This window comes from Lathyrus oleraceus, chromosome 1 (genome assembly GCF_024323335.1).
Source record: "Lathyrus oleraceus cultivar Zhongwan6 chromosome 1, CAAS_Psat_ZW6_1.0, whole genome shotgun sequence".
Taxonomy (NCBI): Eukaryota; Viridiplantae; Streptophyta; class Magnoliopsida; order Fabales; family Fabaceae; genus Lathyrus; species Lathyrus oleraceus.
Window position 1 is genome coordinate 108,799,576 of NC_066579.1, and position 72,089 is coordinate 108,871,664.

The following is a 72,089-nucleotide window of genomic DNA, read 5'->3' on the forward strand; positions in this document are numbered from 1 at the left end:
CTCCTGTTAAGTGTTATAGATGTGGTCGGGCTGGACATCGTGTTCATGAGTGTACCGGTGCTGCTGATCGGAAAAATAGCAAGTGTACTATTTTCACCGATGTAGTAATAGGGAGTTTATTTCCCAGTATCGATCTCGAGGATTGCGTAGGAATTACTTATTTCAATTCGGTTCTATTCAAACAAAAAGATAATGGTTGGTTTGTTTTGGAATTGCGAATAGTGACACGAAGATAGCAAAAATAACTGATTAAGATAAAAGATGTTAGGGTAAGTGGTTGAGTTAGCCCGTTATGAATTTATCCCGATTTCCTTAATGCCTATGATACATTCAATCACCTAACCTCAGAATGTTCTTACTTAAGTCCTTAAGTGAGAAACTATTAAACTACCAATTCTTACTCAAATGTCCATTCAATTAATCATTGGTTTTAATCATACAATATATCAAGGTTTACGGTAATTTATGAAAGTTACTAGTCCTAGATGATGCATTCATAAACCCAATTGTGTGAAAACCCTACCAATCACAGTCCTGTTATTGGAAGTCATAGATTAATTTGTATTTGTCCGATACAAAAGCATAATAACATCACACAATTAAATTGAAAGACATAACATAGTAATCAAGGAATCATTGGTTCACATTCATAACATACGATAACATCAGGACCACCCCCCTAGCATCAGGGGGTTTAGCCTCTCATAGTACTTAAAGAATTCATAAAGTAAAGATTAGACATTACAAAGAATTAGGAGAATTTGATCTTCAATGGTGGCTACCGTTGAATCTCGCCGTCTTCGAATCCGTTGTATTCGCTATCTTCTCCACTGTAATGCTTTCGTTCGTCTCTCAAAAGGTCCCTTTTTCTTTCTCTTCCAAGCCTTCTTATAGTTTCAGATGCCTCCTCTCCAAGCAAAAGGTCCATACTGCCCTTAATGAGAAGAATCGGTTCACAATGCAAAATTAGGTTTTCCAGGCTGCGTGCAATCAACACGACCGTGTGTGTACACACGGGCGCCCGTGTTTTTTCTCCTGCATTAATTAATTTCAGCATTTGTTACAGTAGCAACAACACGGGCCGTGTCCTTACACACGGGTGCCCGTGTAGATGCACTGTTTTAATCAACACGGCCGTGTGTGTACACACGGGTGCCCGTGTTGATCCCTGTTTTCTGCTTCGTCTTTTTCTCTGCTTGACCAACAACACGGCCGTGTGGTGGCACACGGGTGGCCGTGTTGACCTGCTGTTCTGTCATATTTTCGTCCTTCAGAGTGTCCCGAACTTCACCATTCTTGCTTTTGAACCTGGAACAATGACACTACCCAAACGAAGCATAAACGAGGTCTTTTTGACTTAAACTCGTAATCGAATGTAATGTAATACCAAACCAACAAAACTTGATACTTGACTCAAATGCAACTAAAAACAAACATAAATCTTACCAGAGTGATGAAAATACGTCGGATTAACGGCGGGAATTCAATGGAAATGGTGACCGATCAGCTGCTATGAAGTGTTTCAAGTGTGGAAAAGGTGGTCATTTGGCTGCAGAGTGTCGGTTGAAGACTGTGACTTGTTTCAACTGTGGAGAAGTGGGTCATATCAGTCCACAGTGTCCTAAGCCGAAGAAAGAGAATCAGTCAGGAGGCAAGGTCTTTGCTTTATCGGGTTCTGAGACTTCTGCAGATGATCCTTTGATCCGAGGTACGTGTTATATTAATGGCTTTCCTCTTGTAGCTATTATTGACACAGGTGCGACTCATTCTTTTATATCTTTGGATTGTGCTGTGAAACTTAAGTTAGAGATATCTGAGATGTTGGGTAGTATGGTGATTGATACTCCTGCGAAGGGTTCAGTGACTACTACTTCAGTTTGTTTAAGTTGTCCTTTGAGTATTTTTGGTAGAGACTTTGGGATAGACCTTGTGTGTCTTCCACTAGTGCAGATTGATGTTATCTTGGGAATGAACTGGTTGGTGTTTAACCGAGTTTCTATTAACTGTTTTTATAAGACTGTGATATTCCCTGAGATTGAAGAAGGAAAGGATTTGTTTCTATCAGCGAGGCAGGTGAATGAGGAAGTAGCAGATGGGGCAGAGTTGTTTATGCTGTTAGCGACTTTGGAAGCTAAAGATAAACTGGTGATTTGTGATCTGGCTGTGGTGTGTGATTTTCCTGATGTGTTTCCGGAAGAGGTGAATGAATTGCCGCCAGAGCGTGAAGTTGAGTTCTCGATTGATTTGGTATCTGGTACTAGACCGATATCGATGGCTCTGTACCGTATGTCTGCTGTTGAGTTAGCTGAATTGAAGAGTCAGCTGGAAGATCTGTTGGATAAGAAGTTTATTCGTCCGAGTGTGTCACCGTGGGGTGCACCAGTGCTATTGGTTAAGAAGAAAGAAGGTACTATGAGGTTGTGCGTGGACTACAGGCAACTGAATAAAGTGACGATCAAGAATCGGTATCCTTTGCCGAGGATTGATGATTTGATGGATCAATTGGTTGGTGCGAGTGTGTTCAGCAAGATAGATTTGAGATCTGGGTATCATCAGATACGTGTGAAAACTGAAGATATTCAGAAGACTGCTTTCAGAACAAGGTATGGACATTATGAGTATTCTGTAATGCCTTTTGGTGTGACTAATGCGCCTGGAGTATTTATGGAGTATATGAATAGGATTTTCCATCCGTACCTAGACAAGTTTGTGGTAGTGTTTATTGATGACATTTTAGTGTATTCGAAATCTGAAGAAGAGCATGCTGAGCATTTGAGAGTGGTTTTGGGAGTTCTACGAGAAAAGAAGTTATTTGCTAAACTGTCTAAGTGTGAATTTTGGTTAGAAGAAGTTAGTTTTCTTGGTCATGTGATTTCAAGAGGTGGTGTTGCTGTTGATCCTTCTAAGATAGAAGCGATATCTAAGTGGGAAGCTCCGAAGTCTGTTGCTGAGATTCGAAGTTTTCTTGGTTTGGCTGGTTATTATAGGAAGTTCATTGAGGGATTTTCTAAGTTGGCGTTACCGTTGACAATGTTGACTAGAAAGGGGCAAGCGTTTGTTTGGGATTCGAAATGTGAAGAAGGTTTCCAAGAGTTAAAGAGAAGGTTAACTACTGCTCCTATTCTGATATTACCGAGTTCGTCGGAATCATTTGAGGTTTACTGTGATGCTTCATTGTTGGGCTTGGGTGGTGTGTTGATGCAGAATAAGCAGGTTATAGCTTATGCTTCGAGACAGCTAAGAGTTCATGAGAGGAACTATCCGACACACGATTTAGAGTTGGCAGCTGTGGTATTTGTTCTGAAGTTATGGAGGCATTATTTGTACGGATCAAGATTTGAGGTTTTCAGTGATCATAGAAGTTTGAAGTATTTGTTTGATCAGAAAGAGCTAAATATGAGACAGAGGAGATGGTTAGAATTTCTGAAGGATTATGATTTTGGTTTGAATTACCATCCGGGTAAAGCAAATGTAGTGGCTGATGCATTGAGTAGGAAATCATTGCATATGTCTATGTTAATGGTTAGGGAATTGGATTTAATTGAACAGTTTAGAGATTTGAGTTTGGTGTGTGAGAGTACTCACAATAGTGTTAAATTGGGAATGTTGAAGTTAACGAGTAATATTTTGGAAGAGATCAGAGAGGGTCAGAAATCCGATATGCTTTTGGTTGATAAGTTGACTCTAGTGAATCAAGGTCAAGGTGGTGAATTCAGAGTTGATGAGAATGGTGTTTTGAGATTTGGTAATCAGGTGTGTATTCCGGATGTTACCGAACTTAAGAAGAGTATTCTTGAGGAAGGACATCGTAGTGGCCTGAGTATTCATCCTGGAGCTACGAAGATGTATCATGATTTGAAAAAGCTATTTTGGTGGCCGGGAATGAAAAGAGAAATTGCGAGTTTTGTTTATTCCTGTTTGACTTGTCAGAAGTCAAAGATTGAGCATCAGAAGCCGTCTGGGCTAATGCAACCGTTGGCTATTCCAGAGTGGAAGTGGGATAGTATCAGTATGGATTTTGTTTCTGGTTTGCCGAGGACAAATAAGAATTTTGAAGCTATTTGGGTGATTGTGGATAGATTGACGAAGTCGGCTCATTTCATTCCGATCAGAATGGATTATCCGTTAGAGAGATTAGCCGAGTTGTATATTGAGAAGATTGTAAGTTTGCATGGTATTCCGTCGAGTATTGTTTCGGACAGAGATCCTAGATTTACATCGAAATTTTGGGAAGGTTTGCAGAGAGCTTTGGGAACTAAGCTGAGATTGAGTTCTGCATATCATCCGCAGACTGATGGTCAGACTGAGAGGACGATTCAGTCACTAGAGGACCTTTTGAGAGCTTGTGTTTTGGAAAAAGGAGGTGCTTGGGATTGTTATTTGCCTTTGATTGAGTTTACCTACAACAATAGTTTTCATTCGAGCATTGGTATGGCACCGTTTGAAGCTTTGTATGGTAGGAGATGTCGGACACCGTTATGTTGGTATGAGTCCGGTGAGAGTGCTGTGGTTGGACCGGAGATTGTTCAACAGACTACAGAAAAGATTAAGATGATTCAGGAGAAGATGAGAATTGCTCAGAGTCGTCAGAAGAGTTATCATGATAAGAGGAGGAAGTCACTTGAGTTCCAAGAGGGAGATCATGTGTTTCTTCGTGTTACTCCGATAACCGGTGTTGGTCGAGCTTTGAAGTCGAAGAAGTTGACACCTCGATTTATTGGTCCTTATCAGATTTTGGAGAGGATAGGAGAGGTAGCCTATCGTATCGCTTTACCGCCATCACTTGCGAATTTGCATGAGGTTTTTCATGTGTCTCAGTTGAGGAGGTACATTCATGATCCGTCGCATGTAGTCCAAATAGATGATGTACAGGTGAGAGATAACCTGACTGTGGAAACATCACCTATGAGGATTGAGGATCGAGAATTGAAGCAGTTGCGGGGTAAAGAGATTGCCTTGGTGAAGGTAGCTTGGGGAGGACCAGCAGGTGGCAATGTGACTTGGGAACTTGAGAGCCAGATGAAGGAGTCTTATCCTGAGTTGTTCGCTTAAGGTATGTTTTCGAGGACGAAAACTCTTTTAGTGGGGGAGAGTTGTAACACCCCGATAATAATATAATAATTATTTAAATTAAGTTAATAATATGTTTATTAATTTAATTAGATAATTGAATTATTATTATTATTATTTTGGAATAATAATTATTGGGTTATTATTTTGTTGGAACAAAATAAGTTGGAATAATAAAAAGTCCCATTTTTGGTAAAAAGGGTTTGCACGTGAAAAGGAAAACACAGAGAAGCGGTTGAAAGTGGAAAAAGGCAAAGAGGCAGAGCAAGAGAAGAGGAAAAGCTTGAAGCTAACGGAAGTGCCGGATTAACTCAGGTAAGGGGGGTTTATCATCGGTAAAAGGGCATTATGTGATAATATGTACTGGGTAGTGATAACCATTGTTTTACCTCTGATTAGATTGATGTATGATGAATTTGTGAACTTTTTGGATAAACGAAATTGGGGTATAATTGAGAAAGAATTCGTAGGAATTAGATGTAAAAGTGTCAGATTTTGTGTAATCGAATAAGATATGAATTGTGTTGAAAATATGAACGATTTCTGTGTAGAAATTGGACTGTGGAAGGTTGGATTGGGTAGATCTCGTAGCAGAGAAAGCCATTGCAGATCTGAGAGTTCTGGTTTCTGGTCATACGCGTATGGCACTAGGCAATACGCGTATGAGATGGCTGGTACGCGTATGGAGGAAGCCTTACGCGTATGGGTGAAAAAGATGATATTTTGAACGTAAATTGTTCTCTGTTGGTACGCGTAATGGGGGATTGTTACGCGTAGCATACGCGTATGAGACGGGTGATACGCGTATGGGTTGGGCGAGGAAATGCGCAATACGCGTATGAGAGTGGGCATTACGCGTATGGATTTGGTCAGGCGTGGGCAATACGCGTATGGGCATAGGCAATACGCGTATGGGCAGAATTGTGATTTTTCTGTGCTGTTGTTGTGCAGTTTTTGGTTGTTTAGGCTGAGTGAGGTACTTAGCTGATGTATGATGTAGCAGGGATCATTTCCCGTTGTTTTGAGTAGTATAGGTATTAGTAGAATGTGCTAATACTGTATTTGATTATGTGGCATGATGTGATATGCTTTTGTGATAAAATGTATTAATGAGGTGTGATGATAAGCATGATGCTGTGAATGTATCAGTTATGTATGCATTTGTGAATAGACTGTTTTATGGCTTAGAGTGTGAGCTTATGTCTATTTTTGAATTGTTGCTGTTGTTGTTGCATTGCTAGGTGATTAGCATGCATATTCTAGCCTTCGGGGCTGTAGCTAATTCCCATGGTGAGGAATTAGTGAGTGAACCATGGTGGGTTTGTTGTTGATGTCTGCATGCTAGATGATTAGTGTGCATAGTCTAGCCTTCGGGGCTGTAGCTAATTCCCATGGTGAGGAATTAGTGAGTGAGTCACTAGGTCTCAAATGAGTGGGACTAGTGAGCTTAGTAGCCGTATCTGGAGGGATCGGTGAGCTTGAACTGTATGTTCAAGAATAGTCGGTACCGCATATGTTGAGTCTCATTGCATAATGAATGTATGGCATATAATATGAATGGATGTATTCCAGTATTATATGGTTATTATGTGTTGTGTTGTTGATGATTGAGTATGGTTTGAGATTATACATATGCTATATGTTATTGTTGGGTATGATGTTTGAGTTGGTACTGCCGTTGCCGAGTGTGTAGTCTGGTTAGGGTGAATAAATGCGTATTTACTTAACATTACATAATGTTGTATAATGCTTATTATATTGATTGAGGAACTCACCCTTACACCTATTTTTCAGGTAACGAGCAGTGAGTTGAGTAGAAGCTAGTGCTATGGAGTCTAGTGTCGTCCTTAGTGGGTCATGCTCTGGTAGATGTAACATCGGGAGGGAATGTTTGACTATGTTTTCATTTAATTGTTGATTCAACTCTACATGTAATGTAGTACATGATTTGAATGTCGATGTTTTGTACCCGCTGCGAATTATGCAAAAGAGTCTTATTTTGATTTAATAAATGAGCATGACAGGATATTTTGATATTTGTTGTGAATTTGATTGTGTGACACCCTTCGGGGCATAATTACTCTGATTGATATGTTATTATTTTAATTAAATATTTTGGGGTATTTAGAAGGGTGTTACAGTTACAACTCTCCTCCATTTATAGAACTTTCTCCCTTGAAAATTACCTGAAGGAAACAGACTTGGATAAGACTCCCTCATCCGGCTCTCCAGCTTCCAAGTCATGCTTCAACCAGCTGGTCCTCCCAACACTACCTTCACCAAGGCAATCTCCTTACCACACAACTACTTCACTTCTTGATCCTCTATCAGTATGGGCGATTCCTCAACAATTACGTTCTCTCTCACTTGAAAATCATCCACTTGGATCACATGAGACATATCCATAATGTATCTCCTCAACTGAGACACATGAAACGCCTCATGAAGAATAGCAAGTGGCGGTGGCAAGGCAATCTTATATGCCACCTTCCTCATCCTCTATAATATCTAATATGGATCAATAAACTGTGGTGTAAGCTTCAGAAACTTCAAAGCTCGACCAATACCAGTTACCGACGTAACTCGTAAAAATACATGATCTCCCTCTTGGAACTCAAGTTCTCTCCTTCTCTTATCATGGTAACTCTTTTGATGACTCTGCGAAGCTTTCATCATCTCTTGGATCATCTTGATCTTCTCAAAATTTTATTCACAATCTCAGGTCCAAGCACAACACTCTCGCCCGATTCATACCAACACAAAGGCGTCCTATACCCCTTACCATACAAAGCCTTAAACGGCGTCATTACATTACTTGAATGTAAACTGTTGTTGTAGGTAAACTCGATCAACAACAAGTAGCTATAAAAAAACCTTGACATAAATCTCAGACCTCTATAAAAAAAATACTTTACGGAATACCATGCAGGCTAACAACCTTCTCAATATATAACTTGACTAACTTCTATAAAGGATAACTGATATTAATCAGGATGAAGTGAGCCGAATTAGTCAGTCTAACAACAACAACCCAAATGGTATCACATCCTTTCGTTGTCTTTAGTAAACTCGTCACAAAATCCATGGAAATGTTGTCCCACTTCCACTCAGGAATACTCAATGGTTGCATCAGGCCCAATGGCTTATGATGTTCAATTTTCGACTTCTGACAAGTCAAACAAATAAACAAACTCAACCACTTCTTTCTTCATTCCTGGCCACTAAAACATTTTCTTCAAATCCTGAAACATCTTAGTGGCACTAGGATGAAAACTCAAACAACTTATATGACCTTCCTCGAGATTACTTTTCTTAAGCTCTGACACATCTGGTACGTAAACCCTGTCTCTGAACCTCATCACCCCATTCTCATCAATTCTAAAATCACCTCATTCACCTTGATTAATTAATATAAGTCGGTCAACCAATCCCAAGTCACCTATTTGACCTTCTCTGAGATCTTTAAGGATACCACTAGTAAGCTTCAACATGCCCAACTTTACACAGTTAGAAGTCTCTTCACACACCAAACTCATATCTCTAAATTGCTCGATCAATTCTACTTCTCAAACCATCAACATCAATATATGCAATGACTTCTTCCTTAATGCATCAACTATAAGATTGGCTTTCCCCGGATCATAACTCAAGCCAAAATAATAATCCTTCAGAAATTCAAGCCATCTCCTTTGCCTCATATTCAACTCTTTTTAATCGAATAGATACTTCAAACTCTTGTGATCACTGAACACTTCAAATATGGGGCCAAATAGATAATGTCTCCAAATCTTCAACATTAACACCACAATTTCCAACTCTAGATCATGCGTATGATAATTCCTCTCATGAACTTTCAGTTGTATAGAAGCGTAAGCCACAACCTGACTATTCGCATCAACACACCACCTAGACCCATCTTTGAAGCATCATATACACAACAAAGGATTCACTCGGATTCGGAAAAATAAAAATAGGAGCAGATGTAAACTTCTTCTTGAGTTCTTGAAGTCTCTCCTCAAAATTCAAATCCCAAACATAAGCTTGACCTTTTCGAGTCAACTGAGTCAAAGGCAATGCCAACTTCGAAAAACCTTCAATAAACCTACTGCAGTAACCAACCAAACCAAGAAAACTTATGATCTCTATAATAGACTTCAGAGTTTCCCACTGCAACACAACATCTATCTTTAATGGATCAACAATGTCATACCCCAATTTTGTTCGGGCAATTTAAACTTTCATGCATTAAACTTTATTTGTTTTGCTCAGAATAAAATTTCAGTTCTACAGACAGACCAGTTGAATCAATATCTTAACCGCGTGCAAAATCAATGAATATTTTTTTAGGTTTTGTCCTACAATTGTCTGCGTTATTGATCTATGTTACACGTAGTTTAATATGGTGTGCTCAGTTTATTTTTTCGCGTCTTCGGGTGGTAGCATTTTGATATATCTGAGCCTTTTCATCTGGGTACGTTTTACTGCAAGATTTGATCTGCAACTGTCTGTTCTCCATAACTTTAGTTCGAGTAGATTATTTTAATGCGTTCATTTTATCTTTTGTGCCCGATTTTTATTCATTCCTTTTATTTTTGTTTTTTTCTTCAAAAAATATCAAGAAAAAATAAATAGAGATAAATAAACAATCATTTGGTTTTTATTTTATTTTTAAAAAAATATGTGAATTTTTATTTCATTTTAATTTGAAAACTCATTTTGATCATTTCAGCTCAAGGGTAATTATGGATATGCATTAGTTTTTGAAACCCTAATTGTTCCTATTGTGTTAGTTGTTGGCCACTGGATTGAATTAATCAAGGGCTCCCAATCAAATTCACTTGGATCCATCCTATCACAATTCAAATAAGAATTAAATAAAAATAAAATAAAAGTGAAAAAGGAGAGGGAGAAATGGCATTGAAGTGGAAAAGATGAAAAATACTTCCTCACTCATAAAGCTACATGCGCCCCACATGACCAATTTCTTCTGAAGTGGAATGAGAGAAAAAATGACCCCTTCCAATAACTAGAGGACACACGAATATCTCTCTATTTTGTGAGAAATGCACAGCGGATCACAAGGGAGAAAGGAAAAAACATTTTCCCTTAAAGCCCCAAAGACAAACACACACCTACACTTTTGAAAACCCTCTCTCACGCCTATACCATACAAAAAACACACACTACTTTTTGATTTTGGAAAAAACAAAAAAACTTCTTTTCATTTTTCATTGCACCATGAATATCATCTCTCTCTTCGCACATCAAAATGTGGACCCCAATCTAACAACTTTATCTCTCTTTCTCTCTCTCTCTCTCTCTCTCTCTCTCTCATGTAAATGGCAATAAAAAAAGAGAATATAAAACGGGGAAAACCACATACGATTTGACAACTAGCAAACCAAACACTCTCCTTTCACTTTTCATAAAATAACTAACTCCCTCTTTCACTTGAAGGCATATTTTCCTTCCTTTCACTGTCTCTTACATCAACGAATCCACCGCACCTCACCACCAACTACTACATACTCTCTCCCTCACCACTTTTTTTGGATCTTCTTCTTCCCTCATCCACACCAACAAACTAACACAACCGACCCCATCCCTTGTCACTACCTTCAACACGTCTCTCCATGGGGGATGAGACCATTAATCTCATTCTCTCAATCAACTCATATTCACAAAAAAAAAAATCCAAGAAGCTCCACTCATGTGAAAATGCAGTGACTACACTCTACCATGATTCCATAACCACCACCACCACTAGGATTCCAAACTCCACCTTATAAATCCTCACACCACCGTGCTTTTTCCACTGTGTGAACTCACAAACCTTAAACAACCATTGTGATTCACACTGCAACTTCTATCCTTCATACCGCACCTTCTTATAACTCATGTATCCATTCAATCTTCCATAAAAAACGACATTGGACACACATTCAACTTCTACACCATCAATGAACCACATAGAAGTAATATCTTATCCACCACGAGCGCAACACAACGACATCACAAGCCTCATTCTTCGGCGATTCCGCTCATCCACACACAACCTCACAACCATTTTGAAGTATCAATTTGTTTTTTTTGTTCGTTCGGTAACGATTACTTCCCAATTTGTTTTGTTGTTGTTATTTTGTTTATTGGAACATGCATTGATTATTTGGTTTGCTAGTTATTGCTTGTGTTGTTGCTAAGAGTACAAAACTGGTGATGATAGAGCGAAATCAAGATATATGATTTTATTTTATTTGTTGCTTAACCTATGTATAGTTTGTTAAAAGAGAGTGAGACCGAGATCGAGAAAAGAGGGAGAGTTCTTCTTCTTCGAAGAAGAAAAAGGGCAATTTTGAGTTTGTTGTTCTTTTTACCTATATTTTACTTATCTTATTTTATGTTTTAATATCAAATCTCATTTTGTTTTTTAATTAATATGCCACGTGTACCAATGCAATTGGGTATTTGTTAAAATTTTCAAAAGAAAAAAAGAGGTCAAAAGGTTTGTTCTATTGGCTGAGAGTTGAGGGGCGTCGCCCCATCATCTCTATTTCAGTTTCATTTCCTTTTATTATTTTATTATTTTATTTTATTCATTTAAATAAAATTAACATTTGATTAGGGTATTTGATTTTGGGCCTCTTGGGCCAAGTTGCTTATACACCCCATTTAATGTAGGCACCCCTTTAAATTCGTAACTAGTTGCTTGATTGTTTTTATTTAATTATTTGATTGAATCTTAATTGACTAATTATCTTTTTAATTACTAAGTGGATTACTTGAATTCTATATGTTTAAGTCGGTCTTATTTGTGTTAAGTTGATTCATTAGTTGATCCATGTTTGCATCCTCGCACGTATAAATAATCACACTCAATATTTCACTAACATTTCATTCGATTTCAAAATCAATCCCAACTGCCAAACATTTTGCAATCATTTTCTAAACCTTCAAACCACTTTCTTAATTCGTTTCCCAACACACATAAAAACGCTTGACGCAACATCAAGCTCTTTTATCAAACAAAAATGAAAATGACTAACTCATACTTTGACTATTTTCAATAATAATGTAAGTAAAAGGCTACCTGGATGTTAGGTCCAGTCATAGTCTCGGGTGTTAGACCCAACCCGTAATAGCTTCCAAGTCCAAATGCTTGTCTTCCGCCAAAAATTCAAATGTATCTTCCTTTTGCAATAAATTGGAATAAAAGTACTACTTGGGTGTAATGTCCAGTCATAGTCCCGAATACTAGGCCCAAGCCGTAATAGCTTGAAAGCCCAAATGTTCATTTTTCACTTAAAACAATCGCAAATACTCAAACATTTTCACAACAAAATGGATTAAAAAGACTACTTGGGTGTAATGTTCAATCGTAGCCCTGAGTATTAAACTCAAGTCGTAATAGCTTGCAAGTCCAAATACTCATCTTCCACCTAAAACATACTCAACACATAAAAACCTATTTTTTCTCGCTCCCGCGCGATCGAAAACCTTTTCACAAACGAACTCTATTTAGTCCGTTCTACCGCGATACAAATAAGCGCTTAAGCCTCCCCCGCAAGCATACAAGCCAATGTTTAACCACTAGAATACAACCCAAACATCTATTCACTAAAATCAACCAATCGACAATCATTTTCTATCAAGAACTACGTAGCGTTTAGTTCCCCATCTCACCTAAGGATATGTAGGAGCGAGATTCAACGTCTCATCAAGCACCATAACCAAAAATCCCAAAAATATATTTTTTTCTTGCACAGAACCACGTCGCTTTGAATTCCTCATCGCAGCTGGGGATACGTAGAATCAAGACTCGTAATCTTGTTAAACACTGGTAACTTCTCGACAAGTGTAATTATAATGTCAAATTAATAAAAATGTCGAATCCACATGGACTACCTTCAAGCATGATAAAATGTGTGAAATGTATAAAAACTAGTAAAAAAGGAGGTTTCCGAGTTTTAGTACGAAAATTAAATAAACAAGTAAATAGAATCACGAAAGTAGACAGGTTGTGTTTTAGAATCCTCTATTCCTCTATATTGATGTTTGATGCTCTGTATGAATGATCTTATCACTATAACCCCATGGTGAATTAACAAAACCGTTATAGCCGATCCCTCACGAAATAACTCAGTAACCCCTACTATGAGTTTTCTATCCCTTGTCCTTCAGCGTAAGTAGGGTTAGGCGATGTATACAATGTTAATTCCTTATGCCACTACTCAGGGATCCCCTATTCTTATTTAATCAGCATAAGTACAACAATTGTACTAGGTCCAACACATAAACTAATGGTCAGTATTCCCTATATGCCCAAGATCAGATTAAAAGAGTATCTCACATAAAAAGCATTAAGAACAATAGGAAACTGGATGTCATTATAGATCAAAAGGTTCATCTAAAGTCAAATTAACATAAAATCCAACAATATTGAAATAGGTTCATCAAAACACAACCTAACGTAGAGGAGCTTAGATACTCATAATTCAAATAACAATACCACAATTGATAGATGAAAATAACATATGAAATCCCTTAAAGTAATGTCCTCCAATGACTTCAAATGCTCTAAAAATCATCCATTGTTCTCTTAAAATCGTGCTTTGCTCTCTCTCCAAATTGTAACCCTTGTGAAAATACAGAAAATCCCCTTTTATTGGCTTCAAAATGGGCCAGAACGCATCAAAAAAGCTCAGAAAAATGACCATCGCGCGCATGACAAATTTCATCGTGCAATAATGGAATGTCATCACAACCCCAAACTTGAATTGTTGCTTGTTCTCAAGTAACTAGCCTGCAACTTCATATTTCAATAGACAACTGTAAGACCCCATTTTTGACCATAAGATCCCTCATGTAATTTCATCATATGCATTGGCATTGGGATCATACCTTGGAATCCTCCTTATCCCTCTTTCATTGGGTTTGCTTTAGGAGAGATCACAAAGCACTATGTGATTGTATCATACTTATATATCATCATTTTACTAACCAAAATACCAAAAATATGTCTTTGCATTTGCCTAACTCTTTTGTAGGTAGGGCATGATCATCATTGATCTATCAAGTTCATATCTAGGTTTTAAGACCCTCATAGCTAAGAGCACAACCAAGGATTGATTCAAAATGTCTCAAAGCATCATATATGAGACCCAATGATCTTTACGTGTTATATCGATCAAGCATTTTTCAAGAATTTAGAGGTGATTTGCCTTGGAAACCCTAGTTTGACTGAGTATCTTAAGTAACTTCTCCAATAAGCTATCTCACCAATTGATCAAATTTCTCAAGGGACATTTCAAAATTCATCATCTTATGCATATCTGATCCACCTTGAGCCTAGAAATTCAAGAGAATTGGAAGTTAGCAAGTTGGTTGATGGTGGTTGGCCAAATGAATTCATCTGATCGAAACCGGGTCTCCTTACACCCTATCTCCTACAATATTCACCATATGAAAATTATTCTAAGATAAAAGTTACTCTAAGTGACATTACAAACAACTTTCATGTTGAAGTCTAGATCTAATTTAGCTTGTAAAGGCATTTTACATGTTGAAACATTATAGGTCATTTTGTCTAAACCCTAATTTGAAAGTCAACTTCCCAAGGCCATAACTTGCTCAATTTTTATGAGATGAAAGATTGACAAGTTGCACAATCAAATTCAAGATGTCTAATTCAACTTTGATGTTTTGAGTGAGAGCTAAATCAACTTTTATGAGCATGTGATATGAGGATACATTATATGTCATTTTTTGCCCTATACCATTGAACAAGTGATTTTCCTCAACTTCGAAAATGAATATCTCTATCATTGTAAATCCAAATGACATGAAATTGGTGACCATTTTGAAGGTCTTTTAAATATACACAACTTTGATGAAGATACTTTTCTCATTTGGAGCTCACATAAAAAGTTAAGCAAGGTGGAATATTGAGGTATATGACTTGATACTTAGAAATTTTTTCAACATGTTGAAATTTCCAAACTTCCACCTCAAAATTCACCTTGATCCAAGTCCCATATGAAAACTTGTACAACATAAAAGTTGTTCCCCTTGATCTAAGCTTTCCAAAGAGTCCTATTTGATGCATTTTGGATAAGGTTAGCTAGGGCTGCGTATGGTCTTAACAGGTCTGTATCAAGTGAAAAAATCAAATGTCCAAAACTCCATTTCACGGAGCAAAAGACGGGGAAACTGAACTCTCTTCCAAAAAGAGATGCGGCTATGTTGAAGAGACAATTATCTCATTTCGAAACATATCTAGGCGGTATCAAATATATGACAGGGTTACCTGATATTGTAATAATCGTTGATCAGCAAAAAGAATATACGGCTCTTCAAGAATGTATCACTTTAGGAATTCCAACGATTTGTTTAATCGATACAAATTGTGACCATTCAAGCATCATTTGAACTTCAGTATAGTTGAAATTGGATCATAATGGATTGCTTCATGGGCCTGTACACGCCCATGCAAGCGTATGCATCACATTGTCAAATTTAGCAAATTTTCAAGTGTATAATTATCAATCCCAAATGCTATAAATACAAGGCCTCTGAGCTAATTTGAAAGACACCTTGCGCGCCAACTTTGCCCCCAATTGAAACCCTCACAATTCAAAGGAAAACCTGAGAATTTTCAACTTGAAAATTTAGTTTGAATCTCACTGTTTAGAGATTCAAAAACTCCAGGATCCAAAGCTTTGTTTCATTGCCAAACCACTTCTGCAAGCTCCTCGAGTGTGATCAAGTCAACTTTGAAGCAAGAAAGATCCAGTTCTGTACAGCATTGAAGGTAATTTTCAGGAATCTTCTTCTCTTCGATTCTCACTCAATTCTCATCAATTATCTTGGATCTTTGGTTGTCTGAAGTCTTACCAATGTATGCAAGAAGATTGAGTTGCTTTGAGGTAAAATCGAAGCAACTCAGTTGACACACCTCAAAATTCAACTCCTCATATCTTTCTATATATTTGGAGTTAGTTGAAATTGAGGTCATATTCGTGCTCTACGCCATTTTTTCTTTCAGATCATGTCCTCTTTTTTCATTTTTTGATGGTGATGACTGAACCAGTCCGGTGAGCCTTGCCTGAGAAGGTGATCGGAGTTCCAGCGTCGGTGGTGTGCTGGACAGGTTTTGAAGCATTGATCTCATTTGAAATGTTTTAATCTCACACGTTGGTTATGATTACCATTGGTGTGGCGCGCTGACTCAAGTGTACCATGGAGCGCGTATTTTCATCCACTTGATCTGCCACCTCAATTAATGAGGGAGATCAAGTGGTCCACGTTTTTTCTGATTATTTGAATTTCATTTAATTTAATTTATTTTCATTAATTCATATTAATTTTAATATTGATCCAAAAAATATAAGAGTTTCACCAATTTTTTTTAAATAAAATACTCTTTCATATTTTGAATTAAAATCATTTTTTGGATCATTATCAATATTTTTCATGATTTAATTGATTTTGTGAATATTTTTAATTATTTAAAAATACTTTTAAGTTTCCAAAAATTCTGAAATTTTTTCTCCAAGGTCCTTTGATCTTGTTTGACCTATGATAAATTTCATGGCCATTTCTTTGGTGTTTTGATGAGATTTTAGTAATTTGACAAACCATATTTATTTTAATGCATTATTTATAGTATTTTTATATTGAATAAATTCCAAATAATTGTGTTGAGCCTTTTTAATTGTTTGCATAAGTTTGACTTGTGTTGTTGGGCCTTCGTCAAGGTTGATTTGACTTTGCTAGGTTAAGATCATTGGATTTAGGGGATAGATGGAATGTATATTCCATCTCCCAAAATGAATGAATGATCTTAATGTGGTAAAAGTCCTCCTTTGTCCAATTTGAGTTTTGATTTATTCCCCTCCCTCTTCATCTAATTCCCCTTCTTTATGCATCCACTTCATTTGGCTTATGATATCTCAATGTCCTAAGGCTAGTTGATTGAAAAATCAACATTAGTATGGATGAGATTAGGCCACCTCTTTTGCATATTCTTTTTTGTGTGTGTGATATGTTTAATGAGTATGGTCCATTATACTATGTCTCTAACATGCATTAACACCAAAATTCTATTGCCCGACCTCAAATAGTTGTGACTTCCACATAAGTCCAATTACGATTGCTTAACATAGCGCTAAATATTTGACACAAAAAGGCATAGTATTCTAGTTAGTGAGATTGTAAGTCTCCCCTCTTTCATGGTATTGTGTGGAAACATGGCCTTTTTTCCTTCCTTTGGAAGATGTCTTTGTTCAAGGATCCATGCCTGTGATAAGTGGGTTGAGTGTTCTCCAAAGAATGACTTAAAAAAAATAAAAAAAAAATAAAAGCAACACTAACTTCTAATTCATTAATAACTAACATTTAACTTCAAGTCTTTTACTTTTAATGCACTTTATCTTTAAGCTCTATTCATTTGCCATTATTCATTCCATCCTAATTGTTTATGTTAATGTCATTTTCATTTTGTTCACTTGGACCATATTGTGTGATATATCTTGTTTGTGCATATCTCGTTTTCTTGTCTACTCTTTGACCATTAATGTAAATAATAAGAAGAAAAACCCTAAAAAATTATTGTGTGGACTGTTGGTTTGATCTTGGTCAATTGGACTTAGAATTTAGACAACATCCCTATGCAAAAGGACTTGGCCAATGCCAACTTTCATGTAGCCAAGTGCTTGTGATTTGAAATTTCATCTGATACATCATTGAAGATCCATCTGAGTTCAACTGCAACATGATCATTGTGAAGCTGTTATTTTGAACATGTGACTTGTGGAATTCATATGCTACATAGGCCAATTTGAAGAAGATTATGGAGTGGCTAAAGCTTGGATGTGGCTATATTTATTTGATGCCTTGCTCTTCAAGTTAATATGTTATGCATTGCTTGTTGCTTGATTCTAATGTCCAAGGGAATTTGAGTTTCTATATGGAATTCTTGCCTATTGGATTGTAACCCATTGGTCAGATCTTTTCAACTCTTAACTTTTAAATTTATGCTTAGGATTAGTGTAACACCCCGATAAAAAATAAGATAATTATTTAATTTAAGTTAATATTATATTTATTAATTTAATTAAATAATTGGAATTTTTGGATTATTATTATTATTATTATTATTATTGGAATAATAATTATTGGAAAATATATAAGTTGGAAATAAGGAAAAAGAGTTCCATTTTGGTAAAAAGAGTTTTCACGTGAAAACAGAGAAGCGGCTCAAAAAGAGGAAAAAGGCAAAGAGGCAGAGCAAGAGGAAGAAGGTTGGAGAAGAGAAGAGCTTGAGGCTAAAGGATTGCCGGATTAACTCAGGTAAGGGGGGTTTATCGTCGTTTAATGGGTATTATGGGTTAACATGTAATGGGTAGTGATAAACCGTTGAATTGACCCTAATTGGGATGTTGAATGCTGAAAAAATTGCGTTGGATAAGTTGTGTTAAAGCTGTAATTGAATCTGTATTTGTGTGAGTTGTGATTTCCCGAACGTATAGCTTTTTACGGAATTGGAATCGGAGGTCCGGAAGTCCTCCAACGGCGGAAAATGCGGAGAATTCTGCATTCTGCTTCGTGTTAGCGCAGGAACAGCTTTCTGTCTTGCGTTAACCGGTTAACCCAGGGTGTTAACTGGTTAACACTGTTAGGAATTGTGAGGTATTGCTGTTTTGCTTGCGTTAACCGGTTAACCCAGGGCGTTAACCGGTTAACACTGTTGTGAGTTGTGAAAATATTGCTGTTCTGTCTGCGTTAACCGGTTAACCCAAGGCGTTAACCGGTTAACACTGTTGAGTTTTGCCAGAAAGCGTGTTCTGTGTTGCGTTAACCAGTTAACCCAGGGCGTTAACCGGTTAACACTGTTGGAAAAGTGAAAAATTAATATTTGAATAATGTGTGCATAATTGGTGTTTGGCCTATATTGGCGTATGATGTAATAGGGATTAATTCCCGCTGTTTTGAGCAGTATAGGTATTGGTGGAGTGTGCTAATACTATGATTAATTATTTGACATGATATGATGTTTTGATACGTGTGTTGATGAATGTGTGAAAATATGCATAATGTTGTGAATGTATATATTATGCATGTGTTGGTAAATTGACTGTTTTATGGCTTAGAGTGTGAGCATATGTCCATTGTGGATTGTTGTTGATGATGTTGCATTGCTAGGTGAATTAGCATGCATATTGTGGCCTTTATGGTGGTAGCTAATTCCCATGGTGAGGAATTAGTGAGTAAATCATTGTGGATTGTTGTTGGTGTTTGCATGCTAGGTGATTAGCGTGCATAGCATGGCCCTTGGGGTGGTAGCTAATTCCCGTGGTGAGGAATTAGTGAGTGAGTCACTAGGTCTCAAATGAGTGGGACTAGTGGGCTTGGTAGCCGTATCTGGATTTGATCGGTGAGGTGAACTATATGTTCACGAATAGTCGGTACCGCATGCATGGAGTCTCATTGCATAATGTATGTATGGCGTATAATATGAATGGATGTATTCCAATATTATACGTGTGTTTGTGTTGGCATTGAGTATGAGTATGAATTGTGTTGGTATTGAGTATGATAATTGAGTTGATGTGCCGTTACTGAATGTGTGATATGATTAGGGTGATTAACGTGTTATTTACTTAGCATTACATGATATTTTATAATGCTTATTATATCGATTGAGGAACTCACCCTTACAACTATTTTTCAGGTAACGAGCAGTGATTGAGTAGAAGCTAGTGCTTGGAGTCTAGTGTAGTCTCCTTAGTGGGTCATGCTCTGATAGATGTAACATCGGGATGGGATGTTTTACCTTGTTGAATAATTTTACATGTAATGGGTTACATGTTCTGCATGATTGATTTGATTTCTATCCGCTGCGTATTGTGCAAATGCTTTATGTTTTGAATTAATAAAAGAGCATGACAGTTATTATGGTGAATGGTGTGAAATGATTGTGTGACACCCTTAATTGCATAATTACTCTGATTGATATATTGCTATTTTAATTAAATATTTGGGGTATTTTAGAAGGGTGTTACAATTAGTCTCTTCATCTCCTCCCCACTTATTTAATTTCAAAATCAATGCATCCACTTTGAAATTTGTAAACTACGAGGTTTTGATCCCTCATTCATATGTTGGTACGTAGGCACATGTCCGAAGGTCTTTTCAAACACAAAAATATAATTAATACATTCTTTTCTCATGCCCCCATTCTATTTGTTTGTAAACATCTTTTTGTACAAAATACATATGCACACAAGAAAGGGCTCCCTAGGAGTACCTATGACACTTTGGATGCTAACACTTTCCCTCTGTGTAACCAACCCCCTTACCTGTAATCTCTGGAATTTTATTAGTTTTGATTTGAAAACTTCTTATTTTTGGGTTTTGTTCGTACTTTTTCCCTTTTCCCTTGGAAATAATAAAAGCGCGGTGGCGACTCTTGTTATTTGATGTCTTGCTTATCCATAGCTTGATGATCATGAATTTACCGCTACAGAAATCAAGTGGCGCGCTGCTGGGGAGTAGTCTCCAGTGGGTTTAGCCTACTTTTTTGTGTGTATATAATTATATATATATATATATATATATGATCTATGCATATTTGTTTGTGTGATATAATCTGCTTGTTGTGCTTGATGATCTCTGAATGGTGAGATAAGTTCTAACCTGAACTTGAGTGCAATTAAGATAGGAGGATGGTATAGTCATGTTCGACTTGTGTGGAGTAGTCCTTAACAAGTTGGCTTGAAATCCATTTGCTCAGTGGAGACCCTTTTGGATTTGGAAATGTCACACAAGTATTTATGGTTAAGCATTACTATCTCTAATTTGGGTCCGAGAAGCTGAGAACCGTAGAACATTTAACCCCCCTTGGCCTATTTAGGACGTAGTACGGAGACTGTTCAAGTGTAGACTTGATAACAGTTGTTACGCAATACTACACTCAGACGAGTTTCTCTTGAGAATATCATGGGTCGATGAATCAGTCATCTTAACCTGTAATATCCGATAAATGGAATTAAGACTCTGGGAACTTTTTAGAACATGATCTACAGGTTTTTATCCTTAGTCCACTCCTTTTGGATGGTTCTTACCCAGACTCCATGCTCGTGACTTACAACAAACCCTTGATTCTTGGTTGATCCAATCAAGTATTGTCAATATCAATGGAACTTGGGTGTTGATAAGGTGAGAACCATAATCCACCAAAATGGATGATTGATCTTGACAATGACTTGATTCATCCATTGACCTTTGTTTGCTTGCCTTGTGTGTGATCCCTTATTTGTGATTGTTGCATTCATGCATTCATACGCATCATAACATTCATCACACGAAAATTTCAAGGAACTGAGGTATTATTTGCAAATATTTTCAGACCATGGATTATGGAAGAAAGAACACTAAGAAGTACAGTTTCAGATGTCCCGACTTGAAAGAGTTCTAGCATCTTTTGTATTAGATCCCTTGGACTTCAAACAACGCCAAGGGAAGCTTCTGTCTATCTTGTCTGCTGATGTAGTTGAAGGACTTTTGAGTGTGTTAGTACAGTTCTATGATCCTCTCTACCTTTGCTTCACTTTTCCGAATTATCAACTTGTGCCTGCGTTAGAGGAGTATGCCCATCTCTTGAGAATACCTGTTTCTAGCAAGGTACCTTTTAGTGGGTTGGAAGAGATTCCCAGATCTCATCTTATAGCTGAAGCTCTTCACTTAAAGAAGTCTGAGATAGAGGCTCATTGGGTGAAGAAAGGAGGATTGTTTGGGTTTCCATCTGATTTCCTCATCAAGGAAGATACTGCCTTTGCTCAAGCCGGTAGCATGGACGCTTTTGAAGCTATCTTTATGTTACTCATTTATGGATTAGCTTTGTTCGCTAACATTGACGGTTTTGTTAATGTTAACGCCATTAGAATTTTCTTGATTGGGAATCCTGTGCCTACATTGTTGGGTGATATGTATTTCTCTTTGCATCTAAGGAACTCTAAAGGTGGTGGGACTATTTTCTGTTGCATTCCTCTTCTATACAAGTGGTTTATTTCGCACTTGCCTCAGACACCTGCTTTTGTGGAGAACAAACAATGTCTACGGTGGTCTTAGAGACTTATGTCTCTCACTAATGATGATATAGTTTGGTAGGATCCTTCTTTGAGCAGTTTGGAGATTATTGATTATTGTGGTGAATTCTCTAACGTGCCTCTCATTGGTACACAAGGAGGAATTAACTATAACCCTACTTTGGTTCGTCGTCAACTTGGGTTCCCCTTGAGAGACAAACCTAATAACACTTTGTTAGAAGGTCTTTTCTATTAAAAGGGTAAAGATTCCCAACATTTGAAGCAGAAAATTGTGCATGCTTGGGATAATGTGCATAGGAAAGGAAGATCCGAGCTTGGTCCGTGCAACTGTGTAGCTTTGGAAGCTTACACTCTTTGGGTGAAAAAGAGAGCTTTGGAGTTGAAGATGGCTTATCCTTGTGAGAGACCTATGTCTATGGTTGTGGTTGAGCCATTAACTCTTCCTAACTAAGATGTAGAGGAGTTGGAAGACGCACTCACCAAGATGAAGCAAGATAAGGATATGTGGGAAGAGCGGTTCCATGCTTTGAGCAAAAAGCGTGAGGTGTTGCAGCTTGAGTCTAAGGACAAAGATGCACTCATTGAGCTACTTGAAGACCGAGTGACAAAGAGACAGAGAGAGCCAGCGGTTTCATCTTCTAGCATGCCTCAGCCTTTCGTTGCTTGGAAGGAGATTGTTTATTAGCTTGTCCTCGAGAAGACTCAGATGAAGGCTTCTTTTGAGACCGAGATTCGACGCATTCGAAGGAAGTATGCGCCTACATCCAGATCTTATGACATTGTTGTTAGGGATCCTTAGGATGACTAGTCTCCTTTACTCTTGTACTTTCCATTTGGTTTCTGAAATTGTACTCAGTGTAATCCTTCCAATTATAAATGAAAAAAGATTTTTGGTCATATCAAATTGTTCAATTGTGGTGAAATATATATATTTGTAAATAATATAGTAAGTTCTTTGAAAACAAAAAATAAATAAACAAGCATTGCATTTCATGCATCATTGGCATAAGTAGGTTTCTCTTTCGCCAGATGTCTCATTGGTGTTTCTTCTGTGCTTTAGCCAAGCTGACTCATCGATACAACACTCGCGCCAATCACTTCAGAATTATGGAACATCTTGAGCAAGAGAATAAAGAGTTAAAGGATGAGATCCCCCGCCTGACTGCCATGATGGAGTCAGTTCTAGCTGCACAGAGTCAGTCTTCTCCAACACCCGCAACTCCTCCACCTCAGAGGACCGTTATTTCAGAGGTGGCTACCTCTACCATGCCTGCTGCTACCGCTCATTTCGCGCCTGTCATGCCTGCCGGATTCCCGTGGGGAATGCCGCCAAACTTCGTGCCTGAGGGTTTTACACCTACATTTGCTTCCATGCTGGCATCTAGCCCGATCATGTCTGTGCCACCTCCCGTAGTGCACACCTTACCTCGTGTGGAAGACACCATTTATCATTCTGAGACATGTGAGGCCCCAGACGTTTATGAGAAAATGGATGACATGAAGGATCAATTTCTTGAGTTGCGCAAGGAGTTGAAAACATTGAGAGGTAAGGACCTGTTTGGAAAAAGTGCTGCTGAATTATGTTTGGTGCCAAATGTGAAGATTCCGGTGAAGTTCAAAGTGCCTGACTTTGAAAAATACAGAGGGAACTCATGTCCTCTCAGTCATTTGGTGATGTATGCCCATAAAATGTCTACCCAAATTGATAATGATCAGCTATTAATCCACTACTTCCAAGATAGTCTGACCGGTGCTGCGCTCAGATGATATATGGGGTTAGACAATGTAAGTATCCGCACTTTCAACGATTTGGGAGAAGCTTTTGTCAAACAGTATAAATATAATATGGATATGGCGCCTGATAGAGACCATTTGAGGTCTATGTCTCAGAAGGATAAGGAGACATTCAAAGAGTATGCATAGAGGTGGAGAGAATTAACTTCTCAGATCACCCCTCCTTTAGAGGAAAAGGAGATGACCAAGATCTTTTTGAAGACCCTGAGTTCATTTTACTATGAATGCATGATTGCCAGTACCCCCAGTGATTTTACCGAAATGGTTAACATGGGGATGAGGCTTGAAGAAGGTGTCCGAGAGAGACAGTTGTCAAAAGAGGAGGTATCGTCAAGCAAGAGATATGACAGTAGTTTTGGGAAGATAAAAGACAGTGAAGCCAACACAATAACTAGTGGGAGGCAGATGAGGCCTCAAACCAGAAGGAATCAACCACCCCGTCAACACCATCATCAAGTATCCTCCATATTTCCTATATTTTCCGCAAGTCATTCAACACCAATTCAACAACAACAACGTCAACAACAACAATCACAACAACAAACAAACACCTACAACAACAATATCAACAATCATCAACAACAAACTTTCAAGAGGAAGAAGGTCTCTTTTGACCCAATTCCTATGACCTATGTAGAGCTTTATCCATCATTGGTTCTCAAGAACCTACTCCAACCGAGGAATCCGCCACAAATCCCTAAACCACTTCCATGGTGGTACAAGTGATCGGTCACCATTTCCATTGAATTCCCGCCGTTAATCCGACGTATTTTCATCACTCTGGTAAGATTTATGTTTGTTTTTAGTTGCATTTGAGTCAAGTATCAAGTTTTGTTGGTTTGGTATTACATTACATTCGATTACGAGTTTAAGTCAAAAAGACCTCGTTTATGCTTCGTTTGGGTAGTGTCATTGTTCCAGGTTCAAAAGCAAGAATGGTGAAGTTCGGGACACTCTGAAGGACGAAAATATGACAGAACAGCAGGTCAACACGGCCACCCGTGTGCCACCACACGGCCGTGTTGTTGGTCAAGCAGAGAAAAAGACGAAGCAGAAAACAGGGATCAACACGGGCACCCGTGTGTACACACACGGCCGTGTTGATTAAAACAGTGCATCTACACGGGCACCCGTGTGTAGGGACACGGCCCGTGTTGTTGCTACTGTAACAAATGCTGAAATTAATTAATGCAGGAGAAAAAACACGGGCGCCCGTGTGTACACACACGGCCGTGTTGATTGCACGCAGCCTGGAAAACCTAATTTTGCATTGTGAACCGATTCTTCTCATTAAGGGCAGTATGGACCTTTTGCTTAGAGGGGAGGCATATGAAACTATAAGAAGGCTTGGAAGAGAAGAAAAAAGGGACCTTTTGACAGACGAACGAAAGCATTACAGTGGAGAAGATAGCGAATACAACGGATTCGAAGACGGCGAGATTCAAGGGTAGCCACCATTGAAGATCAAACTCTCCTAATTCTTTGTAATGTCTAATCTTTACTTTATGAGTTCTTTAAGTACTATGAGAGGCTAAACCCCCTGATGCTAGGGGGGTGGTCCTGATGTTATCGTATGTATGAATCTGAACCGATAATTTCCTGATTTCTATGTTAAGTATTTCAATTTAATTGTGTGATGTTATTATGCTTTTGTATCGGACAAATACAAATTAATCTATGACTTCCAATAACAGGACTGTGATTGGTAGGGTTTTCACACAATTAGGTTTATGAATGCATCATCTAGGACTAGTAACTTTCGTAAATCACCGTAAACCTTGATATTTTGTATGATTAAAACCAACGATTAATTAAATGGACATTTAAGTAATAATTGGTAGTTTAATAGTTTCTTCCTTAAGGACTTAAGTAAGAGCATTCTGAGGTTAGGTGATTGAAGGCTTCATAGGCAGTAAGGAAATTGGAACGGAATTCATAACCGGGTAACTCAACCACTCACCCTAGCATCCTTTATCTTAATCTATTCTTGTTATCAATTTTGTGTTTACTATTCTAAATTCCAAAACAAACCAACCATTATCTTTTTGTTTGAATAGAATCGAATTGAAATAAGTAATTCCTACGCAATCCTCGAGATCGATACTGGGAAATAAACTCCCTATTACTACATCGGTGAAAATAGTACACTTGCTATTTTTCCGACCAAGTTTTTGGCGCCGTTGCCGGGGATTGCTAAACTACATATTTTAATTTCTATTCTATCGAAATTTTGTTGCTCGCCAACCAAAATTTTATCTGTGACAATTTTGTTATTCAATTTTAATCTTTGTCTAACTTGTTTATGCGAGGTAAGTCCTCAGCTGATTTTCATTTTGACGCAGAACCAGAGAGAACATTGCGGGCAAAGCTCATAGAAGCTAGAAGAAAGAAACTGGCAAACTCTGACAGCGAAGAACCGGCCACACCGAGAACACCAGCTTCTGTTCACTCCGAAAAATCTGAGTCAAACACAGATTCCCATCCAGACACTGTTAATATGGCTGCAGACCCACCTCCACCAGAAAGACTTTTAGGTGACTATGGCAGATAGAATAATCCAGCAGTGCGGTTGACCATTGTGAATCAACCTGTTAATGTTGCTCACTTCCAGTTGCACCCGTCTACTATCCGCCAGTTAGAAAGCAAACCTTTTGCAGGAAAGATCAATGAGGATGCAAACAAGCATCTGCAGAGGTTTCTGACTATGACTACATCATTGAAAATTGATGGGCATTCTGAGGAAGCAAAGAGATTGGTCATGTTTCCATTCACGTTATCTGAGGACGCTGAGGAATGGTTTTATTCCCTACCTGCAGGAAGCATTACTACATGGCAACAAATGGAAACGGCATTCTTGAATGAGTATTTTCCTGCTTCTGTGTATATCCGTAAGAGGTATGACATTGTGAATTTTAAACAGAAAGAAGGAGAGACACTTGGAGATGCCTACAAAAGATTCAAAAGATGTTTAGTTGCATGTCCTACACATAATCTGGATGAAACTGAACAAATGCAGAATTTTGTGAATGGGCTGAAGATGAGAACTAAGCAACTCATTGATACAGCTGCTGGTGGCTCGTCTAATTTTTCTACAGCAACCGGTATCAAAAGAATCATCGAAGCTATTGCAGCAAATGAGCATTTGGAATTGTATGACCGTACTGTAAATCAGCCGGAGGGAAAAATTGACTTGAAATTAGCAAATCAGGTAGTGAAAATGGAAGACCAGATTGCTGCTGAGGTTGAAAGGAGATTGAAAGCTATGAATTTAGGTACCCAGACTGTTGCTCAAGTTCAGCCGGTTCCGACCATGATTTGTGAAATTTGTAGTGGACCACACTTTGCCATGCATTGTGTTGCAACCGCAGAACAAGTGCAAGCTATAAATTACCTGAGGCAGAATAATCCCTATTCAAATACATATAATCCGGGGTGGAAAAATCATCCTAATTTCTCTTGGAAAGATCAGCAACAGGTACCTCAGAAGGCAGATTGGGAGATTGCAATTGAAAAGATGGCAGCTCAAAATATGCAATTTGAAGAAGAGACTAGAAACAATCAGAAAAACACCACCGCCTCCCTAAGGAATCTCGAAGTTCAGCTGGGGCAGATAGCACAACAACTGTCAAGTTCTAGAACACCAGGTTCCCTACCAAGTGAAACAGTGCAAAATCCGAGAGGTCAGGAGAATGTTAACATTGTCACGACGACAGAGAAAGAGGTTGCTAAGAAGAAAAAAATTATATCACCGAGCGAGCCGACTAAAGAAGAAACTACAAAAGGAACTAAACCGGTGATTAAGTTGCCCTACCCTCAGAGAGTGACAAAGAAGGAACCTAGTGAGTCAGACTTCGAGAAATTCATAAAAATGTTTAAAAGGATTGAGGGTCATATGACTTTGTTTGAAGCACTTGAAAGGATGCCCATGTACAAGAAATTCGTGGAAGAGGTAATGGCTGAAAAGAAACCAACCACTGAAGAACAGGTATCTGGTAAGGAACAATATAATGCAAAATCCCTAGTGCAGAACATTCCTAACAAACAAAAGGATCCAGGAACCGTCACAGTACCGTGCACAATCAAAGAAAGAACCTTCAAAAAGGTACTAATAGATTCGGGAGCCAGTGTGAATCTGATGCCATTATCGGTCTATCACAGGCTGGGTATTAAAAATATCAGTGATATAAAGACAAATCTGAAGTTTGCGGATCACTCAAGAAAAGATGCTTATGGTATAGCTGAAGATGTGCTGGTAACAATAGCGGACTTGACTTTCCCAGTTGATTTTGTAATCCTAGACATACCTGAAGACAATGAGGCAACCATTATTCTGGGTCGACCTTTCATGAAGACGAGTCGATGCAAGCTCGACATGGATGAGTGCACGCTAACCTTGAAAGTTCACAACAAGGAAATAACATTGAATGCTATTGAAAATCAGGAGATGGAAGAAAATACAAAATCTCAGTATCAAGTAGGCTTAATCAAGACATTGAATACTATCAAAGGCTCACCACTGCCAGTAGCCACCCGAAATGGAAAGATTCCTAACACTGAAAGGATAGTTAAAAAGGAATCGTGGTACAAAGGAGTCCACACTGATAAAAGAGACAATTTCCGTGTTGTAGACAAGAGGTGCAACAAGGTTTTGAACCTGAAATACCCCCCATGATCAGGGAAATGAACCGTCGAGCCATGCGACGTTAAACGAAGCGCTTCGTGGGAGGCAACCCACGCGTTTGATTTCTAATTTATTTCGTTTTTATATTTTTGGTGTGTGCTAAAATTTTGTGTAGGGGAGGAGGAGAATTAAAAGGGCAAAGTCACAAACACCTCCAAGTGGAAGGAAATTACACAAGTGCATTAAACCAACAGTAGTCGCTGTGAGTCCCCTTAGTATCTGGATTTAAACATTGAGGTCAATGTTTAGTTCAGGTGTGGGGGGGTTTTCCTTTCATGTTTTATTTCCATCGCTTTTGTTTTTGTTTGTTTTCGTTGTTTACTTGTGTGTACAGAGTGATGAGAAATGGTTGGACGAATCCGAGATCAATGGTAGTGGATGAATGACACCCCTCATACTTATTCTGATATGGCACCCCGGAAGTTGATGCAACCATGAGAAGGTAAAGTCGGACACAATTTGGTGACACTAGACCAAGAGAGCGGTATGGAAAGACCAAGTCAGGAAAGAACCACATAATACGAAGAGACTTCAGAGCTTGCAAGCTAACCAACATGGTGAGATCACAAAAGGCCAAACACGAAATATCAACATGAGAGTTCAGCCAGGTATAACTTTATCACTCTGATTTTGCGTATGTTCTGTTGACACGTCACAGCATGACAACACACACTAAGGCAAGTTGTTTGTTTAGCCAGGGCCTTTCTAGCCATCCCTATATGTATGTTTCCCTTCGTAAAACCCCGTTGAGCCTTAGCCATTTGTTCATTGTAAACCCCATGCTAACGTCAAGCATTATTCCTCATAAATCCATGTTAACTTTTAATTATCCATTCCCTTTTGTGTCATAACTCGGTATGATTGTGTGAATTGCAAGATGTGCAATGAAAATAAGTTTGGGGTGAAAATTTTGAAAGGGAAGGCAAGTGCATAAGATGAGATCATACAAAAAGAAAAACAGTATGTATGTCCTTTATAAGAAAAAAAATAAGAAAAGAAAAAAATGCACTTGCCGAGACCTTAGAGATATGAAAGGCTCGGAAAGAGAAAAAAAAAAGAAAATAAGAAAAGAAAAAAATGCACTTGCCGAGACCTTAGAGAGATATGAAATGCTCGGAAAGTTGAGTAGAAAAAGAGTCAAAAGAGTTTTTACCCCAAAAATATATGTGATGCACAGGAAAAGAAGAAAAAGTACACAATATGATTACCGAGTTCAAAACCCTTTGTACCCATTTTTTTTGTTTATCCCACCGTACCCAAGCCCCGTTACAACCTAAAAAGACCTCAAAAAGTGTGTGAAATCTGCTGTGGTAATGACATTAGAATGTGTTCAAAGTTAAGAGTCTGATACTGTATACTGTGCTGTGAGTGTACACACCTAACCCCGAGAGATATTGTGAGTGAGTGAAAAGCTTGCAGGTGAAGATGTTTCTGATGTGGAAATATGGTAAACTGCCTGAATTGGAGAGACCTGAAACTCGATTGGAAAGGAAGAACACAAATGGTGAAAGACTAGGTTGCATTGTGGAAAACGAATTCGGAGGTGACCTTTGTTTGGACTCAATACATCACTTAAGGACAAGCAATGAGACAAGTTTGGGGTTGTGATCGGTCACCATTTCCATTGAATTCCCGCCGTTAATCCGACGTATTTTCATCACTCTGGTAAGATTTATGTTTGTTTTTAGTTGCATTTGAGTCAAGTGTCAAGTTTTGTTGGTTTGGTATTACATTACATTCGATTACGAGTTTAAGTCAAAAAGACCTCGTTTATGCTTCGTTTGGGTAGTGTCATTGTTCCAGGTTCAAAAGCAAGAATGGTGAAGTTCGGGACACTCTGAAGGACGAAAATATGACAGAACAGCAGGTCAACACGGCCACCCGTGTGCCACCACACGGCCGTGTTGTTGGTCAAGCAGAGAAAAAGACGAAGCAGAAAACAGGGATCAACACGGGCACCCGTGTGTACACACACGACCGTGTTGATTAAAACAGTGCATCTACACGGGCACCCGTGTGTAGGGACACGGCCCGTGTTGTTGCTACTGTAACAAATGCTGAAATTAATTAATGCAGGAGAAAAAACACGGGCGCCCGTGTGTACACACACGGCCGTGTTGATTGCACGCAGCCTGGAAAACCTAATTTTGCATTGTGAACCGATTCTTCTCATTAAGGGCAGTATGGACCTTTTGCTTAGAGGGGAGGCATATGAAACTATAAGAAGGCTTGGAAGAGAAGAAAAAAGGGACCTTTTGACAGACGAACGAAAGCATTACAGTGGAGAAGATAGCGAATACAACGGATTCGAAGACGGCGAGATTCAAGGGTAGCCACCATTGAAGATCAAACTCTCCTAATTCTTTGTAATGTCTAATCTTTACTTTATGAGTTCTTTAAGTACTATGAGAGGCTAAACCCCCTGATGCTAGGGGGGTGGTCCTGATGTTATCGTATGTATGAATCTGAACCGATAATTTCCTGATTTCTATGTTAAGTATTTCAATTTAATTGTGTGATGTTATTATGCTTTTGTATCGGACAAATACAAATTAATCTATGACTTCCAATAACAGGACTGTGATTGGTAGGGTTTTCACACAATTAGGTTTATGAATGCATCATCTAGGACTAGTAACTTTCGTAAATCACCGTAAACCTTGATATTTTGTATGATTAAAACCAACGATTAATTAAATGGACATTTAAGTAATAATTGGTAGTTTAATAGTTTCTTCCTTAAGGACTTAAGTAAGAGCATTCTGAGGTTAGGTGATTGAAGGCTTCATAGGCAGTAAGGAAATTGGAACGGAATTCATAACCGGGTAACTCAACCACTCACCCTAGCATCCTTTATCTTAATCTATTCTTGTTATCAATTTTGTGTTTACTATTCTAAATTCCAAAACAAACCAACCATTATCTTTTTGTTTGAATAGAATCGAATTGAAATAAGTAATTCCTACGCAATCCTCGAGATCGATACTGGGAAATAAACTCCCTATTACTACATCGGTGAAAATAGTACACTTGCTATTTTTCCGATCAACAAGCCTGACCTCTGTTGTGCTTTTCATCAAGGAGCACCCGAACACGACATTGAGAATTGCTATCCTCTCAAATATGAAGTTCAGAAGCTAGTGAAAAGTGGAATGGTTTCCTTTGAAGACCGCGCACCTAATGTGAAAGCAAACTCACTGCCATCCCATGGAAATTCATCTGTTAATATGGTAGACGACTGTCCTGGGGAGTTCAAAGTTTTTGATGTCTGTTTCATCAGAAGGTGTTTAGTGACGATGCATAAGGACATTTGTATGGTAAGCGATTGTGAGTATGACCATGATGGTTGTGCTATTTGCAGCGCCAACCCGAGGGGTTGTATGATTGTGAAAAGAGACATCCAACGGTTGATGGATGAAGGTATGATTCAGATTGTTCAATCCTGTCATGTAGATGACGATGTGAATGTTATCGTTCCAGTGTTTAAGAACCCCGAGAGGGTGGTGATTCAGTATGACAGCAGTAACCGTGATAGTATTAGTCAAAGATCGGTATGGCTGTTGGTTATACGGTTAGCGGGCCCAGTCCCGTATTCATCCGATAAGGCTGTTCCGTATCAGTATAATGCAACTATGTTAAAGAATGGTCAAGAGGTCCCGTTACCTACAACCAGTTCTGTTGTGAGCATTGCTGATGTTACTAAGGTGACCCATAGTGGTCGAGTGTTTGGGCGAGTGGTCCCAAAAGATGATGAAGATTCAACAGTTGGTAAGAAGGTGGAAGTACCTGCAGTAGATCCGATTGGCACTTCAAAGCGTCAGTCTGGTGAATCCAGCAATTTGAAGACTAATGATGATGATGAGCTACTTAGGCTAATATAGAAGAGTGAGTTCAATATGGTGGAACAGTTGCTCCAAACCCCCTCAAAGATTTCAGTACTGTCTCTGCTTATGAATTCAGAAGCGCATAGAGAAGCACTGCAGAGAGTTCCAGAGCAAGCATTTGTGGAACATGATGTTACGGTGGATCAGTTTGATCATATTGTGGCTAACATCACTTCCTGTAATAATCTCAGTTTCTGTGATGAAGAATCCCCGAGGAGTGTAGGAATCATAATTTAGCTTTGCATATCTCGATGAATTGCAAAGATAATGCTTTATCCAATGTATTGGTTGATACCGGGTCTTCGTTGAATGTGCTACCAAAGTTAACTCCTTCAAAGCTGTCATATCAAGGAGAGCCTATGAGGTATAGTGGTGTAATCGTCAAAGCTTTTGACGGTTCACGCAAAACAGTGATAGGAGAAGTGGACCTTCCAGTCAAGATAGGTCTGAGTGACTTCCAGATTACTTTTCAAGTAATGGATATCCACCCGGCCTACAATTGTCTGTTGGAAAGGCCATGGATCCACGAGGCGGGAGCTGTTACCTCCATACTGCATCAAAAGCTCAAATTTGTCAAGAATGGGAAGCTTGTAATCGTTGGCGGGGAAAAGGCGCTCTTGGTTAGCCACCTGTCATCTTTCTCTTACGTTGAAGCTGAGGATGAGGTTGGAACTCCGTTCCAAGCTTTATCTATTGCTGCTGGAAAGAGGGTTGGGGCACCTATGTCCTCATTAAAAGATGCAAGGAAGATTGTTGAAGAAGGTAGTGTGGATCAGTGGGGGCGCATGGTAGAGGTCTCCGACAACAAGGGCAGAGCCGGTCTGGGTTTTCAGCAAGGTTCATCAACTGCTAGATCAGAGGATATGCAACTTAGCTTCTGTAGCGGAGGGTTCATTCATGGCAATGAACAACACTTAGATGCCGTGCTAGAGGATGACGAAGAAGAGAACTGTACCAATTTTGTGACACATGGAAAGGCTTGCAACAATTGGACTGCTGTTGATATTTCTGTTATTTTGCATCGATCTAAGTAATTGCTTTTATTTGTTTTAAAAAAAATCTTTCTCCTATGCCTAAGGGGGAAGTGAACATTGTTAGGCATTTCAAACTTGATCATCAATAAAATTAATTCTATTCATCCACATCTATGATGTTTTATTTTACTTTTTGCTTTATTCTTAAAATGGTAATCACAAAAAACATAAATAAATAATATAATTTTTCATCTGCATAATATTTGGTCACAAATTCGCTTCTCTAAAATCAAAATATCAAATCATTATGCAGGTTGGTTCCTAACCCCATTGAATACAACGATCCTTCTCCTTCTCCAAAATTTGAATTTCCTGTGTTTGAGGCTGAGGAGGAAAGTGATGAAGAAGTGAGTGATGAATTGTCTCGTCTTCTTGAGCATGAAGAAAAAGCCATTAAGCCATTCGAAGAGCAGATTGAGTTAGTCAACTTGGGTTCCGAAGAGGATGTGAGGGAAGTCAAGATTGGGTCTCGACTGTGTCCATATGTGAAGAAGGGGTTGGTTGATCTTCTTCGAGAGTATTCAGATGTGTTTGCTTGGTCCTATCAAGACATGCCTGGTTTGGATTCTAAGATTATAGAGCATAGATTACCGTTGAAGCCAGAATGTCTGTCAGTCAAGCATAAGTTAAGAATAACACATCCTGATATGGCAGTGAAGATCAAAGAAGAAGTGCAGAAGCAGATTGATGTCGGTTTCCTTGTGACCATTGAGTATCCGTAATGGGTGGCCAACATTGTGCCTGTGCCGAAGAAAGATGGAAAAGTCTGCATGTGTGTTGATTATAGAGATTTGAATAAAGCCAGTCTGAAAGATGATTTCCCTCTACCACACATTGATATGTTGGTAGACAATACTGCTAAATTCAAGGTCTTTTCGTTTATGGATGGATTTTCTGGATATAATCAGATCAAAATGGCACCCGAAGATATGGAGAAGACCACATTCATTAAACCTTGGGGAACATTCTGTTATAGAGTGATGCCTTTCGGTTTAAAGAATGCTGGTGCAACTTACCAAAGAGCAATGACTACTCTTTTTCATGATATGATGCATAAAGAGATTAAAGTTTATGTCGATGACATGATTGCCAAATCGATTGATAAAGAAGAACATGTTGAGCATTTGTTGAAGTTATTCCAGCGTTTGAGGAAGTATAAACTCCGCTTGAATCCCAAAAAGTGTACCTTTGGTGTTCGTTCTAGTAAGCTATTGGGATTTATTGTCAGCGAGAAGGGTATTGAAGTTGATCCTGCCAAGGTTAAAGCAATACAAGAGATGCATGCACCCAAAACTGAGAAGCAAGTCAGATGTTTTCTCGGCCGCTTGAATTATATCTCAAGATTCATTTCACACATGACTGCCACATGTGCGACTATATTCAAGCTTCTTCGGAAAGATCAATCTTGTGATTGGACCGAAGACTACCAGAAATCTTTTGACAGTATCAAAGAGTATCTGCTTGAACCTCCGATTTTATCTCCACCTGTTGAAGGAAGACCGTTGATCATGTATTTGACTGTGCTTAAAGAGAGTATGTGTTGTGTTCTTAGGCAGTAAGATGAAACTGGAAAGAAAGAATTTGCAATTTACTACCTTAGTAAAGAGTTCACCGACTGTGAGACTCGGTATTCTATGCTTGAGAAAATTTGTTGCGCATTGGCTAGGGCTGCTAAGCGTTTGCGTCAATATATGTTGAATCATACCACTTGGTTGTTATCCAAAATGGATCCAATCAAGTATATTTTTGAGAAGCCTGCTTTAACTGGGAGGATTTCCCGTTGGCAGATGTTGTTATTTGAGTATGATATTGAATACCGATCTCTTGGCTGATCATTTGGCTCACCAACCAATTGAAGATTACCAGTCAGTGCAGTATGACTTTCCGGATAAAGAGATCTTGTACTTGAAAATGAAAGACTGTGATAAACCATTGCTTGAAGAAGGGCCAGAACCTGGTTCCTGTTGGGGCATGGTATTTGATGGAGCTGTTAATCAATATGGTAATGGTATTGGGGCAGTGATTATTACTCCTCAAGGCACACATTTTCCATTTACAGCTACATTGACTTTCAAGTGTACAAATAATATGGCAGAATATGAAGCTTGCATTATGGGGCTCGAAGAGGCCATTGATCTTAGAATCAAGCATTTAGATGTCTTTGGAGATCCAACTTTGGTTGTGAATCAAATCAAAGGTGAATGGGAGACGAATCAACCCGGTTTAATACCATATAGAGATTATGTGAGGAGGATTTCAACTTTCTTTATAAAAGTTGAGTTTCATCATATCCCTCGAGATGAAAACCGGATTGCAGATGCTCTTGCAACGTTGGAATCAATGATTGTAGTGAAGTATTGGAATGAGGTTCCCAATTTGATTGTGATGCGTCTTGATAGGCCAGCTCATGTGTTTGATGTTGAAAAGATCGAAGACAAAATCTGTGGTATTATGACATTAAGTGTTTCCTCCAAAGTCAGATTTACCCGCCTGGGGCATCTTTGAAAGATAAGAAGACTTTGAGAGGATTAGCTGACAATTCCTACCTGAATGGTGATGTATTGTACAAAAGAAACTTCGATATGGTTCTGCTCAGATGCGTGGATAGACACAAAGCAAACCTATTGATGACTGGAGTCCATGAAGGTTACTTTGGTACTCATTCTAATGGACATGCGATGGCAAAGAACATGTTGCGAGCAGGTTACTATTGGCCGACAATGGGATCTAATTGTTGCAAGTTTATGAAGAAATGCCACAAGGGTCAAATATATGCAGATAAGATTCATGTTCCTCCGACACTGTTGAATGTTATTTCCTCCCCATGGCCCTTTTCCATGTGGGGAATTAATATGATTGACATGATTGAGCCCAAAGATTCGAATGGACATCGTTTCATCTTGGTGGCAATTTATTACTTCACAAAATGGGTTGAAGCGACATCGTATGCGAATGTAACCAAGCAAGTTGTTGTAAGGTTTATCAAGAATCAGATTATAGCCGTTATGGTGTGCCAAGTAAGATCATTACTGATAATGGATCGAACTTGAACAATAATATGGTAGGAGCTCTTTTGTAAAGACTTCAAGATTGCACATCATAATTCTTCTCCCCACAGACCCAAGATGAATGGGGCTGTTGAAGCTGCAAATAAGAACATCAAGAAGATTATTCAGAAGATGGTCGTAACGTATAAGGATTGGCACGAGGTGGTCCCTTTTGCTTTGCACAGGTATCGTACGTCCATCCGCACTTCAACAGGGGCAACCCCTTTCTCTCTTGTATATGGTATGGAATAAGTGCTCCCCGTAGAGGTTGAGATTCCATCATTACATGTGCTCATGGAAGCCAAGTTGACTGAGGCTGAATGGTATTAGACCAGGTTTGATCAGTTGAATTTAATTGAAGAGAAGAGATTGACTTTCATGTGTCATGGTCAGCTGTATCAGCAAAGGATGAAGAAAGCTTTTGATAAGAATGTCAGACCTCGGGTATTCAGGGAAGGTGATCTTGTGCTCAAGAAGATTTTATCTTTTAAACCAGATTCTAGGGGAAAATGGACTCCTAATTATGAAGGCCCATATGTTGTTAAGAGAGCCTTTTCAGGCGGCGCTTTGATTCTTACAACTATGGATGGTGAAGAGTTCACTCTTCATATGAACGCAGATGCAGTCAAGAAATACTTCGCCTAAAAAATAAAAGAACAACTCGCTAAGTTGAAAACCCGAAAGGGCGACTTAGGCAAAAATGAGCGCCTCAGCGGATTGAAAACCCGAAAGGGCGATCCAGGCAAAAATTAGAGACATAAAACAAAAAAGAATTTTCCCGATAGGTTGAGTACCCCACCCTGGGGCAACTTATGCAAAAATTAGGGATTTTGGCAAGTAACTGCATTCTGCTGATTTTCCAGTCTTGGAGAAAATTTATTGAGCACAAGGGTTGACATCGATTTATCATCCCTAGTAGCAGCCAAAAGCACAACTGATATCAAGAGTTGGCGGAAAGATTAGTGATCATTTGTATTCAATGTAACCCTTTTCCATGTAAATTACCATTTTCAACTTTGTAAAAATCTATGGAGTCTTGCCATTTATAGACTACCATTCTATTAACTAAAGTTGAACTTTTATCCAATTGTTTCCACTCTTATTTAGTTCAGCCAAATAGTTTTAAATTTTAATATGATCATCTTTGAAATTAAAATTTTAAATCAAAATTATTTTCTTTAACATATAAAAGCACGGACTTTAAGAGCAAGTAAAAAGAAATGTCAATAGCAATTCAAAAATAGCAAGCCCTAAGTGTGGAGCATTGATAGTTCCCCCGAGCAGTTACCCTCAGTTATCCCAAGCCGAGTTGGTTGATTCAGTTCCCCTGTGGAGTGTTTGTCCCCAGCAGAGTTTGTGCATAAGTTCCCGGCAGAATCGGTGATTACCCAGCCAGTTTTGATCTCCAGCAGAGTGAGGAGGGTTTCCTCAATAGTTTGCGTATTGGCAATAGAACTTTGGTTTCCCCATTAGCCGCCATCCGGCTCGCTCCTAGACAGAGTTTCCTCCTGGTTTTTGAGCAACTATTGGCGTTTATCCTCTGTACGGTTGTCTCCCATTCAATATGGTGTTGACTTAAAATTCTCCGTAGATTCGATAACGTCTCCTTTCCTCAGCAAATCTCCTCCTTCCCCGGCTAGGGTTGAGCCGGTGGGACGTGGATCTCTCTTTTCTCCAGCATTTGTCTCCCTCTTTCATGGATTGATCGAGGATTGTATCGATGATTCATTTTTGTGACACCTTTGTATCCTTTGCAATTGTTTTGTCAACATAATCATATATATATATATATATATATATATATATATACACACACACACACACACACACTCATATAATCTCATAATTGCATAATCGCATCATTATTGATTCATTGTTTGAGATTCTCATTCTCTGTTATGGCGGTACTTTATCCCCATACAAGTTGGGTGTCTGTCCTCCCTCAATTGTAGAGTATCAGCCCCTTAAGTAGAAAGACTTTAACCTTTCTCCCTTCCCCACTGAGTTATCCCCTCGTGGATGATTATTATTTCAGTTTCCTCTCTAGTTGATTATCTGGATGGAATCACTCCCCTTGAGTTATATCCTCATTGGTTTGAGTCTTGATTGACCGTTTCTTTCTAGATCTTACCTAGATAGATGTTTTGGGTCCCCTAAGAGTTTATTACCCAGTAACTGGTAATATGCTTCTTAGTTTGCAGTTTGCTACTTTTTGCCCAATACCCGGAAACAGTACCCTTGTTTTTTCTCCTCAGTAGAATCCCCAATGGATTCATTTCTGTGTTTCCCCGGAAGTATATCCTTGATATGTTCATCCTAACCGATGACGAATATTTTCTTCCCCTGTCTGAGTCTATCCTTGATATGTTCATCCTAACCAATGACGGATATTCTCATCTTAGGTTTTCTACCCAGTAGAAGGGTAGTTGTAATCCCTATTTTGTTCCCCGCAGAGTCTATCCTTGATATGTTCATCCCAACCGATGACAAATTTTCTCTTTGTTGGTTTTCTATCCAGCATCAATATATATAATTCCTACTTTGTGTTTAGTGGGTTTATCCTTGATATGTTCATCTTAACCAATGACGGATATCCTCCTTGACATCCCCAGGTAAGTCTATCCTTGATATGTTCATCTTAACTGATGACAGATTTTCTTTCCTTTGAGTCTACCCTTGATATGTTCACCTTAACCGGTGACGAATATTCTCATCTTTGGTCTTCTGCCCAGTAACTGGTAGTTGTAAATCCTATTTTCTGCAGTTTTCCCCAGCAAGGCTATTCTTACCCAGTAACCGGTAATGAGTATACCCTCTTGGTAGTCTCCCAGTGAGTCATCCTTGATATGTTCATCCTAACCGATGACGGGTGTCCTCTCTGTCAGATCTTTATTATCTCCTTACCCAGTAATCGGTGGTGGATAATAGATTTCTGCTCCTCCTGTGTTGAAGTTTATTTCTTCCCCAGTTGAGTTGAGTGCGTATTTCTTTAGTGAAATCACTTTTTCTGCATGATCCAAGTACGTCAGTTTATCCTGATCTATTTGTTTCCCCTGCAGATGTTTTGTCCCCGACTGAGTCTTTCCATTTTTATGGAATTCCTCTGAGACCCCAGCAGTTCTTTTTAAAGTCGTATCCTGGCGTTCACATTACCCTTTTATTCCCCCCAGAGTCTCTTTTTCCCCGATGATCTTTCCTGACGGAATGCATTGCGCTCCTGCGGACTTTCAGTCGCTCTGATTTCTTTTCCTTTGTGGCAACATTTACCTACAGAGACTTTGCTTTCATATTCATATGCATCATGAGGTCTCTTAGGGATCAAAATTTATTTCTAGATGTTGTTATTTAAGCCCATTCTACTGAGTCGATACGAAGATTTTAACCTTCACCTCCTCAGTTAGAATGTCCTTAAATAGGGGCTGCTGTAAGACCCTAATTTTGACCCTAAGATCCCTCATGCAATTTCATCATATGCATTGGCATTGGGATCATACCTTGGCATCCTCCTTACCCCTCTTTCATTGGGTTTTCTTTGGGAGAGATCACCAAGCACTATGTGATTGTATCATACTTATATATCATCATTTTACTAACCAAAATACCAAAAATCTGTTTTTGTATTTGCCTAAATCTTTTGTAGGTAGGGCATGATCATTATTGATCTATAAGTTCATACCTAGGGTTTAAGACCCTCATAGCTAAGAGCACAACCAAGGATTGATTCACAATGTCTCAAAGCATCATATATGAGTCCCAATGATCTCTACATGTTATATTGATCAAACATTTTTCAAGAATTTGGAGGTGATTTTCCTTGGAAACCCTAGTTTGACTGGGTATCTTAAGTAACTTCTCCAACAAGCTATCTCACCAATTGATCAAATTTCTCAAGGGACATTTCAAAATTAGTCATATTATGCATATATGATACACCATGAACCTAGAAAGTCAAGAGAATTGGAAGTTAGCAAGTTGGTTGATGGTGGTTGGCCAGATGAATTCATCTGATCAAAACAGGGTCTCCCTAGACCCTATCTCCTACAATTTTCACCATATGAAAATGATTCAAAGAGAAAAGTTACTCTAAATGACATTCCAAAAAAATTTCATGTTGAAGTCTAGAGCTAATTTTGCTTGTAAAGTCATTTTACATGTTGAAATATTATAGGTCATTTTGTCTATACCCTAATTTGAAAGTCAACTTCCCAAGGCCATAACTTGCTCAAGTTTTATGAGATGAAAGATTTACAAGTTGAAAAATCAAATAAAATATGTCTACTTAAACTTTGATGTTTGGAGTTAGAGCTAAATCAAATTTTATGAATATGTGATATGAGGATACATTATAGGTCACTTTTTCCCTATACCATTGAACAAGTGATTTTCCTCAACTTCAAAAATGCATATCTCTATCATTCTAAATCCAAATGACATGACATTGATGACCATTTTGAAGGTCTTTGAAATATCTACAACTTTTATGAAGACATTGTTCTCATTTAGAGCTCACATAAAAAGTTAAGCAAGGTGGAATATTGAGGTATATGACTTGATACTTAGAAAATTTTGCAACATGTTGAAATTTCCAAACTTCCACCTTAAAATTCACCTTGATCTAAGTCCCAAATGAAAAAGTGTCAAACATAAAAGTTGTTCCCCTTGATCTAAGCTTTCCAAATAGTCCCATTTCATGCATTTTGGATGAGGTTTGCTAGGGTTGTGCATGGTCTTAACAGGTCTGCATCAAGTGGAAAAATCAAATGTCCAAAACTCCATTTCACATTGCCTTGCCATTCAAGCATCATTTGAACTTCAGTACAGTTGCAATTAAATCATAATGGATTGCTTCATGGGCCTGTACACGCCCATGCAAGATTGTGCATCACATTGCCAAATTTAGCAAATTTTTAAGTGTGCAACTATCAATCCCAAATGCTATAAATACAAGGCCTCTGAGCTCATTTCAAACACACCTTGCGCGCCAGCTTTGCCCCCAATTGAAACCCTCAGAATTCAAAGGAAAACTTGAGAATTTTCAACTTGAAAATTGAGTTTGAATCTCACTATTTGGAGATTCAAAAACTCCAGGATCCAAAGCTTTGTTCCATTGCCAAACCACGTCTGCAAGCTCCTCGAGTGTGATCAAGTCAACTTTGAAGCAAGAAAGATCCAGTTCTGTACAACATTGAAGGTAGTTTTCAGAAATCTTCTTCTCTTCGATTCTCACTCAATTCTCATCAATTCTCTTGGATCTTTGGTTGTCTGAAGTCCTGCCAATGTAGGCAAGAAGATTGAGTTGCTTTGAGGTCAAATCGAAGCAACTGAGTTGACACACCTCAAAGTTCAACTCCTCATATCTTTCTATATATTTGGAGTTAGTTGAAATTAAGGTCAGATTCGTGCTCTACGCCATTTTTTCTTTCAGATCATGTCCTCTTTTTTCATTTTTTTGATGGTGATGACTGAACCAGTCCGGTGAGCCTCACTTGAGAAGGTGACCGGAGTTCCAGCGCCGGCTGGTGTGCTGAACAGGTTTTGAACCATTGATCTCATTTGAAATGTTTTAATCTCACACGTTGGTTCTGATTACCATTGGTGTGGCGCACTGACTTAAGTGTACCATGGAGCGCACATTTTCATCCACTTGATCTGCCACCTCAATTAATGAGGGAGATCAAGTGGTCCACGTTTTTTCTGATTATTTGAATTTCATTTTTTTTCATTAATTCATATTAATTTTAATATTGATCCAAAAAATATGAGAGTTTCACCAAAACTTTTAAAATAAAATCCTCTTTCATATTTTGAATTAAAATCATTTTTTGCATCATTATTAATATTTTTCATGATTTAATTTATTTTGTGAATATTTTTAATTTTTTAAAAATACTTTTAAGTTTCCAAAAATTATTAATTTTTTTCTCCAAGGTCCTTTGACCTTGTTTGACCTATGATAAATTTCATGGCCATTTCTTTGGTGTTTTGATGAGATTTTAGGAATTTGACAAACCATATTTAATTTAATGCATTATTTTTAGTATTTTTAAATTGAATAAATGCCAAATAATTGTGTTGAGCCTTTTTAATTGTTTGTATAAGTTTGACTTGTGTTGTTGGGCCTTGGTCAAGGTTGATTTGACTTTGCTAGGTTAAGATTATTGGATTTAGGGGATAGATGGAATGTATATTCCATCTCCCAAAATGAATGAATGATCTTAATGTGATAAAACTCCTCTTTTGTCCAATTTGAGTTTTGATCTATTCCCCTCTCTCTTCATCTAATTCCCTTTCTTTATGCATCCATTTCATTTGGCCTATGATATCTCAATGTCCTAAGACTAGTTGATTGAAAAATCAACATAAGTATGGATGAGATTAGGCCACCTCTTTTGCATATTCTTTTTTGTGTGTGTGGTATGTTTCATGAGCATGGTCCATTATACTATGTCTCTAACATGCATTAACACCAAAATTCTATTGCTCGACCTCAAATTGTTGTGACTTCTACATAAGCCCAATTACGATTGCTTAACATAACGCTAAATTTTTGACACAAAAGGCATAGCATTCTAGTTAGTGAGATTGTAAGTCTCCCCTGTTTCATGGTATTGTATGGAAACTTGGCCTTTTTTCCTTCCTTTGGAAGATGTCTTTGTTCAAGGATCCATGCTTGTGATAAGTGGGTTGAGTGTTCTCCAAAGAATGACTTAAAAAAATAATAAAAAAATAAAAGAAATACTAACTTCTAATTCATTAACAACTAACATTTAATTTCAAGTCTTTTACTTTTAATGCACTTTATCTTTAAGCTACATTCATTTGCCATTATTCATTCCATCCTAATTGTTTATGTTAGTGTCATTTTCACTTTGTCTACTTGGACCATATTGTGTGATATATCTTGTTTGTGCGTATCTTGTTTTCTTTTGTGGTCTTTGACCATTAATGTACATAATAAGAACAAAAACCCTAAAAAACTATTGTGAGGACTGTTGGTTTGATCTTGGACAATTTGACTTAGAATTTAGACAACATCCATATGCAAAAGGACTTGGCCAATGCCAACTTTCATGTAGCCAAGTGCTTGTGATTTGAAACTTCATCTGATACATCATTAAAGATGCATCTGAGTTCATCTACAACATGATCATTATGAAGTTGTTATTTTGAACCTGTGACTTGTGGAATTCATCTGCTACATAGGCCAATTTGAAGAAGATTATGGAGTGGCTAAAGCTTGGATGTGGCTATCTTTATTTGATGCCTTGCTCTTCAAGTTAATATGTTATGCATTGCTTGTGGCTTGATTCTAATGTCCAAGGGAATTTGAGTTTCTATATGGCATTCTTGCCTATTGGATTGCAGCCCATTAGTCAGATCTTTTCTACTCTTAACTTTTAAATTTAGGCTTAGGATTAGTCTCTTCATCTCCTCCTCACTTATTTAATTTTAAAATCTCTCCCTCCTTTCAAAAATATTCTTTTCTTGTGTTTGTAGATTTTCAAACTTTAACCATTTTTGCAAACTAGAAACAAGAGCCTTAAGCCATTGCATTTTCAAACTTCTTTTCTTAAATCAAACTTGTAAATAAACTTAACTATACTTGACTTAAAATTTTCAAAAGCCAAAAATAACTAACTCATTCAAACCATTTTCTAGGCCCTTGTGCCTTTCAAACTTAATTCTTTGTTAAAAGCAATGCATCCACTTTGAAATTTGTATCACAAACTACGAGGTTTTGATCCCTCATTCATTTGTTGGTACGTAGGCACAAGTCCGAAGGTCTTGTCAAACACCAAAATATAATTAATAAATTCTTTTTTCATCCCCCCATTCTATTTGTTTGTAAACATCTTTTTGTACAAAATACATATGCACACAAGAAAGGGCTCCCTAGGAGTACCTAGGACATTTTGGGTGCTAACACCTTCCCTTTGTGTAACCAACCCCCTTACCTGTAATCTCTGGAATTTTATTAGTTTTGATTAAAAAACTTCTTATTTTTGGGTTTTGTTCGTACTTTTTCCCTTTTACCTTGGAAACAATAAAAGCGCGGTGGCGACTCTTATTATTTGATGTCTTGCTTATCCATAACTTGATGATCATGAATTTATCGCTACAATAACAAGTTGCACAATATCAATCAAACATCACTAAATTAAATATTTATTTTCACTGACCATTGTTCTAGCTTCCAACTTCTATCCGATGAATTCAGAAAACATCCTCAACATTAACGAGTACTCAACCTATCTCTCAGCTCACTTTAACTCACTAAACGGCTAGGGTGATCTCTCAATCAACATGAAAAATCAATTATGCTTTGCTTGATCATGTTCTAACAGAGATCATCACAAAAATTACAACACACACATTAGAGGTCTTTTCAGGTTGTAACTTGGCTTATATTTGGGTAGGATATTTTTAGGAAAGCAGATTTAAACCTTTGGATTTAGGTGCCTAGTTCTTCTTCTATCATCATACCTCTTTGTTCCCTTTTGACGGTACTAGAGATTTTTTGTCCTTCTTATACTATCATTCTTTTCTTTTCTCAATTTTTTTAAAGAAGTGTCTTTTCCACATCTTTTTTTTCTCATATGTTTTTGAAAATTTTGGCCAATATTCTTTAGTACCCCAACCCGAAACTTAAAACTTTACTCACTTCCAATAGCAATCCCAAACTTAATCTTTTTCATATACTTTCGGAACTATACTGCTACCTAACTGCAAAGAGAGGGTGGAAAGAAAAGATATTTCAAGTCATATGGCTAAGAATTTTAAGCTACGTCACCGAAAGAAAGGCTAAAGCTCAAAGTGGCTAGTAGTGGATATACCTGTTATTATAAGGTGGTTTTAAAAGGCTCAAAGTTATAAAGAAAAAATTGCGTCAACGTGTGTTTGTCAAACCAGATAACTTAAATCAGAAATAGATCAAACCAGATAAAATAATAATGCATGGATAAAGTCATAAAAAAAGAAAAGTGGACAATGGAAGTTATTTGGCTCAAACCTTACTAGATGAGGTATTTGTAAGTTTAGTACAAGTCCGTTGATTCTTTTCTCATCCTTCGCCTTCAAGTTGCTAGTTGCTATTGTGATGATGAAGTATCTTTTGGATCATCCGTTCAAAGCTAAAGTGCTAAACTTGTAAATCTTAAAAAACACAAACAACTACAGAATTGTCTATTAAAGAAAACATAGATCGCCATGGAAGTGTTATGCTTGAGTAGCTAATTCCTCTTTTAGATGGCCTTGAGTAAAAATAAAGTAAATTCTACAAAACAAAAACCATTATAAATGATGGGTTGCCTCCCATCCAACACTTCTTTAAGGTACTAAGCTTTACCTTTCGATTTTTGTGTTAGAGCGGCATATATGACACAAAAAATACACCATACTTCTTCTTTTTTTTGTTTGGTAGGAATTACATTACTTTCAAGAATTAAAGGTTTTTCTTCCATATTCTCTTTAGCTTGATAGTATCGAACAAGGCATAAATCTCATCCAATACTTCATCCATTTCTCATATTTTATCCGCCTTGTTGCCAGGTGTAGGACTATTCTTTTGTTGAAGATCTTGTAGTTGGATATCTACGTATAAACAAATTATTGCATTTGGAGCTTAATCCAAAACTATATAATGTTCATATTGCATTCTTGTTCTTTTCCCATATATAATTTTCTCCCCCGCTTCTTCTATTTTTGCTTCGATTTCTTTATCAGATGGTGTGCATTTTTCTTCTTCTTTCTCTTTTTCAATTCCTCCTTCATCGATCACCTTACATTCCTGTTTGTATTCTCTTTCAATTTCCTTATCTCCGGGGGTATTGATCGGGAAAATAGAAAGTGTACTATTTTTCCTTTTATAGTAATAATGGGGAAATTCCCCGAATGTCGATCTCAAGGACTGCACGTTAATATTGACTTTAACTTATCATTCAATTAAACAAAAAGTATTAAGTTGGTTTTTTGAGTGTAAAAATATAATAATAAAAGTAAAGGTTAAGAAATATGAAAATAAGGGTTTATAGAGAAAAAGGAACAATGCCAGGGAAGGTGTATGATTTATCCCTGTAACAACTCTGAGTTACTATTGCATCAACAAATATCAATTACTACCAGTTCTCAAGGGTGTTTTCTCCCAAGTCCTTGGTGAGAAAACCTTTAATCAATCTACCCTAATTCCTATGTCCATAGCTAATTAGGGTGAAGTTAAGTTGTATAATATCAAGAATGCTCTGGTTCATACAGGGTATCCCTAGTTCTAGGCGATATCTACTGGAGAGTAACCTGATGAAAACCTTATCAATGGCGGTCCAACCTAATTGATAAACATAAATCAATCTCAATTGGTCCGAAAGAGAAAGCAATAAACACATCAAGAGGTTATCGTAAACAAAATATTATAAATGCAAATGTAAACTTAAAGTCATTACAATTCTAAATCAGGGACACCCCCTAGCATTGGGGGGTTTAGCTACTCATATTGTTTAAAACAAATTCAAGATAAAAATTACATATTATAAGTAATTGGATGACTTTGATCTTCAATCACTCCCATTCATAAATTTCTTCAGCTCTCCAAATGCCTTGATCTCTGTAATACTTGATTGCTTCACAATACTGTGGTTTGCTGTATTCCAAGATGATTTTTCCTTTGGCAGAAGACCTCTTTTTATAGTGAAAGTTCCCAGCAGCAGTTGGACAGGTCCAAGGATGTCTCTAAAAAGCCCTCGGAATGAAAAGCCCGAGAAAACTGGAAATTTTGGGCTTGGGCTGACACGACCCATGTCAGCTGACACGGGTGGCCGTGTCAGCCTACTGTTTCTCCTGACACGCCCATGGCAAGGATGACACGATTGAGATTTCTGCCTGACATGGCCCGTGTCAGTTGACACGGGTGGCCGTGTCAGGCTACTGTTTTCTTCTCTTGCTTCCCTTGCCCTGACACGGCCCGTGTCAGGTGACACGGGTGGCCGTGTCAGGCCTCCTGTACCGGGGTTTTCTGCTCCTTTGCATGCCAGAATCTCGTAATGTCTTGTTCTGAATTCTCCGGTTCTTCTACTTGGATCTATCAGACAAAAACACAGCTATCCCACGCATAAAATCAAGATAAAAAAGGTAAAACATAACAAAGATTAAAAATGCGTAAATAAAATAACGAAAGTGAAACTAACTCGAAATGTACCATAAATGCTTGCACAGTGTGTCAAATGTCTCTGTTTTACGTCGGATCAGAAATGAAAACTCAATGTAAATGGTGACTGATCATAACCCCAAACTTAGCTCATTGCTTGTCCCAAGTAATGTTTCATTATTACTCCCCAGAATTCTTTATGCTTTCCACCACTGTTGAGATCATTCGCGAACATCTTCCCTTTTCCTTTCACAAGTCCTGCCCATCCTCGTAAGTCATCATTCACACTTCCACTTCAAAGCACCGTTTCACCTGTCATCTTATTTCACATTCTCACCAATTCTCTCGGGGTAGGCTGTTTACACTTATAATTCAAAGTATGCAATATCACTCACAAGTTTGAATAGTCTCTCTTTTCTCATCACCCACACATAACACACACACTTTTTGAGGTCTTTCGGGTTGTAGCTTGGCTTGGGTTAGGGTATGGATTCAAAAAGGAAAACAAGGGGCTTTTGGTTCATAGTCGATGTTACATCCTGTGTTTGTTTCTTTTATTTCCTCGGTTTTCTTTTCTTATTTCTTGAATTTTTACCGACTACCCTTTTTCGTGCTTTTACTTTTGAATCTTCGAGCATTCGATTTTTATTTTTCTTTCTTTTTCTCGATTCATCAATTTTTATTTTTCTTTTGTTTTTGAACTTTCTTGGGCTTTGAGAGCTTTTGGGGTTTTTACCCCAAACTTAGCTTTTCAACACAGCTTGAATAGATTCTCATGACTCTAAATAGGGTGAGGAAGTGTTTTGGCCAATGGTTACATTCATGGTGTTTTAAACAAAAAATGGATATAGGCTCAAAGGGGGTTAACGAGGGATATACTAATTAGGGATGACTAGAAAGGCTCTGGGTTAATTACAAACAACGTGCCTTAGTGTGTGTATCATGCAGTGACAGTCCCAGAGAGTCTATGCAAATTTAGAGTGATAAAGACAAACCTGAATGACGCTCATGATGATTAATGTGTTTGGCTTTTTATGACTCACTTGGTTTGGCTTAGCTTTGACAGGATCCACAGTGCTCCGTAATTTGGTGCAATTGCTTTCTTACTTCGGAATATGCAGGATACTCATGTCGGTTAAGCTTTATACGTTGCATCCGATCTTTACTTTCAGCAGTGTTACTTTCTGGGGAGATCCTTCACAACAGGCCATGGTGAGTGGTGTGATCTTTCATCCACTCTCAATTGTGATCATTACTTTTTCCAACCTGTCAACACAGACTTGACACACATACTTGCAGCATAATGTACTTTCAACAGACAAATTAAATATAGACTACAAAAGTAAAAATAACACAATAATCAAATACTAATAAAAGACATAAGATCTCCCCCACACTAGAACTCAACATTGTCCACAATGTTTGGGAACAAACACGGAGGAGGGAACTCACAGGGTCCTACAGAGGAGGTGGGTGCGGGAAATGCAACATCCACTGTCGCATCATGCTGCTCATCTCATCCAACATCGCTCCCTAACGGGCTTTCTCGAGGCCTTGCCTTTGCTGTTCAGTCCTCAAGTCACCTATCTCGATCTGTACCCAGCTCCATTGGTTAGTTGACCAAGATGATGAACCCGCCGCCTGTTGGGGGGGTTCCTGATGCTGTGGAACAAACTGCTCAGAAGGTGCTTGAGGATATTCTTCTTCTATTTCCGTTCCTTCTTCCTGGTCATCTACAAAGTGCTCACCTGCATTAAAATGGTCAGTTTCATGGCCTTCATCTGCATCGGGATCGGTGTTCACATATAACCAATTAGCGCAGTCATTAATAGCAACTCTGTCCGGATCCGGCAGAGCGATGATAAACCTTTTATAAATGAGTACGGAATAATAAGTAGGGGCAACCACAATCATACCTTGGGAAATCAGAGCAAACCGTAGCGGTGTATTCCTTACCATTGGAGATATTGACTAAATCCAAGGTAAATCATACAAAGTCGAGTCGCCACCGCACTTCTATTTATCCAAAGGAATGGTTAGAAAGCGAACAAAAACCTAAAAAGTTTTACAAACAAAACTAGTAAAAGAAGGTCAGAGATCTAGGTAAGGGGGTTGGTTATGCAATGGGAAGGTGTTAGGCACCCAAAGCATCCTAGGTATTCCTAGGGAGCCCTTTTCACGCTTGTTGTAAAGGTTATTGTTTATGAAAATATTTTGTGCAAACATGATTGAAGAGATGAGAAAAGAATATACAAGTTTATTTACATTTTTGTGTTTGGATGGATAAACCCATTGCCTACGTACCATCTCATGAAAGATAAGGATCAAAACCCCGTAGTTCGGGTAAAAGATTTCAAAACAGTGAGTGGGTTGATTGGTCCAAAAGCCTTAAGGTCTTTTGTTATCAAAGGGAGAAAACTCGACCTGAAAAACCACAAGTCCACCATGTGAGGATAGCTTCGATATGCTAGTAAGGGGTTAGCCCTATAATAAGCACGGAAGGCTTATTGTCCAATCACTAAGGACATAGGTGAGTATTACATCTACCACAAAGATAACTCAAACCTAATAGCTAAAGGTTATGAAAAATTTGATTAAGAAGTGGACATGGAGCCACAAAAGAGACATTTGAATGGGTTGCATTAACCAATTAGAAGTATGTACAAAATGGTCAAAGTTGACTTAAAGATTCAATTCAAAATGAGTATTATGAAAAGAAAGTTTGAAAATCAAAAGCATAAGGCTTAGGTTTCTAATGTTGAAAGCAAGTCAAATGTTTGCACAAAAGTTTTTGGTTTGGGTTAGGGATGGAGAGAAGGTTAACAAAAGGTGAGGGTTAAGGAATGCAACCACAAATAGGAGTTCCTTTCTCGAGATCATAGAGATGATCCAAGTAAGTTCCTTTGGAATAAGCACAAGGCAAAAGCAAATGTCTCATAAGAGAACCACAAGAGCAGGAAACAGAATTCCAATAGATGGACTTACATCCAACTCCGAACAGACAAAGAGGAAACAGAATGCCAATAGATGGACTTAAATCCGACTCCAACCACAAAATAGGAAACAGAATGCCAATAGATGGACTTAAATCCGACTCCAAACAAACAAGCAAATGTCAAAAGCAAACATGCAAAGGCAATCAAGCAAACAATGCATCACACACTATATACAAACAAGAGGCTCAATCAAGTAGGTGGGCTTTAGTCAAGAGGGGTCATATCAACCTCGACAAACAAGCCAAACCGTGCAAGGGTGATTTGTAGCTCTTAACCACTAACGTTGAGAGTTAGGGTGAAGCTGATTAAAATGGAAATAAGGATGAGACCTCATGCTCTTAACCCTGGCCTGGGTGAGTTCATGACAAAGAAAACATGGGGATCCAGAATGTGGGATCCTATTCCACTTGACAGACACTAGACAAATGATCTTGGATATTTGTTCAAAAGCATCAGCACGTAGTGTGAGCATATTGAATGACTCACTAAATAACAGGGGATTGATTGCTAATCCCTTTTATCCGTCAATTGCCTCTTAACTTAGGAGGACTTATCAAGTAACACTTGCCTCATCTAGAGGTCTTTGGCACAAATGTAAACAATCACAAACAGAGCCTCTTAAGGAGGACTTCAGCCAAAATGCCTGCCAAAAAGGTGACAGGACTTCCAGACTACATGGAGTAAGAGAATAGCTACCTAAGTGGTGTATCAACCACAATCCAAAGCTCAAGCAAGAGCTAAAAGCAAGCAACTAATGTACCTGTACAAAATCTAAACAGTTAATATCTCAGACAACCAATCAGAAAACAAACAGTGAAACCATTCAATAGTACACAATTCAATGAGTAATGGTCAAGCAATCAAATGAAGCAATGAGCTCAACTCATCAACTCAAATCCCTACAAAACACAAAGAAGTCAGAACACAATCCAATTTGCATCTCAAAAGGTGAGCAACTTAACTATTAATGCTAAGTGTCCAAACCTGAAATACAAGTCAAGGTTAGTTCATGTACAAAACACTAGTACAAAGACTAGGTTCAAAACCAAACCAAATGATCAAAACAGAAGGTAATCTTTTGCACAAAGCAAGTTCAAACATGTCATAAGATGTCCTCAAAAGGACCAACATCAATTCACAAGGAAAGTAGCTCAAATGATCAATGTAAAGCAAAGGCAAGCAAGTGAGCACAAAATGGACATCCAAATTAGAAAATCCAAATCAAAACAGAAAAGCATGCAAAAGCTATGAAATTTTTTATGCAAGCTACTCATGTTATGAACAAACATCATGCAAAAAATCAGATCCAGAAGAACTCAAATGATAGGTGAACAAAAATACACAAATGCAATACCAAGAATGTGACACAAATTGTCACACCACATCTTCATGTGTCAAAAACAGTGAATACAAATGAGAAAAAATTCAAACTAGTGCTCAAAAATTCATATCACATGTGATGATCAAGCATGCAAAAGTTCAGATCAACTGGATCAAAGATAAGCATTTCACAAAGCATTGAACTCAACATACCAAAATAGCACAAGGTTCAATAAAAAATTCCACAATAAAAATCCAGAAACAAACATATCATGAAATTAATCCTATAAAAAAACTATAGATCAAAACAAGATTATGAAAAAAAAATGGACTCAAATTGGATCATTCTACTATTTTTTATGATTTTTTAAAATGAACAAATATTTGAACTATGCATGGAAATAATGGAGGGAAATAATATTTGAAATTAAATCCAGAATAAATCTCCACCACATGATTAGGCGCGCTAAACTGATCTAACGATCCCAATTCAAACATCAAAACGCATAGTATCATTAATTGACATGGCAGTACACCTCAGCAGGTCAATGACACACAAGGCAAGTTCAAACAAACACAGGACAATGGTTCACACACATAAGCGGCACATCAGCACACAACATGGCATAAGTGAAACGCAGCGTTTCACTAAATGATTCACCATCACACATCAGCGTTCAAAGAAACGCGTGGCTTGGTCAATAGCATAACAACCAATGGATCAGACAAGTAGGCAACAGTCAGCATACACGTCACATAAACCCTAACCAAAAACCAGACGGCGGTAACAACCGTCTTCTCCGGCCATCCAGGCGGCGGAGATCCAACAAATTTTCCAGAATTCTACAAACTATACACCAATCGAATCAGCATTCAACATACATCTCAAATATCATATTCATTTAACCTAATTCATCATATGTTTTCTGGATCGAGCAAAAACATAATCATCATCAAAACTTTCATTCAACCATACATGTTCATTTCTTAGCCAATTTCAAATATAAACATATCAGCGTGCTCAACAATGCAAGATCTACATGACTATAACAAGAAATTGGCAAAAGGAGGTGATGAAATTTTGACTTACTTGAGATGCAGTGCTATGAACTCGTGTCCTCAGGCTTTCAAACTCTCCAGATCTCTTCCTATGCTTATGCCTTGAAGCTTTATGCACAAAGAATCACTTGAAACCACTCGAATTCAGCTCAATTTCAAACTTCCATTAACATGCTCATGTGCTCGATCTGCTTGAATCTGGACAGAATTCCTCAAACCAAACGTTGATTCATACTCAGTGATGCTCCATGATCATGATTATGCAAAGAAATTGAAGAATTATGTGAAGAAATTTGAGTTTCGAAGAGAGAGAAAATTGGAGGGAATTTGGAAATTTAATCTGAAATTCTGTTCTCCTCCCAATTACAGTTAGGGTTTGCCTTATATATGGTGTGTTAATGATGCTGAAATCACAATTAAGCAATGGCTAAACATGATTAAGGAAATATGAAGCAAAGTGTAAAATTGTAAATGTGAGCTAGCATGCACATGCCACACGTGAACAGTGCCCATGCAAGCTTCAACTTCACTTAAAACCAACCAATAAACATGATGGAAGTGGTATTTTGCTTGTATCTTGAACCAAATTTGAATTGTAAAATTTCCCTCCATTTTGCACATGTGTGAACAAGTGATCATATGAGCTTCTTCCATGCATGGCAAATGTTGATTTGGAAAGTCTTGGTCATGAGAGGCATTTTGCAAAAAGAATGGATCAATTTGGAGTTTTGAATCAAAAGTTATGTCACTTTGAACTTCCATGTATACTTTGTGATCATTTGGCCATAACTTCTCAACCATTCATCATATGAACATGAAATAGGACTATTTGGAAATGGGAGAGAAAGATTTTCAACTTTCATGTTCACCAAAAATCCTTTTGAAGCTTCTTTGATGTTGATAAGTCAAGTTGAATGTGGACCAGAAACTTGCCATTTTTGGAAACTTGAAATTATAGGTCACTTTCCATTTTTGGAAACTTTTGCCATGACTTCAAAATCTTCAAAATAGATGTTTGAAATGACAAATGGACTTTGTTTGAACATGAATGAGGTGTTTAAATCATTTCCCAACCTCAAAGTCCTCAGTTGACTTCATAGTTGATTATTTGGTCTTCAGATGACCTCGACATGCTTTGATGAATTTGAATCTTTACCACTTGGGGATATTGCTCCAAAATGGAACCCTATCTCATGTAAGCTCCATGTAATGATCATGTGGTTCTTATACCAAGAAAAATATCTCAGTTCTTGCACAAAGGATGCTCTTGAAGTGCTTGACCTGTGCTTGCTTAAACTGCAAAACAAATGTTAGATGACATATTTTTGTGCTTTTGGTTAGTGATTAAAACAAGAAAAGCAATGATATACAATGCAAGCATACCTGATGATCTCAAACCACTCATAAGGAAGTCCAACCCAAAGGGAAAGGAAGCCAAGATGCTCAAAGATCCTTGAGGCTATGCAATGCAATGAGGGATCTTAGGGACAAAATTGGGGTCTTACAGATGCCCCTATTTAAGATCATTCTAGCCGGAGAAGTGAAGGTTAAAATCTTCGTCTCGACGAGGTAGAATGGGCTTAAATAATAACAAAGAGACAAATTTTGGTCCTTGAGAGACCTCATGATGCAAATGTATGTATGCAAACCAAACAAAACTCTGTGGGGATATGTGTCCACAAAGAAGAAAAGAAATCAGGAGAAATATACAATCCATAGGAGTAATACACTCCATGGGGACAGAGACTTTAACAGGACTCTTATGGGGATAAGAAAGAAAAGCGTGAGCAGGGCACGACTTGAAACTGGGGAGTGAAGGGACTGAAACTGTGTGAAGAAGTCACGACTCAAAATTGGGGAAAAGAGTTCCAAAGAGGGATAAATCCAATGGAAAGACTCAAGATGACTCAAAGAGGCATGTATTGGGGAAACACCAACACAACAAAACTATCCGCAATGGATACTTCGGATAAAAAATCCGGACACAGGCTGGGGAAAGATATGCACAAGACCTCCCTGCCGGGGAAAATTCATTTATTGGGGAAAACGCCAACACAGCAAAAGGATATCTACAACAAAAACTCCGCTGGGGAAATCTAAAAAGACTCTCCAGGGGAAGCAAAGGGATGAGGTGTTACCGGTTACTGGGTAACAAACTCAGGAAGAATGAATATCTAAGACCGGTGTACGGGTGAGAGATATCAATCAACCAAATCATCTGAGGAGGACCTAACAAAGGTATATCTCGACTCAGGGAAATCTGACTCCACAGGGGACCAAGGTCATAATAGGGAGCAGAAAGGAAGGAACACCAGGGATACCGGTTACTGGGTATGTAATAGGTGACCAACCAAGGCGTGAATTGGGTTTTATGCCCAAGACACTCATCATCCTGAAGAAGGCTGGAAAAGCAATCTTGTTTATAGGACGGACATTCGATTCCGCAAAAGGAATACGAATCTTACTCGACTGGGGAAGGACAAAAGGCTTCGATCGAAGAGCACATGAGATATATTATCTATTACCGTCAAAGCGTAAATAATATACTCGCATGGAAGTTTATCCACAACCGGTTTATAGGTTAACAAAGGATAAATCGACCGAGGCGTGAATTGGTGTGTGTGCCAAAACACTCATCATCCTGAAGAAAGCTTGAAAAGCAGACTTGTTTATAGGATGGACATTCGATTCCACAAGGAAGACGAATCTTACTCAATTGGGGAAAAACAAAAGGCTTCAACCAAAGAGTGCATGAGGTATATTATCTATTGCCTTCAAAACGTAGATAATATACTCGCATGGAAGATTATCCACAACCGGATTGTAGGTTAACAAAGGATAAATCGACCGAAAAGAAAGGCATCGGGGTACCAAAACTAGGTATATAATGATGACCAATCAAGGTAGAAACAATCGTTACCAGCAACAACAGGATAGACGAGAGATGACTCACTGGGGATAAATTGCGCAAACAAGGCAATTATCTCAGCAAATGGGGTAGAATGAATATTCGATTCCGCAAAGGGAAAACGAATCTTACTCAACTGGGGAAACACAAAAGGCTTCGACCGAAGAGTGCATGAGATATATTATCTATTGCCGTCAAAAGTAGATAATATACTCGCATGGAAGATTATCCACAACCGGGTTGTAGGTTAACAAAGGATAAATCGACCGAAAAGAAAGGCATCGGGATACCAAACTAGGTATATAATGATGACCAATCAAAAAAGTGGGAGCAACAATCATTACCGGCAAACGGTAAATGAAAGAGGACCCACTGGGGATAAATTTGCTTACTCAGAGCAATCATCCGCAAGAAGGAAGAAATATCAATACCTAATACTGGATAATGATAACCAACAAAGAGGGGATTACATCTACCGAATACTGGGCAGAAAACCACAGAAGAGTAACCGTCATCGGTTAGGATGAACAACAAAGGTTAACCCTGCAAAGGGGAGAAATAGGATTAATAACTACCGGATATTGGGTAGAAGACCAAAGACTCAACTGAGGATAAGGATAGGGTTTACAACTACCAGATATAGGGTAGAAAACCACAAATTCCATTGGGGATAAGATGAATGATTGTCGATTACTGAGCAGTTATTCATTTATACCGCGGGGAAGCACAGACTCCAATGGGGAGGGAAAAACATAGGATTTACAACTACCAGATACTGGGTAGAAGACCGCAAAAATCCGCCATCAACCAGGATGAACCACAATGGTTACCTCTGCTAGGGGATGAAAGTAGGATTTACAACTACCGGATATTGGGTAGAAAACCAAAGAAATAGAACTTACAACTACCGGTTAGTGGGTAGAAGCCACAAAAATCCGCTGAGGATAAGGTGAATAATCACTGGCGACCTTACTGGGAATACGGTGAAGGATTGCCAATTAATGAGCAATTGATCATTCACCACAGGTAAACACCAAAGATAGTCACAAGAAGCCAATTTAGGATCAAACCAAAAAGGCAAACTGAATCAAGACTCATCCTAATGAGGATATAACTCAATAGGGAAACCCATCCCAATATATGTGTTGGGAGGAAACGGAAACAACCGTTGTCCACGAGGATATAACTCAGTGGGGAAATGGCAGGAAAGATAAACACTTTCTGCTTATGGGCTGACTCTATGTTGAAGGATCAAACACACCCATCTGCTTGGGGAAATATGCCACCAAATAGCACGAGACAACAAACAAAAGATATATGGCAACGAATGCAACATGAATATCTGAATGTTAAGATTATGCATGTATATGCATAGTTTATGTATGATGAATGCTGACAAATAGACATGTCTAACACAAACAGGTCAAGGAATCAACCACCCGGTACTACATCTCAAAAGAGAAAGCTAGGATCACCGGAGAACATCCAAACTGCTGGAGATCCGAGATGCTAAGAAGCAAAAACCTTGCCGGGAAAACAGAGATATTAGGAAATCACAAAATCTTTGGGGAATGAATCATCAATCAATCCGGATAGGGAAGTGGGTTCACTGCACAGGCAGAAACTGCCATAAAGCAACTCTACTGGGGAATCCATCAGCAACTCTACTGGGGAATCCAGAAATACCGGGAACGACAATATCTCTGCAGGGGATAACACCATCACAGATAAAATCCAACAACTCTACTGGGGATCTATCTGAGGAAGAAAAGATTGCTCTTCAGCTGAAGGGGAAAGTGGTGAACATCTGAACAAGCATACCACTCTTGGATAGACCATAAATCTCAGCTAGGGAGAAAAGCTTAATGCACGAGTAGAATCTGGCACAAAAGCAAATCTGGTTGGGGAAACTGTCATCACAGATAAAATCCACCACACCAACAACCTGCTGGAGACTGAACCAACAAAGATAAGATCCAACACACCAACCACTCCGCTGGGGATCTATCTGAGGAAGCTGGAGGAAATTCTGGGGATCAACCACCAAATACCAAACCTTCTAAAAGGGCCACTTCTGCTGAGGAGGGAAGACCACTGCTCTGCTGAAGTGAAAAGGGACAAATAAATCTTCCCAACACTCTACTGAGGGGAAGAAGCCACAAAAGGCACTCTGCTCGGGAGAAAACCACAAAAGACTCCGGAGGAAGAGGATACAGTCAAATGCCAAGAATATGAACAAATGTCTTACCCTGTTGGAAATCATACCACTCTTGGGAGAGCACTGAGGATCTCCTAAGTATCCTTTTTTATCATTGTGAATGTTCACTTTGTTTAAAAAACAATTTGTGAAAAATTTGTTTATTTAAAACAATGATATTTTATCTATTAAAACATGCAAAACATTTGTTAAATTGAAACAAAATAAGAGTGCAAATAATTTGATAAAAGCTCAAATTCATTTGATGGAATGGTAGCCTGCAAATGGCAAGATTCCATAGGTCTTTACAAATTTGAAATTGGTGATATATATTGGAAAAGGGCTACATTGAACATAATGACCATTTCTCCACCAATTCCGGATTCGATGTATTTGAAGCTTCAGTTGACGACGAATAAACAGAACTTCTGACGGATGACAGATGCAGAACATAGTCTTGTCAGGATGCAGTTACTTGCCAAATCCCTAATTTTTTCCTAGATTGCCCCGGGATGAGGTACTCAATCTAGCGGGATGCAAATATTTGTTTTTTTCATGTCTCTAACTTTTGCCTGGATCGCCCTTTCGGGTTTTCAATCCACCGAGACGCTCATTTTTGCCTAAGCCGCCCTTTCGGGTATCAACTTAGCGAGCTATTCTGTTTTTATTTTAGGCGAAGTATTTCTTGACTGCATCTGAATTCACAGGACGAGTGAAATCCTCCCCATCCATAGCTGTAAGCATCAAAGCACCGCCTGAAAAGGCTCTCTTAACAACATATGGACCTTCATAGTTTGGAGTCCACTTGCCCCTGAAATCGGGCGCGAAAGACAAGACTTTCTTGAGCATGAGGTCACCTTCTCGGAACACACGAGGCTTGACCTTCTTATCAAAAGCTTTCTTCATCCTCTGTTGATATAACTGACCATGGCACATGGCAGTCAATCTCTTCTCTTCAATAAAATTCAGTTGGTCATAACGACTTTGAATCCATTCAGCATCAGTCAACTTGGCCTCCATCAAGACTCTCATTGATGGGATCTCCACCTCTACTGGGAGTACGACCTCCATGCCATAAACAAGAGAGAAAGGGGTTGCCCCTGTTGAAGTGCGGACAGATGTACGATATCCATGCAAAGCAAATGGCAGCATCTCATGCCAATCTTTGTACGTAACAACCATCTTCTGGATAATCTTCTTGATATTCTTATTAGCAGCTTCAACAACCCCATTCATCTTGGGTCTGTAAGGAGAAGAATTATGGTGTGCAATCTTGATCTCACTGCACAGCTCTTCCATCATCTTGTTATTCAGATTAGATCCATTATCAGTAATGATCTTATCTGGCACACCATAACGGCATATGAGTTGATTCTTGATAAACTTCATGACCACCTGCCTGGTCACATTTGCATATGACGCAACTTCAACCCACTTGTTGAAGTAATCAATTGCTACGAGAATAAACCTGTGTCCGTTGGACGCTTTCGGCTCAATCATGCCAATCATGTCAATTCCCCACATAGAGAAAGGCCGTGGTGATGAAATCACATTCAGAAGTGTCGGAGGAATATGAATCTTATCCGCATAAATCTGACACTTGTGGCATTTCTTCACATGCTTGCAGCAGTCAGACTCCATTGTCAGCCAATAGTAGCCTGCTCTCAACATCTTTCTAGCCATGGCATGTCCATTGGAATGGGTACCAAATGAACCCTCATGGACCTTAGTCATTAACAGGTCTGCTTCGTGTCTATCCACGCATCTGAGCAGAGCCATGTCAAAATTTCTCTTGTACAACACTTCGCCATTGAGGTAGAAACTACCTGACAATCTTCTCAAAATTTTCCTATCTTTCACAGATTCCCCAGGCGGGTAAACCTGGTTCTGGAGGAAACACTTGATGTCATAATACCATGGCTTATCATCTTTTTCTTCTTCAACTGCAAACACGTGAGCTGGTCTATCCAAGCGCATCACGGTGATATTGGGAACTTCATTCCAATACTTGACCACAATCATTGAAGCAAGCGTAGCAAGAGCATCTGCCATTCGATTATCATCTCGAGGAATATGATGGAAGTCAACTTCAGTAAAGAACGTTGAAATCCTTCTCGCATAATCTCTATAGGGAATAAGACCAGACTGATTCGTCTCCCATCCACCCTTGATCTGATTGACAACGAGGGCCGAATCACCATAAACATCTAGATGCTTGATTCTCAAATCAATGCATTCTTCCAATCCCATAATACAGGCCTCATACTCAGCCATATTATTCGTGCATTTGAAAGTTAGCCTTGTTGTAAAAGGAATATGTGTGCTCTGAGGAGTAATGATTACTGCCCCAATTCCATTTCCGTACTGATTTACAGCGCCATCAAATACCATACTCCATCTGGAACCAGGTTCTGGCCCTTCATCAAGTGTAGGCTCATCACAATCTTTCATCTTCAAATACAGAATCTCCTCATCCAGGAAGTCGTACGGAACTGACTGATGATCTTCAATCGGCTGATGTGCCAAGTGGTCAGCCAAGATACTACCTTTAATCGCCTTCTAAGCTCGATACTCAATATCATACTCAGATAACAACATCTGCCAACGGGCAATCCTCCCGGTTAAAGCAGGATTCTCAAATAGATACTTGATTGGATCCATTCTGGATATCAACCAAGTTGTATGATTTATCATATACTGGCGTAAACGCTTAGCAGACCAAGCCAAAGCACAACATGTCTTCTCAAGCATTGAGTATCGAGACTCACAATCAGTGAACTTCTTACTCAGGTAGTAAATAGCATACTCTTTCTTTCCGAATTCGTCTTGCTGACCAAGGACACAACCCATCGAGTCTTCAAGAACTGTCAGATACATGATCAAAGGTCTTCCTTCCACAGGCGGAGACAGGATTGGAGGTTCAGACAGATATTCTTTGATACTATCGAAAGCTTTCTGGCAATCCTCGGTCCAATCATGAGACTGATCTTTCCGGAGGAGCTTGAATATCGGCGCACATGTGGCAGTCATGTGGGATATAAATCTGGAAATATAATTCAAGCGGCCAAGAAAACCTCGGACTTGCTTTTCAGTTTTGGGCGCACGCATCTCTTGTATTGCTTTGACCTTTGCAGTATCAACCTCAATACCTCTTTCGCTAACAATAAAGCCCAATAACTTGCCAGAACGGACTCCAAATGTACACTTGTTAGGATTCAGACGAAGCTTGTACTTCCTCAAACATTGAAAAAGCTTCAACAAATGCTCTACATGTTCAACTTCCGTTCTTGACTTAGCAATCATATCATCAACATAGACCTCAATCTCCTTGTGCATCATATCATGGAACAAGGTAGTCATAGCTCGTTGATACGTGGCTCCGGCGTTCTTCAAACCGAAGGGCATCACTCGATAACAGAATGTTCCCCAAGGGGTGATGAATGTTGTCTTCTCCATATCCTCGGGTGCCATTTTAATCTGATTATATCCGGAAAATCCATCCATAAATGAGAAGATATTGAATTTAGATGTATTGTCTACCAACATATCAATATGTGGTAGAGGGAAATCATCTTTCGGACTAGCTTTATTCAAGTCTCTATAGTCCACACATATTCAGACTTTTCCATCTTTCTTAGGCACGGGCACAATATTGGCCACCCATTGAGGATACGTAGAAGTCACCAGAAACCCCACATCAATTTGCTTCTGAACTTCCTCTTTGATCTTCACTGCCATGTCGGGATGAGTTCTTCTGAGCTTCTGCTTCACAGGCACGCACTCATGCTTCAGAGGCAGGAAATGTTGCACAATATCTGTATCTAGACCTGGCATGTCTTCATACGACCAAGCAGAGATATCAACATATTCTCATAGCAATTCGATCAACCCCTTCTTGACAGATTCTTCCAGAAGTGCCCCAATCTTCACCTCTCGAACACAATCCTCAGACCCCAAGTTGACTGTTTCGAGATTCTCAAGATGCGGTTGAATGATCTTCTTTTCATGCTCAAGAAGACGAGTAATCTCGTCAGGAATCTCTTCAACATCATCTTTCTCTGCCTCAAATACAAGAAACTCAAAATTGGGAGATGGCGTTGGATCATTATGTTCAATGGGTTTAGAAATGAACCTGCATAATGATTTTGGATATGAAAAGCTTTTAGAAATCAAACAAGGCAATCATTATGCAGATGAAAAGATTGATTTTATTCTTTTTTTTTTTAGGTTTTTTGTAATCACCAATTTCATGCAAAAAGCAAAAATGGAAAATAATTGGAAGAACAAACATTTAACATGAATTTATTGAATGAAAATATCATTGTATTAATGTTGCCAACAATGTTATCACTTCTCCTTTTGGCATGGGAGAAGGGTTTTTCAAACAAAGTGATCATTACTCTGACTTATGGATAACTGTAGGAACATCCACAACGACCCAATTGTTGCAGATCCCTCCAGGGATGACAAAATTGTCAGAATCCTCTGCATCCTCTTCCAAGACAGCAGCAGCTTCCTCGCTCTGACCGGTGTGGATGAAACCTCCACTCTTGAACAACCCTTTCTCATTGAAGACCCCAGAAGAAAAGCCAATGCCAGCCCGAGACTTGTTGTCTTCTAGCTCAATCATTTTTCCTAGACCAGCCACTGCACCACATTCAATGGCCAGTTTTGCATATCTATAGGAAGCAAATGAAGGAGTTCTCTTCTCAATAGGCTCAGCAATAGATAAAGCTTGGAAAGGAGTTCCAACTTCATCCTCAGCATCTATGTATGAGAAGGAAGACAAGTGGCTAACCAGGAGAGCCTTTTCTCCCCCTACCACCACCAGTTTCTTATTCTTCACGAATTTCAGCTTCTGGTGTAGGGTGGATGTCACGGCGCCAGCCTCGTGAATCCATGGTTTGCCAAGGAGACAGCTATATGATGGGTGGATATCCATAACTTGGAAGGTAATCTGGAAATCACTTGGTCCAATATTGATTGGGAGATCAACTTCCCCAATCACGGTCTTTCGCGACCCATCAAAAGCTTTCACAACAACTCCACTCTGCCTCAAGGGAGGCCCTTGAAATGACAATCTTGCGAGAGTGGATTTTGGCAATACATTTAGGGATGACCCAGTGTCTACCAGCACGTTGGACATGGCGTCGTCTTTGCAATTCATAGAAATGTGTAAAGCCAAGTTGTGGTCTCTTCCCTCCTCAGGGAGACCAGAGTCACAGAAACTCAAATTGTTACAAGCAGTAATGTTTGCAACAATGCTGTCGAACTGTTCTATTGTGACATCGTGATCGACATATGCCACATCCAATACTTTCTACAGAGCTTCTCTATGCGGTTCTGAATTCAGAAGCAAGGATAACATGGATATCTCGGATGGTGTTTGTAAAAGCCGATCCATAACATTGTACTCACTCTTCTTGATGAGCCTCAGCATCTCATCACAGTCTTCATTCACATTGTCACTAGGGCCAACAGAAGTAGGAGTTTTTTGTACAGAGGAGGGTTTAACAACAAGTGTCGGGTTCAGGGTGTTCACTGCATTCCCAACCGGACGCTCAACAGTATCAGCTCTAGCTTGAGGCTTCGAGGGTGCAGAAAACACACGACCACAGCGGGTCAACCCACTGACATCAGCAATACTCACAACAGAGGATGAAGGCAAAGTCACCTCTTTCCCATCTTCTACAACAACAACATTGTAACGGAATGGGATTGCCTTTTCAGAAGAATAAGGCACAGGACCGACAGGCTTGATAATCAGCGAAGGAGAAACCTTCGGCTTGCTACCATCATATTTAATGATAACAGGCTTAGGTATCCGAAACACCAGAGAAATCACATTAACCTCAGGTTCATCTTCGTCAACATTCCTATTCTGAAGGATCTCCATGACTCCTTTGTCCTGCAATTCCTGAAGGTCTTTGCGCACTTGGCGACAACCCAATCTGTTAACAGAGCAGATTCGGCATCTATCATGATCGTGCTCAAGATGACTGTACTCACACAGCAAACGATGCAACTCGACCAATGATTATCGAATATGACTGACATATTTGACCTTGTACTTGCCAGGGCAGCCCTGGACCATGTTGACAGATTTCCCATGCTCGGGCAACGGGTTCTTCTTTACATTAGGACATGCGTCCTCAAAGCTCAAAATGCCACACCTCATAAGGTCTTGAACCTTAGTCTTCAACTGAAAGCAGTTTTCCACATCATGGCCGGGAGCACCAGAATGATAGACACAATGCAAATCAGGCTTATACCACCACTGAGGGTTAACAGGTGTAGCTGGCGAGTCTCTCGGAGTAATCAACTTCCTCTCTATCAAAGAGGGATACAGTTCTGCATATGACATCGGAATCAGATCGAAAGTGATCTTCTTCCTCTCATAACTCGTGCTGGCTTGTTGCGAGGCTGGTAGGCCTGCTGTTGAGGACAGTGTTGTTGCTGATATTGCTGAGATGGTTGTTGATTGTTGATATGCTGATATTGTTGATTATCTTTGAAAACAGGTGCTATATGAGCCACTTGGTGCTAATTACCGGCTGGACGCACAGTCTTCCTCCTCACAGAGGGTCTTCTGGGTTTCACATGGGAGGTCACAACATGTGCCTCTCCATCTTTCTTCTTTGCAAACGCCCCATATCGTTTGGCAGAAGAGCCTTTATCTTTGGTTAGCCGTCCTTCACGGACTCCCTCTTCTAGACGCATCCCCATATTCACCATCTCGGTGAAGTCAGAAGGAGCGCTAGCAATCATCCGCTCATAATAGAATGAACTCAAGGTCTTCAGAAAGATCTTGGTCATTTCCTTCTCTTCTAGCGGAGGCACAATCTGAGCTGCCAACTCTCGCCACCTCTGGGCGTACTCTTTGAACGTTTCCTTGTCCTTCTGGGACATGACCCTCAACTGATCCTGACCGGGAGCCATATCCATGTTGTATTTGTACTGCTTGACGAAGTCTTCGCCAAGATCATTGAAGGAACGGATGTTCGCGCTGTCCAAACTCATATACCAACGCAGTGCGGCACCAGACAAATTGTCCTGAAAATAATGGATAAGCAGCTGATCATTATCTGTCTGAGTTGACATCTTCCTGGCATACATGACCAGGTGGTTGAGAGGACAAGTGTTCCCCTTGTATTTCTCAAAGTTAGGGACCTTGAATTTCACAGGAATTTTCACACCGGGAACTAAACACAACTCGGCAGAAGACTTGCCAAAGAGATCCTTTCCTCGGAGATTTTTCAATTTCTTGCGCAGCTCAAGAAATTGATCATTCATAGCATCCATCTTCTCGTGAACATCTGGGCCCTCAGACGGCTCAGAATGATAGATGGTGTCGTCTATCCTAGGAACGGTATGCACGACAGGAGGAGGAACAGCAAGGACCGGGCTAGATGCCGGCATAGAAGCAAAGGTCGGAGCAGGGATATCAGGCATAAAGCTGGGAGGCTTCCCCCACGGAAACCCAGCTGGCATGGCTGTTGCAAAATGTGCACTGGCCGCAGGCACAATTGAGGAAACAATCTCAGAGATGACTGTCCTTTGGGGAGGAGTTGAAGGCGTCTGAGAAGACTGGCTCTGGGCAGCCAAGAACGATTCCATCAAAGCACTCAGTCTGGCGACTTCCTCTTTGAGTTCACGGTTCTCTTGCTCAAGATGATCCATCAATCTGGAAGAGTTGGCTCTGGTGTAGTACCAGTGAGTCAGCTTGTCTTCAAAATAAATGAAGAGCACAGAGTTAGACCACGAGACTAGAAGCTGAGAACAGCACCTGCTTATGAAAATGATGCATGCAATGTTTGTGCATATGATTTGTTTTTATTTCAAAGGAACTATAGGGTATTATTTGCAAATTTTTGAAATATTAAGCATTTTATCGCATATGGAAATATCTCGTCATATATCATCAAGGAAAAGAAGTACAACATTGTCAATCATTTATAAGAGAAAAGGAAAATAATCATCCTATGGATCCCTAAAAGCTCGGGACACCGGAAGATAAGCTGCACGAAGCCTCTTCACTTCTCCCTTGTAGGCTGCTTCCATATCCGCTTTCTCTTTGGCGAGTCGATCATACCTCCTTTTCCAAAACTTGGAAGACTGAGGAAGTAGAGAAGTCCATGCATCATCAGGATCATCAATAACCTGATGCTGGAGGAACTCAATCAAAGCATCTTTCTCCTTAATCTGTTGAAGCAACTCTTCCCTTTCACGGATCCAGGCACGTGATAGGTCTTCGTCTCTCAACTCCTCTACTCCTTGGTTAGGGAGGGTTGAAGGCCCAGCCACAACCAAAGGTGTAGGTCTCGGATAATCGTAAGGCATGAGATACTCAGATGCTCTCTTCCTTACCCAAGCAGTGTATGGCTCCAAAGCAATGCAATTCTTAGGACCCAACTCATTCCTTCCTTTATTATGCACCTTGCGCCAAGCGCGAACCATTCTGCTCTTCAAGCCTTGGGGATCTTTACCCTCCTGAAAGAACACACCCTCTAACAGAATGTTATTAGGTTTATCCTTTAGGGGGAACCCAAGCTGACGACGTGCTAACACAGGGTTGTAGCTAATCCCGCCACATGTACCAAGAAGAGGTACATTGGAGAATTCACCACAAGAGTCGATAACCTGTACACTATCATATACACGGTTATACCAAGAGATATCATCATTAGTGAGAGACATAAGTCTCGTAGACCACCGTAGACATCCCTTGTTCTCCTTGAAGGCGACCGTCTGAGGTAAGTGAGAAATAAACCACTTATACAACAGAGGCAAACAACACACAATAGCACCACCACCTTTTGCATTTCTCAGATGCAAAGAGAAATAGGTATCACCCAACAGAGTCGGAACGGGATTAAGAGCAGAGAAGATCCTAATAGCGTTCACATCCACAAATTTGTCGATGTTGGGGAACAATACCAACCCATAGATGAGAAGTACAAATATGGCCTCAAAGGCATCCTCACTCATGGCCTTCCCATAAATAGTAGCTTGAGCAATGAGGAACTCAAAAGGGAGACCTTGAATTCCACCTTTGGTAGTCATAAGAGCACTAATCAGAGATTCATCTATGTGCAACATGTCTGCTATCTCTCGAGAAGTAGGAATACTCTCCAAGCCACTGAACGGCACCTGATCCAGAATCGGTATACCCACCAGATAAGCATACTCCTCCAGGGTAGGCAACAACTGAAAGTCTGGAAAAGAGAAGCAACGGTACAGAGGATCATAAAACTGCACCAACACGCTCATCAACCCTTCATCCACCTGAGTAGTCAGAAGAGGAAGAAGTTTCCCAAAACGAGCTTTGAAACCCAAGGGATCTAGTACATAGGATGTCAGAATCCTTAACTCTTTCAGATTGGGCTGCCTGAAGCTGTACTTCTTTGTATTCCTTCTTAGTTTTTCCATGTCTGATTTTTTTTGCAAATAAACCCCTTAAGTTCCTTGAAAATTTTCTTTTCAATCTGATGATATAGATGCAGATGAATGCATGAATGCATGAATGCAACAATCACACTCAAGGATCAAGCAAAGCGCACCAAACAAAGGTCATGGGATGGCTCATATTATCCTTAATATCAATCATCCATTTTGGTGGATTATGGTTTACACCTTATCAACACCCAAGTTCCATTGATATTAAGGATGCATGAATGGATCAACCATGAATCACGGGTTTGTTGCTAGTCACGAGCATGGAGTCTCGGTTAAGAACCACCCAAAGGGAGTGTACTAGGGTTTAAACCTGCCAGACATGTTCTACCAGAGGTTCCCATAGTCATCATCCCATCTTTTGAATATTATCGGAGAAACGACTACTCGTATTCCAAAAATATTCTCAAGAGAGACTCTTATGAGTGTAGTATCGCGTAACAATCTTATCAAATCTTACATTTGAACGACCTCCGCACTACGTCCTAAAAATAGGCCAAGATGGGTTTGGTAAACTAAGGTCCTTGGCTTCTAAGGTCTATATTGGAAAGAGTAATGTCTAACCACAACTTACTTGTGTGACATTATTGATCCCAACATGACCTCCACCAAGTGAATGGACTCGCAAGTCAACTTGCTAAGGAATAACTCCACACAAGTCGACGAGACTACACCATTCTCCTATCCTAAGTGCACTCGAGTTCGGGTATAGAACTCATCTCACAAAGATCACCAAACACACAAGCAATTGATATGTCAAGCAAATCAAGCATTACAAACAATACAGTAATCCCAAATTGCACAAAAATATGTCATAAACAATATAATACAACAAGTGTGAAAAGTTGGCAAAACCCACTAGGGAGATAGATCCCCAGCAGAGTCGCCACTTTTCTGTAGTGGTGTATTCGTTACCATTGGAGATATTGACTAAATCCAAGGTAAATCATACAAAGTCGAGTCGCCACCGCACTTCTATTTATCCAAAGGAATGGTTAGAAAGCGAACAAAAACCTAAAAAGTTTTACAAACAAAACTAGTAAAAGAAGGTCAGAGATCTGGGTAAGGGGGTTGATTATGCAATGGGGAGGTGTTAGGCACCCAAAGCATCCTAGGTACTCCTAGTGAGCCCTTTTCACGTTTGTTGTAAAGGTTATTGTTTATGAAAATATTTTATGCAAACATGATTGAAGAGATGAGAAAAGAATATACAAGTTTATTTACATTTTTGTGTTTGGATGGATAAACCCATTGCCTACGTACCCTCTCATGAAAGATAAGGATCAAAACCCCGTAGTTCGGGTAAAAGATTTCAAAACAGTGAGTTGGTTGATTGGTCCAAAAGCCTTAAGGTCTTTTGTTATCAAAGGGAGAAAACTCGACCTGAAAAACCACAAGTCCACCATGTGAGGGTAGCTTCGACATGCTAGTGAGGGGTTAGCCCTATAATAAGCATGGAAGACTTATTCTCCAATCACTAAGGACATAGGTGAGTATTACATCTACCACAAAGATAACTCAAACCTAATAGCTAAAGGTTATGAAAAATTTGATTAAGAAGTGGACATGGAGCCACAAAAGAGACATTTGAATGGGTTGCATTAACCAATTAGAAGTATGTACAAAATGGTCAAATTTGACTTAAAGATTCAATTCAAAATGAGTATTATGAAAAGAAAGTTTGAAAATCAAAAGCATAAGGCTTAGGTTTCTAATGTTGAAAACAAGTCAAATGTTTGCACAAAAGTTTTTGGTTTGGGTTAGGGATGGAGAGAAGGTTAACAAAAGGTGAGGGTTAAGGAATGCAACCACAAATAGGAGTTCCTTTCTCGAGATCATAGAGATGATCCAAGTAAGTTCCTTTGGAATAAGCACAAGGCAAAAGCAAATGTCTCATAAGAGAACCACAAGAGCAGGAAATAGAATGCCAATAGATGGACTTACATCCAACTCCGAACAGACAAAGAGGAAACAAAATGCCAATAGATGGACTTAAATCCGACTCCAACCACAAAACAGGAAACAAAATGCCAATAGATGGACTTAAATCCGACTCCAAACAAACAAGCAAATGTCAAAAGTAAACATGCAAAAGCAATCAAGTAAACAATGCATCACACACTATATACAAACAAGAGGCTCAATCAAGTAGGTGGGCTTTAGTCAAGAGGGGTCATATCAACCTCGACAAACAAGCCAAACCGTGCAAGGGTGATTTGTAGCTCTTAACCACTAACATTGAGAGTTAGGGTGAAGCTGATTAAAATGGAAATGAGGATGAGACCTCATGCTCTTAACCCTGGCCTGGGTGAGCTCATGACAAAGAAAGCGTGGGGATCCAGAATGTGGGATCCTATTGTCGCAACCTGAAAAATACAGTGCGCGAAAAAACAACCGGCGAAAGAAAATGACAGAAGAGTCGCCACCGTGCGTTATTCATCCCAAAGGAGGGAAAGGAAACGCTTGAAGTAAACCTGAAAAAGAAAAGGACAAGATGGGGTCTCACAACCAAATCTTGGGTTCGGGAGTCGGTTATGCGAAGGGAAGGTATTAGCACCCCTACGCATCCATAGTACTCTACGGGATCCACTTTTGTAGTTTTCGTCTAAAGGGTGTGAGTTTATCTTGTGCTGTTTACAAAAAAAAAAGGGGTTAAATGAAAATGACTCGCGCGGATGTCGCATCCACTGCATACGTATCTCATCTGAATACGAGAATCAGAGTCTTCGTAGCTCGGCTGACCTATGGGTTGGGGGATGTGTGCTCGCTAAGACATCGCGTCTTATGCCTACATATCTCATATGGAATGAGAATCAGAGCAAGCCGTAGTTCGGCTAACTATGGGGTTGTGGATTGGGTTTTGGACGAACGACGTCACTACGCAATCTACCGGATGCTCGACCTTTGGAGACTTACTCGCCTGTAGTAGAAGGAGTAAACGTGTGTTATGGAGAAGAAAAATCAATGAAGGGTTTGTTTGCATTGTAGGAACGCGCATGCAAAAGGGTAATGAGGATAAGACCTCATAGCTCTTAACCCTGGACAAAGGAACCTGCATAAAGTAAACACAAAAACGTTGCCTCCTATCGAGGTCTTCCAGCTAGGAAAGCAGTAAAATGCGGGAAAAATGTAAAAGTACCACGCGGATAAAGATCCGAAGTAACAACAATTAGAGGAATGGGAAACCCTGAGATCCTTCCAAGCTAACATCATCAAAGAAAGTGGGTCAGTACAGGTAATCGGAATGAACCTCCAGGGGTTATACCACAAATAAAGTGGGAAACCACGCAAGTTATCCCTGCAAAAGTCATGTGAGCCCTCACAAAAACTCAACAAAAGGGTTAGTGAAACACCATAAGCATTTTTTTCATGGATAACAGTATGGTTTCAGAAACCTCAAACCCTGTGGCATACGCTTCAGAAATCATGTGATTAAACATTCAAGGCATAGGTTTCACCCATTCATAATACATCACACATTTAGAACATTTAAATTGAAGGCGTAAAATAATGGGAATAGGGCAAACCTGATTGGAGAGCTTGATTGAAATTGAGTTGCACCCGTGAAGCCCTTCAGGGTTTGGAGGCTGCTCTGAGTTCTCTGTCAGGTTTCTCTTCAGGTTTTGTTCCAAGGAAACCTCAGAGTATTTTGCTTCTCTTCCTTTTTCTCAAGTGAAGCCTTGGTATTTATAGACTGAATTTCATGGTTTTGTGGGCTCAAATGAGAGAGACCCAAGTCCAAATTTTTTTATTATATTTTATTTATTTATTTATTATTATTTTTATTTATTTATTTTTTTGTAAATTTTTTTTTTTTCGTTTTTTTTTTCTTTTTCGGATCTAATTCTGATTGACATGATGAAATGCAATATGAAATGCTAAATGAATGCATGAATGAGGAGGGCAAATTTTGGGGTGTTACAGCTGCCCCTATTCAATCATCAGCTAAACCGAGTAGGATGAAAGCGAACAGCTTATCAGACAAACGGGGTGAGCTGTGATTGAATACCAAACACAGACCGAAAATTTGCGCTCCGAGAACACCACAAAAACGCGGAAATACACCGTGCTGTTTATTTTTCTTCCGATCCTTTGGCTTAATCTGGAGTTTCGATCCTCTAGCTGAACCTATACTCAATTTAGTCCTCTGGTTGGATATTAATTTTGATCCTCGGGCTGGATACGATTTTGATCTTCTGGCTAGATCTTCTTCGATCTTCTGGCTAGATCTCCTCCGTTTCGATTCTCTGGCTGAATCTATTTCCTTTGATTCTCTGGCTAGATCTGAATTGTTGCGATTTTCGATCTTCTGGCTAGATCTTCTTTGTTTCGATTCTCTGGCTGAATCTACTTCGATCTTCTGGCTAGATCTGGATTGTTTTGATGATAAATTCCCGTCACTAG